The 72,089-nt window shown below is 40.0% G+C and overlaps 1 long non-coding RNA gene across 1 annotated transcript; it reads left to right on the forward strand.

The window, feature by feature from the left end:
* The first annotated feature begins 12,753 nt into the window (after positions 1-12,753).
* LOC138823010 (uncharacterized) lies at positions 12,754-55,351 on the forward strand. The gene is made up of 4 exons (XR_011370711.1): positions 12,754-13,007; positions 13,731-13,852; positions 50,507-50,545; positions 53,672-55,351. It is a non-coding gene; the product is annotated as an uncharacterized lncRNA (long non-coding RNA).
* The last annotated feature ends 16,738 nt before the right edge of the window (positions 55,352-72,089 follow it).

Consider the following 72,089-nt stretch of genomic DNA (forward strand, 5'->3'; position numbering starts at 1 on the left):
TTTTCTCTTTCTTTCTCTTTCTTTCAATTCTTTCTTTCTTTCAATTCTTTCTTTCTTTCTTTCTTTCTTTCTTTCTTTCTTTCTTTCTTTCTTTCTTTCTTTCCTTTCATTCATTCTTTCTTTCTTTCCTTCTCTCTTTCTCTCTTTGTCTCTTCTTTCTCTCTTTCTTCTTTGCTGATCCTGGAGCTTAAACTCAGGGTCTAGGCACTGTTCCTGAGCTTTCTTGCTAAAGTCTAGTGCTGTATGTATTTTTGGTGGTTAATTGGAGATAAGAGTCACAGCCCAGCCACCTGACTAGGCTGACTTCTTACCTTGATCCTCAGAGCTCAGTTACCTGAATAGTTAGGATTATCGGTGTGAGCTATTGGCACGGGCTGTTAGAGTAAGTTCCTTAACATGCCCAAAGCCCTGAATTTGATTTACAGCATCAAACAACAACAACAACGAACAAAAAAATCTCAAATTACTTATTGGTAGATAAATGGTATTGTATTGTGATAATTAAGCCATTAAAAACATCAATATAGTTGTTAATGGTAGGAAATGAGTCTCCCTTTATTATGTATTAAAATGTCTACTGAGTTAGTCTGTTGGTATACATCCTATCTCCAGTTTTTGTGGGGTTGGTGTGATATACATAGTGAAACTAACTGGGATGTTGAATTTGCTTGAGCTTGAATGTCTGCTGTAAAAGCTTATTATAACTGTCAGCATCATCAACCTACCCATTCTGGAGCTGCAAAGAAGGCAAGGGGGTTACATCTCTGCTATGGATTGCATATATGCCACCAAAGGTCTTATGCTGGAAATGTAATCCCCCAAGTCACATGTGAATGGTGTTTGGAGGAGAGGTGTTTAGGAAGTATTTAGGATTAGATGAGGTCATGAGGATGGGCTTCCAGGATGGCATTAATTAGTGACAGGAGGAAAAGGCATGTGAGCTAAGTTATTTGCTTTGTCTTGCCATCTGTCATGGCATGGGATTTGGCAAAGATTCTGGCACAGGTATGTGGACTTCCTAGCCTCCAAACCACAAGCCAAACATCCTACTTTTCTCTATAAGTCCTCCAGTCTCTGCTCCACAGTTGTAGCAGCACAAAACGGACCAAGACGATTTATTTACTCAGTTCTGAAATGGAAAGGAAAAAAAGAGAGACACACCATGATCACAGTTTCTCTAAGCAACGCCACAAGTGCTATTATCCTCTTGTGATTATTTTGACTTGATTTGAAATGTTTATTCAAATACTTACATGAATGACTAATCAAAAGGATTGTTAAAACTGCCTTACTTATGTGAACCACCTTCACAATAATAATAAGGTTTGTAGGGAACTTATGTTTTTAATTGCTTTTGCCAGTCAAAAATATCAAGTGAACCCACACTTGAAGCCTAATGCTTTATTTGAGCTGAGTGATGGCAATATAAAGAAGTGCAGAAAGCCCTTGATTAACTGGAATGCTTGGGGCATGCGTGTTTGATTAATTAGGTTTGCAGGTGAGCTACTGGACCTTTTATGAACTGTAATGATTTTTGTTTCAGCTCTTTTAAAAATCTCAGTCCAACTTTCTGGAAAGATGGTGACACAGGGTCTAACTCTATTTCTCTCTGATGCTAATTGAAGTGACCCAAACAATCTACAAGTAGGAGAACCCCTGTATGAGTGCAGGAAATGGGAGAGGTGTCACACAGAGGGGAAAAGCTTGAGATTTCTGTAGGTACAGCCCAGAGGTACTGGCGGTGAGGAAGAAAACTTCATACTGTGGAGGCCCATGATCCCATTCTGTGTCTATCTCTGCCCACCCCTAAGTTCTTGGTTCCCATTGAGTTAGTGGTGATGAAATGTTTGTATGCTTGAGCACAAAACCCCTGTATCCAGGGATTCCCAGAATCCTCTTTAGTTCCAGGGACCTAGGAGACCACATTGTTTGAGTTACACGCAATATAAAGAGATTAACAGTCTTTGTTCTACTGTAGACTTCTGGGTTCAAATCCCATATCCATCTATCCAGGCTATGTCATGATGAATCAGTCACTGCAATTTCCCACATCCTAACTGATTCATCACTCAGGGAGTGCATAGTTGCAAGGACTAACTTAGATGATTCAGAGCAAAAGGTCCAATAGAGGTTAAAACACTGAATAAAAACTAATGTGTAAGCCAGGCACTGGTAGCTCACCCCTGTGATCCTAGATACTCAGGAGGCTGAGATCTGAGACTCATGGTTCAAAGCCAGCCTGGGCAAGAGAAGCTATGAAACTCTTATTTCCAATTAACACCAGAAAACCAGAAGTCATGCTGTGGCTCAAGTGGTAGAATGCTGAAGAGCTAGGGACAGCATCCAGGCCCAGAGTTCAAGCCCTACAACTGTTCCCCCCCCCAAATCGAATGTACTTATTTTTTGGGGGGGGGTTAATCATACGTATTTAATTTTTACAACTTTAGCACATAATATAACCACTTAAGGGATGTAATATCATATTTTGTTACATGTAAACAATGTACAAAAACCAAGTCAGAGTGAATAAGTCATAGCTTATTCACCACCTCAGATCTTTTTCATCTCTTCATATGAGAACATTTGCCAGCTACTTAAAATACTCAGCTATTTAAAATATACATAGATAATATATAAAATACTATAATACATATTATATGCAATATGTGTAATATATATATATATGAAACCATCCTAGAACTTGTTCTTCCTATGTAATTGTGATTTTGTACACGTTAAAACTTCTTACTATCCTTCTCTTTGTGTGCATTTCCTAGACTGGTAAAACAACTCTGCCTCTTCAAGATGACAACTTTTTGTCTTCCACCGATGAGTGACAACATAATATTTGTAGTTCTGTGTCTGGCTAATGTTTTGTTTTGTTTGTGCCAATAATGGGACTTGAATTCAGAGTTTCAGTGTCGTCCTTTTTCACTCAAGGCTAGATTTCTATCACTTGTGCCAAAGCTCCACTTCTAGCTTTATTTATTTATTTTCTTGCCGATTAATTGGAGATAAGAATCTCATAGACTTTCCTGCTAGGAATGGCTTTGTCCAATTTTCCTCAGATCTCAGAGCCTGGATGGCTAGTTCATCACAATAATCCTCTAGCTCATCCATGTAGATGTAAATGACAGAATTTCATTTTTTATAGCTGAATGCTATTTCACTATACATACACATACAGATACCTCTTCAAACACCCACTTCCTTTTCTTGTTGTATATACTCAGTTTAGGCATTGATGAATCATATTAACATCCATTAGTACTATTATGATGATTATGCCTATGGTCATTATTGTTGTGATTATTATTACTGAGCTGATACTGGGACTTGACCTCAGGGAGTTTTGCTCTTAATTGGATATTTTTTTTTTTTTGGTTGGTCATGGGACTTGAACTCTGGGCTTGGGCGCTGTCCCTCAGCTCTTCAGCTCTTCAAGGCAAGTGCTCTACCGCTGGAGCCACAGCGCCACTTCTGGTTTTCTAGTGGTTTACTGGAGATAAGAGTCTCATGGACTTTCATGCTCAGGCAGGACACGATCCTCAGATCTCAGCCTCCTGAGTAGCTAGGATAACAGGCATGAGCCACTGGCACCTGGCTTAATTGGCTTTTAAACTCAACTCTAGTGCTCTATCACTTGAGTCACAACTCAACTTCTGGCATTTTGCTGATCAGTTGGGAAAAAGAATCTTTCAGATTTGTCTGAAAGACAGGCTGATTTCAAACTGGGATCTTCAGATCAGCCTCCTGAGCAGCTAGGATTACATACATGATCCCCAGCATCTGGCTTATCATCCTTATTTGTTAGATCAAAGGAACATACCAACAAATTTGCAATTATACTTACACAGACTATAATCACTATAGACTACTTTATCCGAGATAGAAAAAAAATACTTTATGCATGTGTATATATTTATACATACACATATAATGCATATATATGAATTGTTAATCAATACAATAAACATATACATTTAAATATTTTTATTTATATATATGAAATACGTCTATACATGTGTGGTAGAAAGATTATAGAGTGATTAAAGACAAAAATAGTTATGATGAACTTGGGGTGGTTTTCTATAGTATTTCAACTTTTTTAAAAATACATATTTTTGGATTGTTACTCAAGCCTGGCAGTCTATCACTTGAGCCACAGCTCTACTTCTGAATTTTTGGTAGTTTGGAGATAAAAGTCCCATGAGGCTGGGCACTGGTGGCGCATGCCTGTAATCCTAGCTACTCAGTAGGCTTTGATTTGAGGATCGCTGTTCAAAGCCAGCCTGGGCAGGAAAGTCCATGAGACTTTTATCTCTAATTAACTACCAGAAAACTAGTAGTGGCACTGTGGCACAAAGTGGTAGAAAACTAACCTTGAGCTGAAGAGCTCAGAGACAGTGCCCAGGCCTGAGGTTAAGCCCACGACCAACCAAAAATAAACAAACAAAAAATAAAAAACTAAAAACAAAAATGTGTCATGAATTTTCCTGCCTGGGTTGGCTTTGAACCCAAATCCTCAAATCTCACCTTTCTGAATAGCTAGGATTACTGGCACCCAGCTTCAATGTTAAAAAAGCCATGTTGTCTAGGTAGAAGTCCTTACAGCTTGCAGGAAAACATCAAAAGCTAGTTGTTTGCTATCTAGGCTAAAAGATGCATTTCGTCAGAGCAATCAAGACAGCCTTGTGAGAACCTGTAAAGAACCAAGCTTACCTCTCTCCTTGGGGCTTTGAAAACACTTAGGTGAGAGGTCTGTCTTTTCAGGCTGTGGAAAGCAGGGGTTAGTTTTCTACTCCAGTGACTCTACCATACTCTTTCATTTATCTACTGTTCTCTGGATGGAGTCCAAAATTCCCAAGACCTAATCTAATGGGTCAGTGGTTACCATTCAATCATAGGCACTCATTCTGGGTAGAATTTGTGAGCCAGACCACCTCTTAGGCTGTGGAGTTTTCTTGTTTTTCATTTGGCTGGAGTATTGCTTTGGGTTGAATTGGGTTCTCCCAAAAGAGACTGGTTGAAGTTCTAAGCCCCTGTACCTTAGCATTTTACCTTACATGGAAATAGGGTCTTTACAGAAATAATCGAGAGGAAATGAGATTTTTAGGATAGGCCCCAATCCTACCTACTAGTGTCCTTACAAAGACAGGAAATTTGAACAGAGACAGAGACACAGATGTGAGAGACAGACCACAGAGAGGAAATACAGAAGAATAGAGTCTGGGAAAATGCTATAGGACTAGAGAGAAAGGCAGAGATTGGAATTAAACTTCTACAAACTAAGTGTTAGGAAAATGGAAGAGAAAGGAAAAGGAAAGAGTCAGACTCCATTCTCAATGGTCTCAGACTGTTTATTGAGGCACAGCAGTGAGGAATCCAGCCTTCTGGCAGGCTTGGAGCTGAGCTAAGGTGGGGGTTTGAGTCAGCGGTTTTATAGAGTCTGAACGAGGAGACAGGGGTTACTTGAGTTTAGTATAAGAGGGGTGACTGCAGACATGGGCAGAGAATATGGTAAGTGTTCCCTAATCCAAGGTCTCAAGCTTTTTTCATTAGCTCTTTCCTAGCCTCACAGCTTTCTTCTGGCCTCTTCTTTGTTGAGGGGCTAGAGCTCTCTGCCTATCTCATCTCCATTAAGAGGTTTGTATCCTGTGGCCATGAAGAACTCCATCACCCTCTGGGATGTGAAAGTCCGGATGATATAAAAAGATTGGGCCAAGAGAAGAGAGGCAAGTCCTTCACAAAGGAACACTTAGGACTATTAGAAGCTAGAAGAGGCAAAAGAGTACTTTTACCATCTAGAAGGGCATGGCTCCAGCAGCAACTTGAATTTGTACTTCTGCTCCTGTATCTCTGAGGCAATACATTTCTGTTGTCAATAAGTCCTACAGTTGTGATATTTTGTTAAGAAACTCTAAGAAGCAGATACAGTGTTCTTCTTCGTGTTGTCACTGGTGGTCAGCAAGGCCTCCCATGGAAACCACCTGAATGGCAATGGCTGGTGTCAGTGTTCTTGAGGGGGCTATGTGTGCAGGAGTTTCACCTGTCAGACATGAACAAAGTAGGCCTGATTTGACTGTGATGAGACTTTAGCACATGTCTGGTGAAGTTTCATGCCTTAGTGTTTTGCAGCGTGATTCATTTACGTTTAGATGTCCAATTACTCAATTATATGACTATATAATGTTCAACCAACAGACTGATTTCCTGGAGGGCAGGCTCTGTGATTTCCCACCAGCAGGCAGCGCAGTGCACTGTGTGACTGAAGTCATGGCCTGGGTATGTCTCCTTGCCTTCCACTAGATATGTGACCTTGAGCAAGTAACTTATGCCTTCATCTTCTCAGCTGTTAAGTGAGACGATCATTGCAGTACTTACCTCTTGATCAAAGGGAGTTATTTTATGTAAGGCACTTAGAACAGTGCTGTAGACAAGGCCAACCCTTCATTCATGTTGGCTGAACTATTAATTTTCCATATTTCTCAAAATCTAGCATGTTCTAGGACATATATGATGAGCTCAATGGAAAGCTCTTGAACATCAAAGACATAGTGTCATTTTCAATGATATCATTATGCTTTATCCAAGGATGTGGGGAGAATAACTCAGAGGATAGAGATTTTTAACGGGTCTAATCTTGGCCTGAAGCATTTATAGCAGAGAAAACAAAATGTGCCTCCTCCTGGTCATGGGATTTTTGTGTTTTCTTTGTGCTGGTCCTGGGGCTTGAACTCAGGGCCTACATGCTGTCCCTAAGTTTTTGTGCTCAAGGCTAGTGTACTACCACTTGGGTCATAGCTCTATTTATAGCTTTTTGGCAGTTAATTGGAGATAAGAGTTTCTTAGACTTTCCTGCCTGGGCTGGCTTTGAACTGTGGTTCTCAGATCTCAGGGTCCTGAGTAGCCAGTACTACAGGCATGAGCCACTAGCACTTGGGTCTGTGTTTTCTTTACAGGAAGAACTGGGAGCAGAGGAGTGAGACTAAGACCTTCTGTGTTGTCTTGTGTCCCTGATTCCTTTCATCAGAGGCAAGGGATATGGGAGGGAGACTGTTTACAGGAAGCCTGTTACACACCTGCTGGGTTAATAAAAGTGCAATTTAGTCAGTAGTGCTGATGATTCATTGCCTCCAAATTGATTTGGGAAAGAAGTTTCACTCCTATCCAATATGAGACAGAGGGAAAACAATCTACATTCACACCACTGAGAAAATGGAAAATATAAAAGAACAATGACCTATAGCATTTCAACTGAATGGAGGGTGGGGAAACAAAAACAAAAACATCCACTGTAAACGTTTGACTTCTTCTCTCATTATTGTTTCCAAGTCATTACATTGAAGTTTAGTCATTGCTTCAAAGCTCAGACAATTTCTGTTTAAACTTCTGAAGCAATTATTTGGGCTGCAGCAACAAAAGATATATATGAACCATCAGCCAAAATGGTTCCATGGGAAGCTGGACTGGAAAGGTTAGAGGCTCTCTTCCATAAAATCCAGGAGAGTCACCCATCTGGTGGGTCTTCCATTTAACTCTGCACTCTGCAAACATAAAATCTTTACAGCAAATCTTGTCCTTTAGACTTGTAAGCACACACTTCTGATTGACAACTACTATCAAAAGGAAGAGGAGAGGCAATATGGTATTCTTTGGTGCAGCCAGTCTTGTAGCTATGATCCTTCGGAGTACTGACAGGCTGAGTGAGCTTGAGCCCAGGCTTATTAAGGATCCCTTGACCCAATAATGGGCCAGAAACATGGTACCTTTTGGTATGGCCAGGAATGCCCTTGTTGCTACCTCTTTTCTCTTTGGCTGAGGTAGCAAGCCTATTATATTGTCCTGTACTTACAATGACTGGCCACTGGCAGCTCATGGTGTGTCAGTATTTGGGGGTCTTAGCTGTAGATACCTTCCAGAGAGTACTTCTTGGGGACTTGCCAAGAGAGAGAGACTCCTATGCTGGCCAGCCTGCTAATGTGCCAGTCACTTAGCAAAAGTTCCTTCTTGGCTCCTTTTCATTCCCTCTGAGGAACTTGCCTCTAACACTTGGAAGAGATTATCACTTGCCTCTTTGTCCTCTTTAAAATTTTATTATTGCCTTCAACTCCACCTCAGTTTTCAGGACTTCATCCCGTTCTTTTCATTTTGAAGATAGCCTAGGGCCAAGATAGGAAAAGAAACAACCTGCAAACCAATTTTTAAGCAGTTTTTAACTTACCAAAAATGTCAAGTTATTGCACCTTTTAAATCTCAATAGGTCTATTTGTAGAAATTATACCCCAAATCAGCAATTTCCTTGTTCTCCTCTCCCCTCAATCACTCTCCAGTGAATCCTTGCAGAAACCCTGTGTGTCCAGGTGGCTGTGGGAGGCCCTGAAATGGGTGTAATCAGCTCCTAGGGGAGCTCCCTAGTAAGGCTGAGCTTTTTGGCTTTTTTTTTTTGACAGAAACTTTAGAGACGTAGAATGAATATAATGAAGTGCAGAATTTTTCAGACTTCTCTTAATATATCCATCCTGTCCGGCCCCATCATTGACATGTTCACTCTCTTGTTTCTGATTTAAGCTGTCAGACTTGGTAAAATTACCCCGACAACTTTAACATATGTGGCAGAACACTGACAAGATGTTACTTACACCTAATTAAGGCTGAGAGCATAATAAACAGTTCTTGCATCCTAGCAACCTCATTTCCTGTGGTTTTGAATTTTCAGGATCTTGACCTCAGCCCTTTGAAATTCCGGAGCATTTGATATGCGGATTCTCGGGGACACTGCAGATGCCACACTTTGACCTTGCTACGTAAATTTGAAAAGAGAGAAGAGGGGAAAATCATCTCTCTCAGAGAGATGGATGATCAGGACCTAGAGGTTTAGGATAGATTTCTGACCTGGTATGAAAGATGCTCAGACTGGATAATTTGAGGAGGTCTTGCCATCTTTAGTGGCTTCAGTGGATGGGCTAAATCTTGTCAGACACAGGGCAGATGAGCAAGGAAGAAAAATCACTGTTGAGAAAGGTAAAAAAGAAGAAAAAAATATTGTGTTTAGCACAACGACTGGATACAGAATGTGCTTAGCTGGATAAAAAGTAATTGCTCCAAACAGTTATGATTAAACAGGCTGTGGGACACAGTCCAGAGGGAAGAAAACAATCCCTCGTGTTTTAGTCATTTAAGAGAAGTTTCAGTTCTACTCTGCAGTGATGTGGGGTGGAATGGCTCCATTTGGGCTTGAGCTGGGAACTTGGGGCAGGTCTGTCCTAAGTATTTCCTCTCCATCTTTTCTCTTGCTGACAGAGGCCTCTTGGAAGGACCAGCCACCACCTCACATGGCAGAGTGGCCACTGAGTGTCCCAGGATGTAGTTTGGTTTGACCTTCTCCATTCTGCCCTCCTCTCCTTGGCTCCAGTAAGAATTCAAAAATCCAGTTAAGGGTGAAATTTCTCTACTTCCTCTGTGGAACACAGAGGTTTTATGTGATGACAAGTGAATGGATTTCTTCTCTGCCCAACTCTGCAATTGCCAAAGGCAAGGAAGAAAAAAAAATTGGGTACTTTGGCAGCAATAAACTGCCTTTTGCCTTCAAAAATGTTTTCTGTTTTTCCCTTCTTTTTTTTTTTAAAGCCTATGTGCATTGACTCTGTGTGTGTGTGTGTGTGTGTGTGTGTGTGTGTGTGTGTGTGTGTGTGTGTGTGTGTGTGTGTGTAGGAGAGTTTTCATTTTCTTTTATTTGATAGGAGATGAAGAGAAATTCGAGGTAAAACCACCATTTGTCTGGCTCCTTGTCCCATTCGTCAGCTGGCTTCTCTTCTCCTCCTTTGTCAGATCTGGGGTGTTATGAGTTGCTTGGCAGAGCATGGTCTTCTCTTGCAGTGGGTGAGTTGTAAAGAACATCCATTGTCCAGCAAATAAACATCCCAGCCAAGAGTCCTGAGCAGCTCTATTTTCTGGCCTGACTTTTTTGGACTCTGATCACTCCAGGTGTGAGGACGGCTCAGGAAATAAGAGGCAGAACATGTATGCATGTTTCTCAAAGAGCTCTTGCTGCTGGGCCATGCTAGTCTGCTGTACAGAGAGCCTTGGGAAAGGGAAAAGGGTAGTAATTATCGACCAAACAAAATGGAAACTTTAGAGATTTCTGTGACTTGAAAGACGAGGTTTTTTTTTTTGTGAGCCCCATAAAAGTCAGGTGACATGGCTCCTGTGGGAGAGGAGATCTGGAGGGTGTATTGATGGGTTATTTCAACACTGAGAAGTAGTAGAAGAAGAAGGGCAAGTAAGAGAACTGGATGTTTTGTTCACTTCATCCTAATGAGATTTTTTTTTTCTTTTCTCTCTATGTATGCAGACATTTAGGCTTGAACTGCAGGCCTGGGTACTGTCCTTCGGCTTTTTTTGCACAAGGCTGTCCCTCGACTTCTTGAGCCACAGCTCTACTTCTGGCTTTTTAGTGTTTCATTAACAATAAGAGTCTTGTGAACTTTTTACCCTGGCTGACTTCAAACCATGATCCCAGATCTCAGCCTTCTGAGTAGCCACATTACAAGTGTGAACGTTCACACTGGCACCTGGACATACTGCCAGTTTTATAGTATGTTAGTAAGTTCTCAGCAAGGTAGAAAGGGGGGAAGGGAGCAGGCAAGAGAGAAGAGGAGGAAAAGGAGGGAAAAGAGTGGACTCTGTTTTTGTTTTTATCAGTGAGGCCCGGGCACTGTCCCTGAGCTCTTTTGCTCAAGGCTAGCACTTTGAGCCACAGCTCGACTTCTGTTTTTTTTCAGCGGTTAATTGGAGATAAGAGTCTCAGGGAGATTTTTCTGCCTGGGCTGGATTTGAACCATCATCCTCAGATCTCAGCTTGCTGAGTAGATAGGATTACAGGCATGAGCCACCAGTGTCTGGCTTGAGAGAAAGTTTGGGTAACTTTAGAAATGTTGGGCTAGGTTAAGTTAAAAAAGTTTGTTTACTGTGATAGTTCTGTCCTGTAAGATTAAAAAAATATATCAGTGCTAGAGATAGAATCCAGGGCCTCACACATCCTTAGTACATGTCCTTCCTACTTCCTTTTGTAATTTAATAAACTTTTTTTGATATACCATCTGAAGAATTACTTTTAATCTAGGACCCATTTTGGCATTGTTTCCATATATTTAGCTTAACCATTTGTGACTTCATACATTTCAAGTTGCTTGCTTTCTGTCACAGTGTCCTATACCTTTTTAATTGTCAACTACTGACAATAAGTGTTCTTATTTTGGAATGAGTACTACTAGTCTATGGACTCAGGCCTGGGTGCCTCTGGGCATTTATGGTATCTGTTTGCACCTCCTGTATCAACCATTGATTATTTCAGACCTTTGTGGTATCATAATGACATTTTGCAGTCCATATGCCCCACGTCACTGGGAAACAAACATTGAATTCTAAACCAAAGTCCACACAACAGCTCCCCTTTGTTGTTTTATTCATTCCACTGTTAACTCTGATCTATGCCTTTAACCTCTTGTTATCATCTAGGATGCTGGTTTTGTGTGTGTGTGTGTGTGTGTGTGTGTGTGTGTGTGTGTGTGTGTGTGTGTGTGTATGTGTGAGAGAGAGAGAGAGAGAAAAAGAACTCAGAACCTGCACACAGCATTTTTTGCTCAAGATGTTGTTCTAGGACTTAAGATGCCCTCTACTTCCAACTTTGGGGTTGTTAATTGGAGATAACAGCATCTCAGATTTGACTGTCCAGGCTAACTTTGAACTGGAATCCTCAGCATTTTGAGTAGCTAGGATTATAGACATGAGCCACTGGTGCTGGGCTGGGCTACCATTCTTGAGGGTGACTAACATCTCAACCTGTTTCAGCAGAGTATGCAACTGTTTCCTGCATGGAAGACTGAAAGATGCTCATAGATAACAAAAAAAAATCAAATATATCTGACTATAGAAAATATCCATCCAAAGGTACAGGCTTTCCTAGCCCTAGGGTGAGTCTATAGAGCCCCCTCCCCCACCACTTGCTTGGTAAATTAGGGTAGTTTCTTTTCCAGTCTGCAGGCTTGATATTGATGTGTTTCATGAAGAAAGATCCTCTTGTTCATTCTGACTTTGTCTAGAAATGTGTGGGAAGTTGTGGATTGGAATTTTTCTGCTTCTGCATCCTCTTTGCCCACTCACTCTTTAAAAGGAAGATGAAGAAAGCTGGTTTCATTGCTTTCTGTCAGAGGCAGAAAAGTAGTGTTGCCGAGTTGACTTTGTCCTTGGCTCTTATGTTCATCCAGAGTTCTGGTGCCCTTCCTCCCTTCTCCGTTTCCAGTTGGCTATGTGGCACTTTGGGTATTCGGAGAAAGAGGTGCTGTCTTCTGACCCTTAGTCATTAATCAAGCTGCCTGAGCCTGGGCTACTTCACAGCCAAGGCTGCACTTCTTGGCTCTTGGGAACTGCCTAATAAAATGACAAGAGGCAGGAGCTCATTTCCTGTCCCTGAGACCCTGAGAGGAAAGAGATGGGGGGTGGATGAGGCTGGACCAGAGATGACCAGGAAGAGGGAGGATATGAGGTCTAGGCAGTCATTGAGTTGTGAATGTTTTGCTGTGCCCACAAGCCATTCTTATTGACCACTCAGACTAAAATCCATTGTCTTCCATAAAGAAATTATGTTCACTTGAAAGGTATTTAAGTTCTTTTGGTCTGATGTTACCTCGGGACTTAGAGTGCTGTCTCCCGCCCCCCCTTAACCATGGACTCTGCCTGCTGTTTTTTTTTTTTTTTTCTGAAGGGACCTTTGCACCTCAGGGTGGAGGATGTGGTCTGTGAACTGTTGCTACTAGCTACTGCCAAATTCCTCTCTTGCCTCCAGGAACAATGCGAATCCAGCACATCGTATAGAGAAAACCCGAGACCAACATGATTATTACTTAGTACCAGAGTTCCCGAGGTCACATAGAGAAGACAGATCCCGCCCTTCCTGGTGATCCGATCTTGGGGGAATGCTTTCCACCTCCACCAACCAGCCACCGGTAATAATTTTCTAAAATGAGAATTTTCTCTTTCAGCCAGGGTCCCGTCTTGCCTTCCTCTCACCAGCCCTGCCAAATGGGTCTTTATTCTACCCATTGCACCCTTGCTAATCAGAGTTTATCATGTGGGAGTTCTGGAGAGTTCTTGGGCCTGCTGTATAGAGGGAACAACAGATAGGATCCCAGTAGGTCTTTCTGGTTTTGTGACAGAATGACATCTAGAAGAGTGCAGGAAGGTGTGTGGATGCTGGACACTAACTAAGCACTGAAGATCTTGGCATTCACTCAGGGGCTTTAGGTGTTTGTATCCACATGACTTCCAGGATTTCTCTACCATGAAAATGGAAATGCTTGTGGGTTTGTCCAGCTTCCCGGGTGCCCTTCTGTTTTGAAGGAAGCTGTCTTTCTCTGAATTGTTGTTGCCTGGGAAACTGTGGCCCAGTTTGGCCTCCGAAGGCATCTTAGTGGGCATAAAAAACTCTCTAATTGCCATCCTTCTACTGGGGGCCATTTCTCAGAAGCCATTCCTGCTAAACTGTCCCTGAGGGGGAGGGAAACGTCAACAGGGAAAAGGGGGTGAAGCTGGAGGCTGTATTCATGGCTCTGAGAAAGAAAGGTACCACACATGGGTTTGAAAACTGCCATGAGTGTTTTACTGACATTTACTAAAGGGATGGAAAGATATCCCCCAATCACTCATTTAATAAATGCTCTTTGTTTTAGCGGCTGGTAGCAGACGATCAATATGAATGAGATCAGCAAAATCCCTCTTTAACCAACTTTCTCCTGAGGAACTTGAGACAACAACAACACACAGATAAAGAAACAGAACATTTTTTTTTATGGTAAGGATGACTATTTGGGTGCAGAACAGAGAGCACTGTTCATTCTCAAGAATGTTCTGAGATTTTTTTTTTGGTGTGCATTGTGCTTTGTATCTAGTAAACCTTTTCACTTGTCGAGTCCCTATCCACAATTTTATGGGAGCCACAACCAGCACTGCCATTGTCACTTTGCAGATGAAGCCGTGGAGGGAAGGGAAAGGACTAAGTCATACACCGAAGAAGGCACTGAGCAGGGACTTACTGCCAGATCTTCTTACCCTGAATGTGATGCAATTTCCCCCCATTTCCTCCCACCTCTCTGCATCTCCAAGACCATGGGGGTCTATGAGATCGAATGTGAAATGAGCCAGTAGTAAAGACTAAAGAGGAGGAGGAATGTGGGGGGAGCAGGGGAGGGCTGCAGTGCCCTTTAGCCAAGAATGAGTTTTTCACAAGAGCAGGAAAAGTTCCTTAAGTGGCCTTTGGCTTAGTAGAGGCTCTGCTTCATCTCTTCTTGACATGGTCCCTGGGAAGAGGGGAGCAGGGGGTGGAAGTGATGGGGAATGTGGGGAAGGCTGTCATTTCCACGTTGTCTGTTATCCATCCATGTAGCCCCTGGGGCCCTATTTTCAGACTTGTCTGCTTGCCCAGAAAGGGGCAGGCCTAAGTTTCACAGAAATTAGAAGCACATACACTTGGCCTCACCAACAGAAATGATGATGAAGAGACGCTGGTTCAAACCAGTGCCTTCAACACTCAGAAGCAAAGGAAAGCTGGGATTGGTTTTTTTCCTACTTGCTTAAAAAATGCAAGACCTCTAATTGGAATCAGAGTTTCAGAGAAGGTCCGAAGGACAGTGAATTTCAGACATGACAGTCCAACTACTTGACTTTACAGAGCACTGAGAGGTAGAGTGACTTGGCTAGCACTACACCGGGATTAGTGGGACAAGGACAGTTTTCTGACTCCTAACCCAGCATGGCCTACCTTCCCTTCAGGTCACTTTCAGAGTTGGTCACAAAACTCTTGGAGCCTGGTGTCAGTTCTGACAGAGGCATGGTTCTCTGGTGTTTCCTTGATCCCCACTCTCCTCTACAACACTTCGTTCAGGCTAGTGAATGCCTTCCTGGAGCTTCCAGAAGCCCACTCTCATGATTTCTGCAGAGAGGAGGTAGTAAATCAAGGCCAGAAGGGACAGCAGCACCAGCAGTGGCATGTGCATCTGAGCAAGGCGTCCCTCACTCTCCATTGCAACTATATCATACCTTTTACAAAAAGTCACTTTGAGGTCACTGTTTTTTCTGTCCAGTATTTCAATACATTAAATGCAATTACTTCATTGTTGATTTACCTGTCATTACAGGCATGTGTTTGAACATGATTTATTGAGTGAGTTTTGTGCCAGTTGACTTGCAATAGATTGCACAATATTCAAAGGGGCTCATTTGCTTGGCATTACATTAGAGGCATGATGATTGCAACACAAAGCAATGTAAATGAATTCTGAGAGGCTCCATCATTCATGTTGTCATGTACTGAATCCTATTATTATTTATTACCATAATTGTACTGTGTTTCCTGGGGCGATAAATTAGGACTGATGGGCCCCGCTGACAGTCAAGGGCTGGACTCGCTCTATATAATTTAATAGGGATACTGTAGGGCCTGTGTGTGCTGAGGAGATTTTGGTAATGGTAAAAAATAGAAATGAAAGGAAGAATTTTCTCTTTTTCTTTCCTTTTCTTCTTAAGTACTAAAACCTTCCAAGGATTTTTCTTCTTCTTGCTCATTTCTCCTTTAATACCTTGGCTACATTTAAGGTCTTGATCAAAGCTAAACTATATGGAAGAGAAGTTCTATCTTTCAGGCTCAAGATGGTTAAAACTCATTGCCTCGAGACACACAGTCTTTTCCACATCAAATGCTGACAGGTAGTGTTAATTCTTACGCCATCAGGGCATATAGGGTACTAGGCATTTAGAATCTGTGAGAATCCAATGGTCAACATGCTGGCTGCCATATTGATCTGCTCCCATCTTGAGTCAGATGGATTTGTACTTGTCTGATCTCATTTGATGAGCAACATTTCTGGATTAATTGAGGGGAGTGCTTTATAAGAACAACAGAAGTGCAGGAACAACAAAAAATATACATATAATATCACTTCACAAGATATAAGTATGCTATGCAAATATCAGCATAACATATTAAAATCATATGGTGCAAGCTCTGAAAATGATCTTAGAAGTATTCAACTCAAGTTCATTTCACATTATATATGTGGAAACTGAGGTATAAGGCTGACACAGCCAGCAGGAAAGAATGGTTGTTGCAAAAATCCTGCTAGCCCCTACATACCTGGAACTGCCTCTGGGTAGACTGACTGGGGTCTAGAAAATACTGAGGAACAATGAGGGATGAAGGGAAATCCCCAAACCATCTGAAGTCTCCCCCTGGATCTGTCTATGTCTGCCTAAAAAAAGGGTATGGTTGTAAATAAGGGAAGAGAGTAAGCTGATAGTCTTAGATAAGAATCTCTTTGAATCCCCTTTTAGTGTAAGTCCTGCTGGATCAATTTGATTTCAGATAATAATCAAGTCTGTCTTTGCACCCTGGGTCAGAGGTCAGGTATTTCATAATCCCCTGGAAAGAAACTTTTTGACAGTGGACACATCTGTTTTTTGTTTTCTGTCCTTACGTATTGCAATCACAATGGTCCTCCATGGGAGCTCAGCAGACATGAACTGGGATGTGTGATGGAGGAGCTGGGATATGTGATAGAATTCTGTTTAGGGAGCTAGCGACTCAGGATAGACCCGATGCAGGTACTAGGCTCATACATATAGAAACGGCATTGAAATGGTTTCATTTTTCCTTACTTCAGCTTTTAAAGGCAAAAAGATCCCATCCTACCTGTTGAAGTTCAGCAGTGTTTGTATGTGGGCACTAAACAGTTTTATTCAGATTGATTCCAGCAGATCCATGAAATCAATGTCTTGCCACCTAGTCGATCTGACTAGGCTGTTAAAACAATCAAACTCATCAGACCACTGTGGCAAATCAGATCAGATCATCTGCGTGCAATTTTCCTGTCCTTTGGGCAGCTGGCTTTATAATTAGCAATTTGGACTGGTCCAAAGGCTAGGCTAATATTTCATGTAGTTCTGGCCTGAGCTGGCCCTGTCTTCATCATAAGGCACCAACCAATGTCTCCACATTGACTGGGCCACCCACAGCTCGAGGAGCTGCCCGTGGGCTGGCAATGACTTTGGACACGTTTGCGTCTTACAACGGGTGGCAGAGTTTTCTGTTTGATGGGAGTAAGTCATAAGGGGAAGCAGTGGTAATCCAGGAAGAAGAGGCAGACAGAAAGCTACCTCACCTCCTGAAATGGAGTACTAGATCTGAGGGTGACCCCCATGTAGAGAAAGCTTTCCTGTTTCTTTCTGGCTGCACTCTGGCCTCTGTGATTTCTAGAATAACCACAGGCTAGGTCTAATGTCAACAAATGGCTTCCATCCAAGTCCTTGATAAAGGGGAGGCAGGTAAAACTATGTCCTTAGCAGAAGGTCCTAAATCTAGGTTTTACTTCTGATGTATGCTGTCCCAAAGACCCTGGCTTGTGGTCAAAGTGGATATTGTGTCTCACCATCAAATATTTGCTCTTGTTGGTGTCTTGTTTTGTTTTCCATTTATGTATTTTTTTTTCAGAACGGAGGAAATTAACCAAGTACTTTTATCTATTTATACCACGGTTGTGTACCTAGTAGTCCATTAAGATTAAATCACCACCAAGACATAGGCTGAATAACAGCATTGTTAGTATAAAGGGCCACAGTTTGTAAAATAGTAATATAAAGTATAATTCGGACATGAAACAGACAAGAATATCAGGCATGCATCATGAGGTTATGTAGGGAGAGTTGATTTTTATGTGTGAAACAGAGGAAGCCCTGGCCGGCCTTGGGCCAACACCCAGGGTGCTTAGGAGCCATCTGCTTTGTCTTTGGACTACTGGAGATTTATTGGCTTGAGACAATTTGGGCAACCTACCAGATTGGAAAGGGTTACAGTACAAGGAGGGTACTGACTTTGAGCAGCCATAAGTATGAAGATAAATATGACAGTAGAAGAAAGCCTAGCTGAATCCTCACTATTTGGTGAGTGGTCTGCATCTATCAGCATATGAATTACTCATGTTGTAGACAAAAATCAGTTTGATGCTGTTTAGGGGTATGGATTCATTTCCTTGGCCTACTAAAGAATCGAAGGCAAGGAAACAGTAAAGGTGAATAAGGTACATTTATTTGAAAGTGAAAAGAAAGCCATGGAGGAAAAGTAGGGAGACTTTCTTTGGAAAGGGCCCCCCAAGAGGAGTCCAGTGGCTTCCTCCTGGAGAGTAGATATTATGGGATGGAGCTCCCTCCCCAGGCATTGCATTGATTGCTTGATGGCTTGTGTATGTAGCACCTCAGCTCTTTTCTTGGTTAAGCCTCTAGGTTATTACAGGAAGAAGAAACATTTGATCAGGAACCAAGGCATTGTGGGAACAAGAGCATATAATGGGCCACATGTTATCTGACACATGTTATGTCTGCCATTTTTTCTCTATCTACTTAATAGTTCCCCTTTCTTTCCCTCAAGTTTGTTCTACATTTACCCTTTGAGTAACTTCTTACACACTTCTTCTTTTTTTTTTTTTTGGTGGGTCATGGGGCTTGAACGCTGGGCCTGGGCACTGTCCCTCAGCTCTTCAGCTCAAGGCTAACATACTACCACTTGAGCTACAGAGCCACTTCCAGTTTTTCTGGTGGTTTATTGGAGATAAGAGTTTCATGGCTTTTCCTGCCTGGGGGGCTTTGAATCGGATCTCAGTTTTAGGAGGCTGAGATTACAGGATTACAGGAGTGAGCCACCAGTGCATGGCTCTTACATACTTCTTAATGGCTTATGAGAGCATGACTGAAAATAATTTGGGTGCAAACATGTATTATACTTGGAAAGATTCTTAGCTACCATTTTTTCCTCCTCATTTTCCCTTCACACCATAGAGACATGCACACACACAATAACACATGCACACACAGATGCACATACATACAGAGAGACAGATACACAGAGAGAGAGTCAGAGGTGAGATGGGAAAGATCTGTTCATGCTTGTACTCATTTAAGTTTATATCAAGCCAAGAGGAGCCAAACATAGCCCAGGTATTCATCTCAGGTACTAAAAAGTTACAAAAAATGTAGTGTGCTTCAGGCCCAGCACAGCATAGAAATCCAGCACTGTGGCCTTCCTTCTAGAAGCTTGTTGTTGAAGGCTGTCTGAACTCTCCACCCAGCAAGCTGGTTTCCCTCTCTGCTTTTAGGTACTTCCTCTGGGGTTCAGGAAGGCCTTTGGCATGCATGTCTCACCATGCACTCAGAACACCTCTTCCCAAAGCCAAACTTCATTCCTCAGCCACTGAGGGCAAGCTTATTGTAATGAGTTCCTGTAACATTTCTGCTGTTGCTGACCTTGAAGGAAGCAGTGGCTGAAGGGTTAGAGTGGGTGGATTGGGAAGAGAGGAGGGCAGCTAATGATGAAACTCTGGTGTAGTCCAAGCATACTGTAAGGACTTTCCTTTAGCCCAAAGAAGCCTTAATGTGACCTGTTGTCCTAAAGGTGGACTGAAGAGAAAGTTTTGTATAAGCAAAGGTGACCTAAAATCTTGGACTGCAAATCATTTGCTGTGTGGTTTGAGGCAGGTCAGGAAACCTATGAACATCATCTAGAAGCTTCTGGGACTCTGGTTAGGTTCTGTGTCTGCCCTCTGCAATACAGTAAACACTGGTGCTCCATGGCTACTGAGCTCTGGGTGGGCCTTGCTGAGCTTGGCCACTGAATTTTTACCTTTTATGATTTAGTGTTAGCTTGTTTCACTTTAGAGCCATACCCAAAAGCCACGTGGCTAGAGGCCACTGTGTTGTATCTTAACACTCTGGAATATCTGAATCCTTTAGAAAACTTTAGAAGGTTTTGATGACTTGGTCTTGCGTCATGCGCATCTGAGTCTCTGCTGTGTTTGTGTAGCATCAGAAGCTCTAGAGTGTTAGTGTAGAATGTGTGAGCTCCAGGTTTCCTCTCCACTACCTCATGCAAAGCAGTTCTCTACTGTAAACATGAGAATGGAGAACTCTGATCCATGAGTCCTCAGGGGGGTTTGTGTGATAGGTAATTGGAATAACCAGGGCTGACCACATGCTGGACAGTAATTCCAGTGAAGACAGAGACTGTCCACTCAGGAACAAATCTTTTATTTTTTTTTTCTGTGGGGAGTTCTGCAAAGTCAGTTTCTGGAAGAATTCTGAATGACTCCAATTTGGACAGGCTAGTAGGACACATTATTGTGGTAGGATCTTTGTCCATGTTCCTCTTCCTTCCTACTAACCTCACAAGCCATATCCCTAACCACCCAAAGTACCTGCACTAGTCTACCAGAAAAACCCATATCTAAGACTAGGAAAGTTGGGAGCCACCTTACCTCTTTGAGTCTCCTCATGACTTTCCCAGAAGGACTTCCCTATCTGACTTGTAATAGAAGGGCTTTTAATTATACAGTGATGTAGTATACTTCTGCCTCTTTGTAGAGACAGTGTCATTGATAACTTGAAACCCAATTAGAACAAGCAGGAAATGCCTCATTGGGACTGGAGGGGCCAGTATAGGGTTTTAATGAAAAACACATTTTATTTCTAAAGTAGCTGGTCTTGTGTTTATTCCAGAGAAAGTCCTTGGGGGTAGAGAGGAAAGTAATATAATGAAATGATAACGAGGGGGCCCAGGGCAATACAAAGGCAACTTTGCTGTAAGTAGTTACTTCAAGGAAGAGTCTTGCTGTTTCCACAGCCTCTATTGGCCACAGGGCAGCCCACACGTGTGGAGACAGCTCTCTGGCCTGTGTTGAGAGAAATCTAGAGACTAGAAGTGGGATTTGCCCTTACCTCACTTCTCCTGCTGGGGATGTGACTAGTCCCCATGTTCTAGGGCTGTGTGTAAGCTACAAGCTGTCCTAAGTCACAAGGCCAGCTCTGGAGAAGGCTGGTGAGCCTCCTTTGCCTTGATCCCTGACCTAGGGGATCACACAGGTGACCCCAGTCACCAGCAGAGGCAGGGAGGGGAAGAACATGTCCCCGAGCAAAGAGATTTCATTCAAAGGCTTAGAAAGACTTGCATTTCCCAGCCTTGGATTTCTTGTCCTTTCTCTGTCTCCCTCTGGGCCTCGTGCTTCCTCTCCCACTCCCTCCTTCTTCTTCTCCCTCTCCCTTTCCCCCTTCCTCTCTCCCCCCATCTCCCTCTCCCTCTTGTTTTGTGCTGTTCTTGGAGCTTGAATTCAGGGCCCTGTCCTTGAGCCTTTATGTTCAAGGTTAGATCTCTCCCACTTGAGTCTCAATTCCACTTCCATGTTTTTGGAGGTTAATTGGAGATAAGAGTCTAACAGATTTTTCTGCCTGGGCTGGCTGCAAAATCAGGATCCTCATACCTCAGCCTCCTGATTTGTTAGGATTACAGGCGTGAGCCACTGTGCTCAGCCCTGTCCTTCCCTTCCCTTCCCTTTTCCTTTCCTTTTCTCTCCCTTCCTCTCAGCGCCTCCTTTCTTTTCATTTCTCTTTTTACCTACTTTTCTTTTTTTTTTTTTTTGCCTATTTTTGTGGTTAGAACTTAGACCTTTGAACTTACTAGGCAGGCACTTTAAATGGTGTGTGTGTGTGTGTGTGTGTGTGTGTGTGTGTGTGTGTGTGTGTGTGTGTGTGTGTGTGTACTGGTGCTTGTACTGGTACTGGTGCTTGAACTCAGGGCCTCTTGCTCTCACTTAGCTTTTTAGGTCAAGGCTGGAACTCTATCAGTTGAGCCTCATCACTTCCAGGTTTTTGCTGGTTAATTGGAGATAAAGAGTCTTGTAGACTTTTCTGCCTGGGCTGGCTTTGAACCAGGTACCTCAAATCTAAGCTTCCCTGAGTAGCTAGGTTTGCAAGCATGAGCCATCAGCACCTGGCTAAATGGCTTCCTTTAGAAAATTAAAACAGGAGGAAGTTTTTCTTCCATTTACCATGAGCCAGATGACAGCACTGGAGAGAAAGACTTCCCAAATAATGCTTGTTGAGATTAGTTTGGGGAAAGGGAGGGAATAAGGAGAGTGATGGAGGGGGTAGGTCTGATCTGAGTGCACTGTATGTGTAGGTGAATATGTCAAAATGTACCCCTGTTCTACAACTAATTGATGCAAATAAAAAATGTGGATGGGAAATGGACTTGAAAATAATCAGAAGAAACACACCATTCTGTACCTTTTAGTGTGTGGGTTGAGAGAGAGAGAGAGAGAGGGAGAGAGAGAGAGAAAGAGAGAGACACTCACACACACATAGAGAGAGAGACAGAGAAAGAGAGAGAACATTGTCTAACACTGAACTGCTTGTTTAGTCACAGGAATACCACATCCTTGGTCAGCTTGATATGGCTGCTCTCAGCAGTTTCTTTTCTCTTTTTTTTTCCTTCTGCAGGAAGGATTGAATCTAGCTAGGACCCTGTGATTCATCACAAGCCATCAGACATGCTAACAGTCCTTATGTTTTTATTTTGCTTTCAGGATAGTCTTGCTAAGCTTTTCCAGGCTGACATTGAACTCTTGATCGTGTCTGTACCTTCTGAGTAGCTAGGATTGCAGACATGCACCACTATATGCCGAGCACAGGGAATCATTACTGATTCTTAGGGCAATTCTTTCTCCTTACACTGAGTTAAACTACTTTACAAATTCGTGATCCATGTGGTATCTCATTTAATCCCTGCGACTATCATTATCTCCATTTTATCGTCTCAGTGGAATACAAAGACTAAGTGACTTATATAAACTTGCAAGTTTGTAGATTCATAATGTGAACAGGTCTGTTGCTCTGGAACCTGGGCTCCCAATCTCAGTTGTGCTAGGGTAGAAACAGGCTGGAGCTCCCCCTGCTGGTCATTAGGAGAAACCAACAATTCTCACATTCAGGCATGTCTGCCTGCCATTCCTCTTCAATACTTGTTCACAAGGGTCTCAACCAACCTCCTCTTCCCAAGCCCTAGTCATTAAATTTCCAGTCTTAACCCAAAATCTCCTCATGACTTTCTTTCACCTCAACTCTTTTTTTGAACTCAGGGTCTCTGCACTGTTTGTGAGCCTCTTTGTGTTCAAAGCTAGCACTCTACCACTTAAGCCACAGTGCCACTTCCGGTTTTTGAGTGGTTAATTGGAGATAAGAGTCTCATGGGGACTTCTCTGCTCAGGCTGGCTTCATATCGTGATCCTCAGATATCAGTATCCTGAGTAGCTAGGATCACAGAGGTGAGCCACGGGCACCCAGCGTCACCTTAACTCTTATTTCCATCACTTTCCAAAGAGCCTTACTCTTTCATCATATTTAACATGAACCTATGTAGCTTACTCCATGGGTCTATATATTAAAAAGGAAACAAACCAACTCTCCTGAGAGAAGTTATACAGTCTTTCCCTTCCTAGCATTAATGACCCTAGTCTAATTATTTTGAATACACCATACCTTTCCCCACTCTTCATACAAGATGGAGTTGGCATGTCAATTCTTCTTTTATTTGGTGACTATTACCCAATACCTTGCCTGTAATTCAGACTTGGACACTGGGTATTATAACTCTTTGTTGCTTTCTTTAGTGACTCCAGCAATGGCTCACAGCCTTTCTTTTCTTGCTAAAATAGAAGGGATGCCAACATCAAAATAGATCATCCTCCAAACTTCATTCTAATCACAGTTCAGATTCTATATCCTGAGGGAATTCTGACTTCTCTCCACCAAGCTGTTCACCAGGGTGTCAGTAAAGGTCATCTGACATCAGTTCTCTGGAGCTAATGGGATAAGGTTTAAATTCTAGACCTGTTGTTGCTTATAAACTCTGTGGCCTTGAGCCAGTGTCTGATCTGTCTTTCTCCTTGGTTTACTCACCTGTGAAATGGGCTCATAATAGCACCTTTAATGCAATGATCCACCATGAGTACCACTTAGTTTACCTCTTGGCACTTTATGATAGTAATCCACATTAGCTTTAATAATTATTATTACTAGAAGACTTTAAGATCTTGAGTTCTTAAATTTTATGAGGCTATAATCACCACCTTGCTTTTATCTTTCTTATCCCTTCATATCATTTCAGAAATTTTTAATTCTTCCCATCCTGCCCATCATTCTTTTCTCAGTGGCGTCATTGTGTCTTCTGAACAGTGCTTTTCACAGCCTCTCTCCCTGCGGGCTTTCCTCTCTCCTCAGACTTTCACATACCTGGGAAGATAAACTTTTCCTCTGGAGACTCTTCCTGGCCTTGCCTGTTTATAAGAGCTGTGCTTTTCCTTGTTGTTTACATCACTGTCTCTTTTTAAATTCATCTCACCAAGAGAAAGATGTTCTCTTTTTTTCTAATCCTAGCAAGCTATTCCCCTGCGCTCTCTTCCCCATCTTCTTTGAGACCAATTCCATATGTACTAAAATCCTAGCATTCAATTCAAGCTGTACTTAGCTGAGACTGTTTTCTCAAAAATTTTTTTACAAAGTTTCATTTTGGTCTATTTCCTTTGCTCTTCTTCTCTGTAAATGTAGGCTTCTCACCAGGCTCAGACTTTCCCTATCTGCTAGCAGTCTGATCCACCTCCTGTATCCACACATAGCTCTAGAATCACATATGAAGATTCAGAGACACATTTCTAGGCAACAGCAGATCATGGTTCAGTTATTGTTTGAGTTATGATAGCCTGTCTCACCAACCGTCATCTACTAGGGAATATTCTTTCTTCTAAATTCTTTAATGATATACTCTTTCCCAGATTCGAAACTTTACTAAAATCATTGCATCTTATGCTATAGAGTCTATTTCCAGGCTGTCTCTCATCTTTCTTTCTTTATATTCTACTGCTCATGCATTAGCTCAGAATCTTTTCTACTTGGGGTGTTAAAATGCTATCCCTTTCCCTTCCTCCCGCCCGCCCCCCACCTCTCTCTGCCAGACCTAGTCCTTAGGCTTTAACTCAGGGCCTTGGCACTGTCCCTGAGTGTTTTTGCTCAAGTCTAGCACTCAACCATAATTTCACCTCCAGGTTTTGGTTAATTGGAGAAAGGAGACTCATGGACTTCTCATGGACTTCCCTCCCCCAGCTGTCTTCCAATTGTGATCCTCAGGGCTCAGCCTCCTGTGTAGCTAGGATTACAAGCTTGAAGAATTGGCACCTGGTTATAATCTCTCCTTTTGAAACCATGCAATATCTATCTATCTATCTATCTATCTATGTATCTATGTATCTATCTATCTATCTATCTATCTATTTAAGGCATACAATTTGATGGTTTGATGTGAAATGATCACTACTTTCTGGCAAATTCATAATTCATGGTTACTCTACATGGTTACTACCAGTACCATATATACTCACATGCAGGTGTGTGTGTGTGTGTGTGTGTGTGTGTGTGTGTGTGTGTGTGTGTGTGTGTGTGTGTGCACTCAAAAGTGTAAATATTTAACAGCTATCCTCTTAGCATATAGCAATATACAGCACAGTGTTAGTAACTGTATGCTTATAAGATAAATAAGGTCCAGTGGGACTTGCTTATATTATAACTGACAGTCTGATTCTGTTGACATATCTCATTTTTCCTCAAGCACTGGAAGCTACTATCCCATTTATGAACTTGACTAGTTTAGATTACATATAATTGTAGCCATGCAAGAATTTGCCTTTATCTTGATCATTTTGCTTAGCATAATGTCTTCCAGCTTCACCCATGATGTAGCAAATGACAAATTTCTTTCCTATCAGTAATATTGTACTGGTATTTCAGCCTTCCACAGAAAGAGCTCCACATCTGTACCTGTTACCTGCTAAAACACATTGGTATCTGTCTTCATCTTGGTTATTGAGAATAATACTGCAGCAAACATGGTAATTCAGCCTTCTCCAGGTGATACTGATTTCAATTGCCTTAGATTTTATCTCCAAGGGTGGGACTGCTGGATCATAAGATAACTTTATTTTCAGGTTCTGATGAAACATCATACTGTTTTTCAAAGAGTTTATACAAACTTACATATTTACCATAAGTATTCAAGAGGTTTCATTTTTCAACAGGAAATTGAGAACTTAATGCCATTTGTATTAACAGTTAAAAGAATGAAAGGTTGTTGTTGTTGTTGTTGTAGGTGGTGATGGTGATGGTGGTGGTGGTGGTGGTGGTGGTGGTGGTGGTGTGTGTGTGTTTGTGTATGTTTGACCTAGTATCAGGACTTGGGCTCAGTGTCTAGTGCTCTTGCTTGGCTTGCTTACTCATGGTATGCCACTTGTACCACATCTTTATTCAAGCCTTTTGCTTGTTAACTGGAGATAGAATCTAATGGACTTTTCTTTCTACATTGGCTTTGAACCACCATCATCAAATCTCAGTCTCCTGAGATGCTAAGATTCCAGGCATGAGCTACCAGTACCCTGCTAAAAGAACAAAATGATTAAGGTTTAATTAAATGAGAGACAAACTATATTTCTGTAAGTTGAAAATGCAAGACATTTATAAAGAAAACTTAAAAGGCACAAATAAATGGGAAGACAATCTAGGTCCAGGGATTAGAAAAGTTAATATTCTTAATATTGATACTATAATCTATAATTGACTGCAGTTCTGATCAGAATCCCAATAACTTACACACACACACACACACACACACACACACACACACACACACACACACAAACTTAAAATTTTTAAGGAACCCCAAATGGGTCCCCAAATGGGCAAATATTTTAATAATTTTTTTTCTAAACAAAATATAAAAATGGCCATCCGACATATGAAGGTATCAAAACCACAATGAACCACCCCTCACACCTGTGAGACAGGCTACTCTCAAAAAGAAAGAAAAAAACTAGTGTTTTCTTAAGTTTTTCATCTTTGTTCCAGTGTGTTTCACCTTTATAGTAAGGAGAATTCTACTTTTGTAGTACTATTTGTATAGTTTTTATTTTTCTTTTATTTTTGTGGTACTAAGATATGAAGTCAGGGCTTCATGGTTGGCTGGAAGGCATTCTAGTGAAGTGCTTTGCCCTTTTGTGTTTGCTTATGTGTGTTTTGGTCATGTTGGAGATAAGGTTTTTGCCTGTTTATTTGGGCATGCTTGGCCAGCAATCATATTTAGTTGAGATGGCAGGTGTACACCATCTTGCCCAGCTTTTCCTATGGAAATAGTGTCTTGTGAACTGTTTTTCCCAGCCTGGCCTAGAATCATGATCCTTCTAATCACAGCCTCCAGTGTCATTGGGATTACTACATTCTACCATGGTGCCCAACTATTGACTGAGACCTTGTCTTGTCTTTATGCTTGGAATGGCCTGGAACTGTGATCTCTTGATTTCTGTCTCTTGAATACTTGGGTTATAGACTTGAGCCACCAGTGCCTTGCCCTGTAAATTGCTTTCTAAGGATACCTGTGTCCAAGATTCCATTCATTCATTCATTCATTCAATCAATCATTTATACAATAGTCCAATTATTCCTCGAGTTTCTGATTTGCTACTTTATATGTGCTCACTGACTGACAGGTAGGATAAATACGCAAATGCCACTCACAGCGTTATTAACCAAATGTCACATACCTGGTGCCAGAGCTTTATTGGTCCAGCAATAGCTCAGTGCAGAGGCTGTCCTCAGACATGACCTTTGGATGTGAGGTCCTTCCATCTGGTGCCTGTCCTCTTCCTGGCCTCTAGAGACCTCCCTAGGGTGTCTGCTTTCAGCTGTCAGGTTGGGGGGGCGTAAGAAGGAATGAACAGGGTTCAGAGGCCAGATCCGTACATAGTCTCCAGTACTCTACCCACACTTTATCAGAATGCACAATAGTGTGGAATGCATTCCAACAAATGAGCAAACTGACAAGAAGGAACAGGAGGACAGAGGCTCAGTGGCCTTGGTAATGAAGATACACAGGACTTGGAAAGACAAGGAGGTCACATAAACTAACCATGATAGTATAATGCACCCACTGTCTGTGATTTAAGAGTAAACATTGCATTTTCAAGAGATTCTGAAATGAAGCAGAGGAGATGTTGCCCTGGAAATTCCTTCTGTTAAGTTAAACTGAGTTGCCCGTTTCGAAAGCATGATTTGCGAGTATTTTCTCCATGACTGGACTTCGGTTTGGTGAATTTCCCTTTACCAGTACCTTTCACCTGGTAAAATGATACGATTTCTTTTAGATTCATCATGATTGTACTATTACTACTTATGGGCTGAAATTCCAAACTGAGATTTGAACTGATGATCTGGTATTTTCTCAGCTTGCTTGCCCAGCTGACACTTTGCTTCTAATTCTACTTTGTCATCTCCAATGCTACTTTTTGCTGGTTATTTTGCAAATGGAATCTAGTGAACATTTCTGCCAAGGGCTACCTTTGAGCTGCGATGCTCCAAGTCTCAGCCTCCAGAATGGCTAGGATTCCAAGTGTGAGCTACCAGCACCTGGCCAACTTGGCTGGATTTTGCTTTTGTTTTATATTGGTGGTACTTGGGCTTAAATTCAGAGCCTCACATTTTCTTTGCTTGCTTGCTCAGCTTGCTTGCTTGCTTGGTCAGTATTTTACCACTTGAGCCACAACTCTAGTCCAGCTTTTTGCTAGTTATTTTTGAGATGGACTTACACAGACTTCCTTTGCCCTGTCTATTTTCAAACTGTGATCCTCTGATCTCAGTTTTATGAGTAGATAGGATTACAGCTGTGAGCCACCAGTACTCAGCTCTGGTTTGGAATCAAAGCGCCTGGAAGAGAAGCCAGTTTTCCAAGCTAAATAAGTCAGCTAAGCTGGGCTCCAATGGCTCATACCTCTAATTCTTTTTTTTTTCTTTTTTTACTTTATTTTATTTATTTACTTATTTTTTTTGTGAATATACTGTACAGAGGGGTTACAATTACATGGGCAGGATAATGTGTAAATTTCTTATCAAGCATTGCAGCCTCCTCCTTTGTTTACCCTTCACATCCCTTCCCAGCCTCCCCCCCCCCACCAACATTGTAAAGCTCGTTTTCGACATGACAACTTGTACTTCTCATTGTTGCAACAGGTCCACCTGTATCCTTAAATGACTTGTTTTTCCCCATCTCCTCCACAAGTTATACTGACATCAAATATAGTGAAAGCAGGGGTTATACTGTGGGAGAGGGACATACAAAGCAACAAAGAGATAATCTTATAAATGCGTTAGAAACAAATGCATGGAAGAAAAAACATTAGAATACATATCTAAGGGTTCATTTTCCTAACATCACATTATCTGACCTTTTCTGCTTGACTCATACATATACTAGATATTGCAAATAAGGGAAACCATGGGACCTGTGTTTCTTTGGGCCTGGCTTACTTCACTTAATATAATTTTTCCAAGTTTTTCCATTTCCTAACAAATGGGGCAATGTCATTCTTTCTGATGGAGGCATAGAATTCCATTGTGTATATATACCACATTTTCTTGATCCATTCATCTACTGAGGGGCATCTGGGTTGGTTCCATATCTTAGCTATGGTAAATAATGCTGCAATAAACATAGTTGTGCTGGTAGCTTTAGTGTGGTCTTGTTTGTAAACATTTGGGTAAATGCCCAAAAGTGGGATTGCTGGGTCATAGGGGAGTTCTATGTGAAGTCTTTTGAGGAACCTCCATACTGCTTTCCAAAGTGGTTGAACAAGTTTACATTCCCACCAACAAGGAAGTAAGGTTTCCTTCTGTCCACATCCCCTCCAGCATCTGTTGTTGTTAGAGTTCTTGATTTTTGCTGTTCTAACTGGAGTGAGGTGGTATCTCAATGTTGTTTTGATTTGCATTTCTTTTATGGCTAGGGATGTTGAGCATTTCTTCATGTGTCTATTGGCCATCCTTCTTTCTTCCTCTGAGAAGTTTCTCTTTAAGTCTTTAGCCCACTTATTTATTGGGCAGTTGTTTCTTTGAGGATTTGTTGTTGGGGGATTTCATACCTCTAATTCTAACTACTAGGAGAATGAGATTTGAGTATCAAGGTTCAAAGCCAGCCCAAGTAGGAAAGTCCATGAGTTTCTTATCTCCAATTAACCAGAAAAAAGCCACAAGTGAAGCTGTGGCTCAAGTGGGAAAGCACTAGCCTTGAGCAAAAAGAACCCTCAGGGCCAATGCAAGGGCCCATGTTCAAGCCTCTAGATAGGCCAACCCACACACAAGAAGAAGTTAGCTAAAGAGAAAAGATATTTTTGGTTAGGTTGAATGGCTAGATTATAAGAGATAATGATAGAGAGAGAGAGAGACAGAGAGAATCAGAGAACATGAAAACAGGAGAGATCCAGGATGAGCTAGGGAGAGAAACTGAGCATAATAAGACTGTAGAACTGTGGTGGTTTCTATGTGGATGGGATGTGATGGGCAGGATGCAATGGGTAGGGTGAAGAAGCACCACATTTCTGGGAAAGCTGGGCCTCCATCGGAATGTGTTTGAACACCAGCATCAGTCACAGTTAGCTGATACGGCCAAATACACCGACGTCGGCAGTGCACCAGTCAACCCAACAGGATGAAGAATTATCTGTGTCAATGTTACTTCTCAAGGTCCCCCTCGACTCATTATTGGGTAAAAGATTGGTTTAGAAGTATATAAGGTTAAATTTATATTTTGTATAGATGTGAGAATATTTTTATACTCATTGAATTTTCCAGTAAAACATCACTTATATAAATTGACAGGAATTATGTCTTTATTTTATTGGAACTTCACCAAGAGCTGTGCATCATTTTCGACAACGTATCACTGATGGCGATGTCCTTGTGTTATTTAACTCACAATGGATGAGCATGTGTGAGGCCAGTGCATTCTTGGTGATTGTATGGAGTAGGGGTGGCCTACACTGTCTACGTAGCCTGTGCTGCATATCATGTTGACTACCACCATATCGAGACACTTTCTATCTTAATCCATTTGCTGTGGCTAAAGCAAAAATGGGCAACTGGGTGCTTCATAAAGAAAAGCGGTTTATTTAGTTTACCATTTTGGATGTTCAATGAGCATGTGCAGTAACATGCTAGTGACCTATATCTGTAATCCAAGCTACTCAGAAGGCTGAAATCTGGAGGATCATGGTTTGGGGAGAGCTCAGGTTAGAAAAATGTTCAGTAGACTCCCTCTTCAATATAACCAACCAAAAGCAGGGTTGTAGACATGGATCCAATGGAAGAGTGCCCGCTGAGTAAGCTTGAGTCTGTGAGTTCCAACCCCAGTACTCCTCAGTATTACCCTTGCCCCTGGCCCAAAGTCACATGGATAGATAGGAAACCAGAGAAATTCAAGGACAGGGGTCATGTTTGCTTTTTAAAAATGTATCTTGTTAAAAATGAGTATACATTAATTGTATAAAATAGTGGGTTTCACTGTGTTGTCTTTGTGCATTCATATAGCATTTTTGATTATAATTCACTTGCTTTTTATATAGCAAATTGTTCTCTCTGAAGTGAACTGAGGACCTATGAGGACCTACAGAGCTACATCAATCCCCCACTGATATAACCATTGTCCCCTTACAGCTTCAAACCACTGGAAACCAAATTTCCAGTATAGGATGCTTTGAGGAACACTTACAATCCATATCTAAATCTTAGCACTGCCCTTGGCATCTCCTTTACATTATATCATTTATAAATTTCACTTCTGGATAAAAGGAATGGATTAATTTACTTCATGTGAAATGGGCATTGGCTGTCACTGGCTGTGATCCCCGAATATTAGATAGCCTGGGGCCCTTGAGCTGCCTGTGCAGATGACAAGAATTTACCACATTTACATCTTCATAGGTAAAGTTAGTCTTGGACTATCATTTGTGGCTTGCACATGTTTAACTTACATCATTCATATTGTTTCTAATGTTTTCACATCCATTAAAACAAAACCCCAAACCCTACTTGTAATCAACATTTGTGCAATATTTTATGGCCCACTGACTATGTTCATTTAAAACTATTTCATTTGGTTCTCCAAACCATCCTATGAAGTAGGTTCTGGTTGCTGTTATTAACCTCAGTATTTGCTGAGGACTTAAAGATTAAAATGATTTGGTCACCTCTCTAGTCCGCAGTAACCTGGGACTTCTCACTCAATCACATTCCGTGGCTGTGTCACGGGAGCTAGAAGGATGATGTGTTCTGGGGACAGAACACACTCAGTGCCATTGGATCTGAGTTACTGTCTCACAGAAGTCCTATGAGAATGAAACAAGGTAATATATACAGACCAAAGAACACAGAGCTGGGCAGATGAAAGGCCCTGAGTTCTTACTCGTTCCTTTCCAAATGTCAGGGCTAAAAGAAGATCCCTGGTTATCCTCATAAATACAGTAAAGACTAGATACACTAAACAGTCGTGGAAGGCTGGCAGTTTATTGTGCACCACTGGAAAATGTAAGGCCTGAGCAAACAAATCTTTTTTTGCTTTGCCAGCAGTTAACTCATACCTATGGAGCAATAGGACAATTCTTCCCTTGGTAGATTCTAAAGAGTTTCCCCTTGCTCCAAAGTTGGGGATGTTACACAGCCCTCATCTCAGAGCTAATAGGTACCAGAGCACAATTGCGTAGGGTCATGTTTAGTCCGGGGGTTCACTTCCTACTCAGCAGCATGGGTAGAAAGCTTGACAAACAGGAAGATGTGTAACCAGCCCTGGGAGTCTCAGAGGAGGCATGGAGGCCATGCCACCTGGTGCTGGGTTTCCTCTCACCCTCATCTCCCCACCAAGGATCCAACCTGAATAAACAGTGGGAGGGGGCAGCAGGAAGGCAGTAAAACAGCCTGCTGGAAAGCAAACACACAGCAAAGCCCAGGCCTTCTCACTGACTGCAAGGTTCTATGGGAAGTGGGAAGTCAGCATCTGTGAGGTCAGACCTTCCCAACTCTCGTGATTTAGATCTGCCTCTAGCTGTGTCCAGCATACCCTGGCATGCACGCACACCCTGGCATGCACGCACACTCATGCTCACATAAGCTACTGCCCAAACCCTGACCTGCTTTCTGGAATAGGCAAACACTATGGAGGTTCTGCAAGACCTCAATACATTTGTCTAAGTTAAGATAGGGCTTATATTTGTCTGTGTTGTCAACTCCCTCTTCTTTAAGCTTTCCATTGACTCTATGAATGCCTAGCAAGTTGTGGTTCCAATCATGGCTCTAAATAAGCCTCACTGTCATACATGTCAAGTTTTTGACTGGAGGCCTGAATTCTGGTTCCAGTTCTTCCTCTGACACCTCTGGGTCAGGTCACACCTCTTAGATTCTGTTTCATGTAAAAGACAGTGCGAATCTACATGATATCAGTGGGGAAAAGTGACCCACCATGTGTCCGTAATGCCTTTCCAGTGTAGAGATGCTTCTTCAATGAAAGTGGACCTGATCTCCATGAGAACATTCCTTGTCCAAGAGACTGAAAGTCTCTTGATTAAGTGTCTCAGCTCTCCTAAAAGGCTCCCACATGAAACATGCAAAGTTAGCTTCTCAATTATTTCAAAAGTATAATTGTAAACTTTTTGATCAATAACTTAAAGAGACCACTGACAAAACCACTGACAAAAACACTAACAAACCTGTAACATACAATATTGTTTCTCCAGCTCTGTGTCATGCATTGACTAGTAATTTTTAGGGGAGGAAATTACCTCATCAATTCATCCCCACAAAAACTTCTTGCTCTAAACATGACACTTTGCACGAGACCCATTGTTTAATGTAATTTATCACCTCAAGAAACATCTAAAACCTTCATGTGACCCGTATCTTATCACAGAACAAGGCAACAATGCCATTTTTCCAAATGCCTCTAGTTAGTTGACCAGTAGCCACAATCAAGATACGTGATGTGTTCACAGTTGGTATATGACCACTCAGGTCTTGCTGTACCTTTGGACCATTGCACTTCTATTGCTCCACCCATGGCAATAAAGTTACCTTTCATCCTGGAGGCCCTGTCCTGTCTCCTCTGTTGAGTGGGAGTTCATTTTGGCCTGATGTTATGGTTTCGTGGTAGGGGTGGGGAAAGAGATGTTTGCAGAGCCTTCTGTCAATAGTCAGGCAGGTTCTGTGCAGACAATGAGGCCACTGTGCAGGATGAGAGTGCCTGCCTGGGCAGATCCCAGGTAGTTTGATTTAGGAGGTGTGAATTCTGCCAGGCACCACAGAACCATTGTGGTGCCAATGGAATCCAGGACTCACAGAGCAATTTAAGCCCCTAGATTTGTGGGTTTTCTCTGCAGAGGCCTGGCTGGATATCTAATTTTCCTTCTTGATTTTTAGCACACATATTCTTCAGAAGCTTGATGGTGTTTTCACTGTAATATTAACCGGCATATTAAAAAAAAGTGACATTGTAGCTCCTGATCATCACATTCAGTTCTTAACATACCATAGAGAGTCCTGGGCTCAGAATGATGTTGTCCCCTGTTCCCACATTCCAATGAGCTCTTGGCTCTGGTACCCTGAATAAGCAGGGACCTTTATTACTGTGAATGAGTCATGGTGCCATCAACATACCATTGGGATAGTCTTCTGGAGTATGATGTTGTATTTTAAAAGGAAGTGTATATGTACAAGCTACCGACACATGCATCCCAAAGGGGATGAGAATGTGAGTCACTATCTACTGTTGCTTTCAGAAACATGTCATCGTTATTGTGATCTAAGTGTCACAATGTTCTCCTCTCTGTTCCCTTTCCTGCCTGTCCTTTGACAGATTAAATTACTGAAACTGATAATTTAAATTTGTATTTTCTTTATATATTTGTGTTACCTAAGAGAATTTTTTAACTAGTGGATATTTTATTCTGTTTCTTTTCCTTCCTTCCTCCTCCTCCTCCTCCATCTTTCTTCTTCCTCCCCTTCTTCTGCCTTTCCCTTCCTTCTCCTTCTCCTTCTCCTTCCCCTACCCCTTCCTCCTCCTCCTCCTCCTCCTTCTCCTCCTCCTCCTTCTCCTCCTCCTCCTTCTCCTCCTCCTCCTCCTCTTCTTCCTCCTCCTCCTCCTCTTCTTCTTCTTCTTCTTCTTCTTCTTCTTCTTCTTCTTCTTCTTCTTCTTCTTCTTCTTCTTCTTCTTCTTCTTCTTCTTCTTCTTCTTCTTCTTCTTCCTTCCTTCCTCCCTCCTCCTCCTCCTTCTCCCCTTCCTCTTTCTTCCCCTTCCCCTACCCCTTCCCCTTCTCTTTCCTCTTCCCCTTCTTCTTCCCCTTCTCCTTCTTCCTCTCTTCCTCCTCCTCCTCTTCTTCTTTGCAAAATTAGTGTTCATATAGGATGTGGTACATGAAACTTCTTTAACAAATATTTATCAATGAATGAATGAGATTCATGTATTCTGATCTTAGTCATGACAGTAAAGAATTATGTAAACTTAATCAAATTGCTTCATATTTAATGGTTTCAAATTCTAGATTTCAAAAATAAAAGTTTTTCCTTAGACTATCTTAGAAGTACTTTTTCACTACCATATTTTAAGAAACCTCTTACTTAGAGATAATACTTGAGACTAGGTTTTAAAGTTGAGTACTACTATACAAAAGAAAACTTTTTTGATGATATTACACACCTGTCTCAATAAATACTGAGAATAAGGGAGGTCATTGTCATTTCTAAGGCCCATTAAATGTAGTAACATCTTACTCACTGGCAGGGGCATGGATATCACTGTTATTTCATGCATTAACAATTCCATGCCTGGGGCTTAAATTTCAGGGAAATACAAATACTAGTAGGGATTCTCTCCTGTCAGTTACAAATGGACAAAATGTGATTAAAGTATAAATACTATTGTTAAAACTATTGGATAAATGTTTTTACATTATTACATTTCATTTTTGTACTTGCCTCTTTAGGATCAAAAAGTGATTTTGGAGCTAATCACAAGGAAATACAGGGTGGCTAATTACATAGAGGTGTAAACAAGAAAGGTAGATTCTTGCACCTAGATAGTATCACTTGAAAATAATTCTTTTGAGTTAAATGTCCTCCCTCCCTCCCTCCCTTCCCTCCCTTCCTCCCTCCCTCCCTCCTTCCCTCCCCTCTCTCTCTCCCTCCCTCCCTCCCTCCCTTCCTTCCTTGCTTTTCTTCCTCTTTTCTTTCTGCCCAGCGTTTTTTTTCTAGTTATGTTGGAGATGGAGTCTTATGGCATTTTTTGCAAGATCTGGATTTTGAACCACCAGATCTCAGCTTCTTGAGAAGCTAGGATTATATGTCTGACCCACTCAAAATGACTTTCTTATATAACTTATATCTTGCAAGGCCATAGAAACCTACAAGTAGATTGCTAGCAGGAATTGCAGCATCTTCAAAGCTTATAAAGTATCCAGAACTTCTAGAATTAAAGAGAAGCATAGGCTTAATTTGTTTCATTATCTTTTCACCACATTTCCTCTCTAGAATCAGTCATTGTTCTGTCCTCTCCTTTCTCTTTTGCGTATAGCCTTTCTCCTCTAAACAGGTTGAGCCTAGATATTCAGAAAACCTGAAATCTGAAATGGTCCTGATATAAATTGGATCTTGATTGTCCTCTAAAGTCTCTTGTGTTTAAGGCTTCATCTACAGCCTGTTGTGCTTTTGGAGGTGGAAAAGGGGTAGAACTTTTAAGAGGTAGAAATGCAGGTAACTACGATATTATCCTTTTCCTGTTTTTCTCCTCTGATTCCTAGCTGCCAAAGGAGAGGTGATCTCCTCTGCCATGCAATCCAGCTATGATGTTCTGTGCAGCCACAGGCTTGAAGCAACAGATAAATGACATTGGACTGAAGAGTCTGAAAGCATGAACTAAAATAAATCCCTTTTTTTCTTTGTAAGTTGAATATCTCAGGTACAGTAATGGAAATTAATATAATGGAAAGGAATATCTCAGGTTGCCATAATGGAAATCTAATACAGTTTTAAAATCTGAAATTTTCTGAGCACTGACATAACACTATATGTGGAAAATTCTATGCTGTAAAACTTTGTTTCACAGTAGAATTATTAACCATTATTATTATTAGTAGTAGTATTAATTCTTTGGTGTTAGGAATTGCCCCTAATGTCTTGTGCATGCTAAACATGCACTCTATCATCAATCTGATATAAAAATATTTAAAACATTCTATAAAATTGCCTTCAATTTTCACATGCAGAAAGGTGCATGTGAAACAAACGAATTTCAAGTTTGGGTCTCATCTTTTAGACATCTCATTATTCATACAAATATTCTCAAATTCACAAACTTTCCAGTATTTGAAACACTTCTGGTTTCAAACATTTAGGATAAGAGTACTTAACCTGTAGTATGATTCCCACTTGTGGGCAAACACTTCTTTCTTCATCCACCAAGCAACAGTAATCCAATGTTGCTGTGTGCCACAGAGCGAGTAGTGCTTGGAGTGAATTGGAAGGTATCTCATTATAGCACAAAACAGCACAAGCTGAAGCCATGCTTGGCAGCTTTCTGGCCCTAAGGAAACTTTCATAAACATCTCTATCTTCCGTCATCTACAATTGCTAGTGGTTGAGGACACTTATTACTGTTGTGTTTGTTCACTTTTCAGGATCTCTACTCTTCTTCTGAGACCTCAAGAAAATCACTAATATTTTCTAGTTTTTATTTAGCTTAGTAAATTCAACACTTGCTACTTTTTTTTATGGCAGATCAATTAGAGAGCCTGAGAGGAGTTAAGTATCAGAACTATAAGAAGAAAGTCTTTTAACAATTTCTTTTACTGAGTTGCATTTTCTTCTTGCTTGGACCTTATGTTTGTATTGCATTTTTTTTATTATTTCCATTTCTATTCATTTATAGTGACTTGAGTCATAATTGAGCAGCAACTGGCCAGCACCTCCTGCCCAGGCAGGGCTGAGTATTTTCCACTCATGTCAGCATTCCTTCATCCTCTCCAGAAGGGATGGTGTACCAACAGTTCAGACTCACATTCTCTTGGGTATCATCTGAAGCCTAATAAGAGTTGACTAGTGGGAGGTTGGATGCAGGGCCTAAAACTCTGGAAGTTAAAACCTTCTGGCATGTTATGCAAAGGTAGCTGGTCTCAGTGCTGACTGCCAGGAGTTGCTGCCACAAGACACGATGTCTTTATATGGCCGGTCTGATTTGCTTTGTCTTTTTAATTTTCCCATTCTGCTGCTTATAGCTTGCCTCCTTCCCTTCCTTTTGCTTGTTTTTCTTTCCCTCTTCCTCCAACCAATATTAAATTCTCAGTGTCTGCCTGGCATTTGGCCTCTTGCCCTCATTACCCTTATTCATAGTGCTAGGGTCATCCCAGTTCAGCCTTCCATTGCCCATACCAGCTTCCAACTACCTTATGTTGAAGCAAACAATTGGACTTCGAAGGCATCTAAGAATTTCAGAAGTCCACAGCCATTAGAAAGAATACTATCATGTCATTTGAGGGAAATGGATGGGCCTATAACGAATCATGTTAAGTGTGGTAAGCCAAGTTCATAGAGACAAATGGCATATGTTTTCTCTTATCTGAAGAAGCTAAATCCAAAATATACTAAGACAGGATAAATTATACAGGACTCTAGGAATTCACACACAGACCAAAGAAGGATATTCTTAGGAACCCAGAGGCTCAATGCCTCTGTGCCTCTGATCATATAAAATAATATTTATTGAAATGAAAAAAAAAAGATTTTCAAGAAGTCATCATCTCCTCTTCTATATCTAAGTGTTCATGAGCACTTGGGGAGTCTTTCTAAGACTTCTGTGATTTGGAAATATTAAGATATTAATTCCATGTCTCATAGGATCATGTTCATTATCATGTACCACGGAGCTGCTTCCCGCCTCTATCTTCCTACAGAGTCCCTCACAATTGGGAATGTCCTAATGGTCCAAGGAGGCCAAATGCAATATGTACAGCAATTTTTAGATAAGAGGCAATAGAGAAGATCAATCTCCTAGCAAGGGCATGACACCTCTAGGGTCCTAAGGAGAAAGATATCCTCCTTAATTTCTCTTTCCCTTTCTTTAATGGTATAGTGCTGGTGGCTCATGTCTGTAATCCTAGCTACTCAGGCAGCTGAGATCTGAGGATCATGGTTCAAAGCTAGCATGAGCAGGAAAGTCCTTGTGACTCTTATCTTCAATCAACAAGCAAAAAGCTAGAAGTAGAGATGTGGCTCAAGTGGTTAAGCACCAGCCTTAAGCGACAAAGCTAAAGGACAGTTCCTAGGCCTTGGATTCAAGTCCTAGTACCAGCACAGAAAACACTGGTTTTTAATGCAATGAAAACATTATCACCACTTATACTTACTTTCTCAAGAAAATACATTTAGGAATTAGTCTAATCACCATGTCAAGACCTATCCTTATTCTAGTCATGCATGTATTTAGACTTTTTCTTCCTATATTAACATGGGGTAAAATGAAGACCATTATGACAGTGAACAGACATAATTTTAGACAAATACAACGCCTTATCAAATAAGCTGGCAATAAGTATTTGATGAACAGGGCTCTTCAATATAACTTCCAACACTAATTTAGTGAGAAGTATCAAATGAATTTTTTTATTCAGATATCGCCCATGAGACAAATGATACTTTGCAGGCCTATTTTTAACAAATGAATTATTGACTTAAACTGGCACAATTAATCACAATATAATGGGATCAAGGGATGTTAGGGACTCATTCATCATAGCTGATGATGAGGACTGACTCTTCCGAGAAATGAAACTCTTTAATCACTCCAGGATTAACAGTTACATGCTTTCAAATTTCAATCATAGGAAACTGGCAGCATGGAAAGAGAAGGAGATATTGCTGGAGGAAAGAATCTACCATGTCCTGAGGGGAGCAGGTGCCGTTTGTTGATTGCAGTTAGCAGTCCAACTCTTGCTTCTATTCTTCAGCGATGATGGAAACATGATTCATTAGACCTGCAGTGTGTGGTGATAGTCTGAGAGCAGAGAAGGCAATTAAAATTCTTAAGACCTCTTCCAATAAAAATTTGAGGGACTCTTACTGGTTGTTGGACTTCTTTGAGCTATATCTTCAAGATGAACATGGCCTAGTCTTCAAAATGAAGTTCTCATGAAGACAAAAGGTCCACATATTTTCAGACAATTAGAAAGCAGTGTTCCTTTTATGTAGCCTTAACATTTGTTTTCAACCTTGAGAAGCCATTCCTATTGTAGTAATTTAAAAAAGGTATGTAATAAAATGTGAAAGACAAGTTGGGCTCTGGAGGTTCATGCCTGTAATCCTAACTGCTCAGGAGGCTGAGATCTGAGGATCACTGTTTGAAGCCTGCCAGAGCAGGAAAATATGTGAGACTTTTATTTTTAATTAACCACCAAAGCTGAAAGTAGAGCTGTGGATCAAGTAGTAGAAAGCTAGCTGTAAGCAAAAGAAGCTCAAGGATAGTGCCCAGACCCTGAGTTAAAGGCCCAGTACTGCCATGCACACACACACACACACACACACACACACACACACACACACACACACACACACACACACACAAACAAGCAAGTCAGAGGGATGTGTTAAATCTGCTAATTGAATGAATGTGTCCTTTTCTGTCTTTAGAAACTACTCTAAGTACAATGTGACTCTAGCTCTCCAAGAGTTTAAAACATACTGAGCAGACAGACAAGACGGTGATACTGCATTGGGAAAAAAAGCAAAAAGACAAGGCACGAAGGATTATAATTTTCTTTTTATCCTAATCAAATGTCTATACATAGAAAATATGAAATGACACCAAAGAGCTAAGCAATCTTCCCTTCTCTGCACGGTTTGAATGCTCCAAAGCTCATGTGGCATTTGTTTGTCTTTGTAAAAGTATTGTTGGAGGTGATTTTTGAGAGAGGACCAAGTCATAGGACCTCCCCTGGAGGGTGGGATCAATGCTCAAGTCAAAGAGCAAGACTGCCCCTACCTTGTTTTCCTTTGCTATCTTGTCCTCTGCATTCTACTATGAGAGGATGAAGGGAAAACACAATCACCAGATCCAAACATTTGGATCTTGGATTTCTCAGACTTTAGAGCTGTGAGTTGATACATTTCTATTGGTGGTAAATGACCCATTCTGTGCTATGTTTTTACAGAAACACAAAATAGGCCAAGACAATGACCATACTTTTCATTCCAAAGTCAATTTAGGTTTATAAGTATTTTTCCTTGCATGTTTCCATGAGATTTATACTTATTTCCCCTCATGTTTTCATGTGTGTGTGCGTGTGTGTGTGTGTGTGTGTGTGTGTGTGTGTGTGTGTGTGTGTGCACGTGCGCGCGTGTTTATATCACTGGGAATTCAACTCTAAATTCATGGACTTATGCCTGCTAGGCAACTACTTTACCACTTGAGCCATGCACTAGCCCTTTTATTTTTTAATATTTTTCAGATACAGATTCAGGTCTTCTTTTTGCTAAGGCAGACTTGTACAGAGATCTTCCTGTGCTAATCTTCTGGGTAGTTGAGATTCCAGTAGTGTGCCAACACTCATAGCTCCTCTTCATAATTATTATTATTTTTTTTTACTTAGCATGTTTTCACAATAAAAAAATTAAAAAAATAAAATTAGCCTGACCTAAAAAAATAAAAAAATTATTTTATTGTAAAGATGCTATACAGAAGGGTTACAGTTAAATGTGTAAGGTAATGAGTACATTTTTTGTTGAGCATTGTTACCCCTCCTTTGTTGTCCTCCCACTATCCCTTCCTCTTCAAAATGCTGAAAGCATCTTTTTCCTTTCTCAAAAGTAACTTTGTAGCCGGGCACTAGTGGCTCATGCCTTTAATCCTAGCTACTCAGGAGGCTGAGATCTGAGGATTGCTGTTCAAAGCCAGCCCAGGCAGGAAAGTCCATGAGACTCTTATCTCCAATAAATCACTCAGGAAACAAGAAGTGGCGCTGTGGCTCAAGTGGTAGAGTGCTAACCTTGAGGGAAAGCACCCAGGCCCAGAGTTCAAGCCCCACGACTGACAAAAAAGAAAAGAAAAGTGACTGTTTGCATAATATAGTTTTGGTCAACTTAACTTTCTTCTTTTTTAACTACCAAATATATAAATAATTTACACCTCTAATTTACTTTCTTTAGTTTATCATTGTTATGTACTACTTACTGTGTCTTTCCAGTAACTGCCACAGTTCATATCTGCTCTATTGGTCTTCTCTTTCTTCTCAATGTAGCTAAGAATTACTTAGGTCAGGTGCCAATAGCTACACTCCTGCCTACTTGGGTGGTAGATATATTTTTACTTTACACATTTGCTTAAATATCAGCAAATATCAGTTCTGATTCAAAGTGGCATTTGGCTTAGGATCTGTTACAAACTCTTACTAATGTAATTCTTGCTAAGATACTGACCAACATATAAAAGAAGGCTAAAACTTCATATCACCATGTAAACTTGATGCTGATGGATAATGTAATGGCAAATAGCTTCATGTAAGCCACTGCTAAAGTATAGATGATTCTGGAATGAAGATTTATGTCCAGCTAAAGAACCATGACTAGAGGAAGGAAAGAAAAATAGAGTGAGTAGAAAAGTTTACACAGGTGAACAATACTGGCAGAATCAAGACAATCATTCCTCCCATATAGGATGTGAATGTGTGTGTGTGTGTGTGTGTGTGTGTGTGTGTGTATCTAAATTATATGTAAATATATTTCTATATGGTTATAGGTGCTTTTTTAAAAATACATTTTGACAGTACTGGAGCTTGAACTCAGGGCCTACATTTGCTAGGCAGGCATTTGACAACTTGAATCATGCCTCCAGCCCTTTTTAGTTTTCATTGCTGTTGTTGGTTAGTTGATTTGCTTTTTGATTTTTTTTTTTTCAGATCAGATTTATGGTTTTCCGAGGGCTAGTTCAGACTATGAAGAGCTTACCTACCCTCCCACCAGCTAAGATCACATACAAGGAACATTGTACCCAGCTTGCTGGTGGAAATGGAGTGTCACTAACTTTGCTCAGGCTGACCTTGAGCCATTCATCCTCTTAACTAAATGTGAGCCATTGTGCTCAGTTATTTGTACGTATTTATATGTATGCCTGTATATCATTTATACTATATATATAACATCTATATCTATGTAGACATTAAGTATAGTTTAATTTGTTTTTCTATCTTCAGTTTTACTGCCTAACACAAATGTACTAATCACTGTTAACCTTTTGCCTCCTTATTTCTCCTTGACCTTGTATTATACCAGCATCAGTTACGTGAACAAAATGATGTGGGACTGTGACGATTTGGCTGTTCTCTTCCTGGAAAGAGGGACTTCCTGAGTTTTTTATATTAGATACTAATTTCATATAAAATGTGACTTTTCTGTCATCTTTATTTAGAAGTTAGCATAGTTCAAAGGTGGGTGTATATGGGTAGATGCCATTTTGTCCTGTCAAACAGCACTGGATTATTTTGTCATCAATTTAGCTAACACTTCCTAGAACTCCCTTCTAAGTATATGGTGGTTGAAAAGTGGTTCATGCATGAGATTTGGCAGTTAGAAAGCTCTGCGACAACTTCAGGAAAGCCAAAGAGTTCCAGCTTGCCTTTGGATTCTGCAATTCTGTATCTAGCTTCTCTTCCCAACTGACTCCCTGCTAGACTCTTGCCCATGGACCTAAAAGATTGTTTCATGGATTGCTTCACTTGATGACTTCCCTTTGATGACTGGTCATACTAAGCTTCTCACAGTGACTCATCATATCTTTGAAATGTTGTTTTCAGGTCTGTATTTTCCAGCATCCCTCACAATTGTGCAATGTCTGACAGTTACAAGAAATCCTTTAGTCACAACCCATAGAGAAGAAACAAATAGAATTACAGTGGCACTGGAAGACTAACACACACACTTCTACATCTTTCAATAGAAAAAGTAAACAGGTTATGAAAGCCCTAAATAATGTAATTAATAAGGCTATATATATAAATGTGTATGTATTGATTTTGGTATTCTACAGAGAATATCTTTTATTTTCATCATCAATAAAACACTTATGAAATATTGATCTACATTATGTCCCAAAGATAAACTTAAAAAATAATTATAGAAACCAAAAACTGGATCAATGGATAAGCCTTGAGTATTTGTAATAGATGTCACAGCTTACAACGTGAGCTAGAGAAGATACCGAAGATAGAAACGAGTTTGACAATAGGAATTGTGTAATGAATGGCCTGACCTAGGCACTGTGCTGAGTGCTGAGCCTTGTGGAGATCTGTGCTTACTGTCTAATACTTGGGCATGGTGAAGGCATTCTATCAGGTTATAGCAAGCAGTAGCCTGGAACCCAAATTGAGCATTGTATAACCCAGGGAGTGTGCTGGGAGGGGAGAATGATCTTCATTAGAGAATGACTGAAGGAAGACAGTTTACATGTGAAGAAACTTTTTTTTTTCATGTGAAGAAACTTTATCCTAAGAAACCAAAAAACATTTGAATTGAATCCAGTTGAAAGTGGGAACTACTGAGGGGTTTAAAGATGTTTTAAGAAGACTATTTCTGGGGCTGGTAGGATAGGTTGGGGTGGAGGGATACGATGGAATGTGATGTTCCACCTGAGAGAAATAGAAAGTCTAAATTAAGCCACAATGAAGGTAGAAAAAGATTTATCTGTAGGCACTATTTCCAAGCTCAAGGGACACACTCAAGATAGGGAGGGAAAAGAAAGAGTCAGAAGTCTACCAATTTAAAACCTGGATGGCAGGTAGAAGGGTGTTAGTATTGACAGAAATAGGTTATATAGTGTTTTACAATTTCTAAAACACTATTTCAAACTTTGAAGGAAGGAGGGAAGATAGCGCCTACATACCATGAGTCCGACAATATTTTTCTGGAGGTAATAATTGGGTTAATTCTGCCTTCGGAACTAAATTAAAGAGCGGTACTGACAAGCCTTAGAAATTGGAGACAAATAGAAAACTTGTAGTAGGGCTTCTATCATATCTGGGCAGCCAGGTATGTATTTTCCTGCATAAGAAGAAATAATTTGGCTAAGAATTCAGCTACAGTGATCACATCAAACTTTCCAATCCTATCACCCACCAAAGAGTCTGACCCGTGGAAGACTGTGGGCTGGCCCTGGAAGACATCTCATCTCCTAAGATTTTCCTTTGTCTCAGTCAGGTTTCTAAGGCTGCATTGAGAAGTTGACTGGGGACAATTCTTAATCATGCCATAAAGTATCAGGAATAGTCCCCAGAAAATTTTTTGACTACCTCCCTATGCTTAAGAGAAAATCTCCATTAGAAAGACAAATCAGGCTCACACTTGTAACCCTAGCTACTCAGGAGGCTGAGATCTGACTATTGCAGTTCAAAAGCCAGCCCAGGAAAGAAAAGTGTCATGAGGTGAGACACTACCAGAAAACTGGAAATGGCACTGTGGCTCAAAGTGTTAGAGTGCTAGCCTTGAGCATGAAGAGCTCAGTCACAGTGCCCAGGTTCTGAGTTCAAACCCTATGACTGACAAATGAAAATAATAAAAGACAAGTTAGCAATACCTATGGGCCTTTGATCATATAAAGTAATATTTATTGAAATGAGCTACAGGAAATGGAAAAAGATTTTTCTTTATTGCTGTTTTATTTTCTTTTTGTCTTCTTTATTATTATTATTTGGAACATAAAGGGTAGCACAGACATAAAGGGACACAGGGTGAACAAATGTAGCAGTGGTACTCACTAAACTTTGTTGAAAATTAACTATACAACTTGTGGATTGGAGGGGAGAAAAACTGGAAAAGAATGAGGAAAGGGTGATATTGTCCAAAAAGAAATATACTCATTACCCATAAGTGTAACCCCTCTGTACATCACCTTTATACTAACACTAAAGATAAAATTTTAAAAACAATAACAAAGAAAAACCTCTTTGTCCATACCTTGGGGTTCATTTTACTTAGCATCATGTTATATGGTCATATACACAGAGCTTTTGAGCTTTTCTGCTCATCTGATAAAGTTATCCTAGATGTATACTAATTATTGCAGATTAAGGGAAACCATGGGACCTATATTTCTTTGGGTCTGACTTACTTGACTTAATATTATTTTTTCCAAGTCTTTCCATTGACTAACAAATGGGGTGGTGTTATTCTTTCTGATGGAAGCATAGAATTTCATTGTGAATATATACCACATTTTCTTGATCCATTCATCTACTGAGGGGCATCAGGGTTGGTTCCATATCTTAACTATGGTGAATAATTCTGCAATAAACATAATTGTACTGGAAGCTTTAGTATGGCCTTGTTTGTGATCATTTGGGTAAATGCCTAGAAGTGGGATTGCTGGGTCATAGGAGAGCTCTATATGGAGTCTTTTGAGGAACCTCTCTAATGTTTCTAGAGTGGTCGAACAAGTTTTAGTGTACTATGTGATTTTTTTGTTTTTGTATCTTCTTCCCCCTATGGTATATCCCCTGTTGTCATTGTACTTGATTTTGGTAGCCTGCATCTTGTATATACATTTATCTAATTTGGGGATGGGAAGGGGAATAACAAAATGCTGAAATAAGGACACAGGATGACCTGTTGGAACAATGATATTCACAAGACACTATGTTGGAAATGAACTTTCCAACTTCTGGGGTGTGCGGGTTGTGAGAAAGATGAGGGAGGGAAAGGATAGTAGGAGAACAACAAAGGAAGGGGTAAAAATGCTCAACCAGAAATGTACTTATTACCATACTCATGTAACTGTAACCCCTCTGTACAGAATCTTTACAATAAATAGTTTTTTAAAAAAAGAATAAAAATTTACAAAAAGTCAAGTCACTGGAACATTTTCTCTAGCTTAGCACTTCCAAAATCCCCCAAAGCTGGAGAATCCTATGCTGGTAAATTCAAACAAGTGAAAATTTCTCTTTTCTTTCTGAGGATTGTGTGTGTGTGTGTGTGTGTGCGCGCGCGCGCGCACACGCCGATACAATATACAAACCCTGTGCTAGAAACCATGACAACTCAGAACAAAATCATAAACAACCTATTTGAAAATTCACAAGTGGTGAAAAAAAAACAGCACAGAACATTCTGTAGTTTAACAAAAAACCATTACATAGAATCAGAGCATGAGTCAATAAAACTCAAAACACTGACATATAGAAGGAAATTTTGTAATGTTTCTAATGGCCCTGTTCCAGAGTAGTTAAATAGACATGGTACTTGCAAACTTTTAGCATCATCAGAGAGAGATAATATTATGAAATCACAGAAGTTAAAAATGCACATATAAAAATCTAAAATTTCAGTGGAGCAGTGAGCAAATGGATACTGCTGACATACTTAACCAATGAAATTGAGGGGAGACCCTAGAAAATCTCCCAGAAATTAAGGGAGAAACAATACATGGAGGCAATGGGAAAACTCTAAAATTATCTGACACAGGAAATCCAAAATATTCATAGCCCAGAGGTATAAGGCAAATAGCAAAATGCTAGAACTTTTTTGAGAGATTCACAGAGTACTAAGAGCAATGATTACAAATAAGTCTAGTATTCAAGAGCAAGTCTAATACCTACTTACTTCAAGAGACACATCTTACCCACAGAAACAAACATATTTTGAAAGTGAAAGGCTGGAATTAAATCTATCAAGTAAATGGCTCCCATAAGCAGGTCTGTGTTGCAATCCTAGTATCAGGTAAAATAGACTTCAATTTAAAATTACTGAGAAGAAACAAAAAAGGGACATTATATACTAATAAAGGGATCTCTCCTACAGGAGGATATAACAATTCTAAATATCTATACACCAAATACCAGGGTACCCAACTTCATCAAACAAACATTATTCCTAAGAATACATGTAGATCCAAACATATTGATTGTTGGTGACTAAAGTCACCACTGTCACTTCTGGGTAGATCAACCTGGCAAAAACTCAACAGAGAACCCTCAGAACCAAACAATTGAATAGACCAACTAGAGTTAACAGACACTTACCAAATATTTCACCCAGCAGTATCAGAATATACATTCTTCTTGACAGCACATGGAACATTCTCCAAAATAGATCATATTTTAGGTCACAAAGCAAGTCTCTGCAAATTCAGAAATATTGAACTTTCAGACCACAACAGAATGAAAGTAGAGCTCAACACCAAAAGCCACCATAGAAAATGAAAATTCTGTAACTTATAGAGACTAAATGACACATTGTTGAATTACCAGTGGATCATTGAAGAGACTGGAATGGAAATTCAAATGCTTATAGTATTTAACAAAAATGATCACATAGAATACCAGCTCCTCTGGGACACAGCAAAGGCAGGACTCAGAGGAAATTTTATAGCTCTGAGTGCCTATATCAACAAATCAGAGAAATCTCAAACCAACAATTTAATGATGTACTATTTACTAGAGTCAAGGTGTCCTGGAGTCCACCTTGAAAATACTAACACATAAAAAGTATACAGGGGTCCCAATTACTTAGAATGTATATATGTATTGACATTACTGGACTTGAACTCAAGTCCTCATTCTTTGGCTTTTTTTTTTAAATGAAAGCTCACACTCTATCACTTCAGTCACAACTTTATTTCTGATTTTTTGCTCATTAGTTGGAGACAAGAGTCTCATGGACTTTCCTGCCCAAGCTAACTGCATATTTGAAGAACTGTGATCCCTGAACTCAGCCTCCTGAGTAGCTAGAATTACAAGCGTGAGCCATCAATGCCTGACCCAGTTACTTAGGTTTGAAGTCAGTTAGCCGGTTCAAAGCAATTCCAGGAAAAATTCTAAAAATATTTTCTTTAACTTGATGAAGTATACAAAAAGTTCACCTCACAGACTTTTGAAATAAATACTCATATTATAGAGATGTGTATTTCTAAATTTTAAAAGATTTCATAAGGATGCTATAATTAGACAGAGATGCTAATAGAATGGAAGGTCTCTGGAACAAACCATAGTGTATAGACACTTAAAAGTGTAAGGAGAGATTCTTTTGGGATAAATAGCACTGCAACAGTGGAGTAGCTATTGGAGAAAATAGCTTGGTATCTGCCCATATGATTTATCAACTATAAGAATGGAGTGCTAAATGCAGGGCACTTGCCTAATATGTGCAAGGCCTTGGGCTTCATCTCCATTATTGCAAAAATAATAAATAAAATAATAAGACTAAAACCACTAATGACTCAGAGGAAAATGCAGGCAGGTATCCATCTGATGTTATATAATAAAGCAAAATAAGAAATTAAAAGAATATATTACAGGATTTTAAAATACAAAATCTCATCATGTTCATAAAAAAACCCTATAAACAAATTTAAAGGTTTATTGTAAATTGGGGGAATATTTCTACCAGCCAGATAACAAAGCTATGATTGTATAAATACAAACATACATGTATAAAATTATAACTGGATTTGAGAAATCTAGAAGACAAATACACTTGTTATATGAAAATGTATAAGAAAAAAATAAACAGCCATTCTAACATAGGAAGAAATGTTATGGTCAATAAATACATGAAAATAGGTTAGAGCTTTATGTTAGTGGATGCTCTAATAAATGATCACATTATTTAAAATAACAGACATCTATTCTCTCATATTTGTGGAATTTATGTTTGAAATTAGTTTCATTGGGCCAACCTAATGCAGGGTTTATACTAGAATCCCTTTCATCTCCTTCTTCTTCTTGTAGTTGTCAACATCCCTTAGTTAGTGGCCATATCTCTATAGTCAGTGCCTCAGTTACCATATTAACTTCTCTTCTTTGTGTCTAACCTACCTCTGCCTCATGCTCATGGCCCCTGTGTTTGCATTTTAGACTTAACCAGATAACCCAAGATAATCCCTTTATCTCCAAATTGGAAACAATTCCATCTGTAAAACCTATTTTCCAAATAAGTTGGCATTTATGTGTTTCAGGGATTAGAATGTGATACTTTGAGGGGTCATTTGTAGGCTAACACATGTAAGTAGTAATCAAATATATTTTAAACAATTAGTGTTATTTGCATTTACTGAGAGGTTAGAGACAATTATGCTCATAAGTGATCGGTTGTAGTAAAACAGGGCAATTTGGCAACATACATCAAACTATTTAAAGTTGTTCATGCTTTTCCACTGCTTAGATGTTTTTCAGATGGAAATAAAGGAAGCTGTAAGCACGTCTGATCACTAGAACATTGTTACAACACTATTTATAATAATTAAGTACTATAAGTGCAAGAACTTTTGTAAAGGTACATTGTGACAAGCTGGGGTTGGGGGCGTGGTTCAGTTGATAGAGTACCAGTACCAGCCAATGACCAAAAGCATCAGGTACAGAAATTGAGTCTCAGTTGCAGACCAAAAAAGAAAAAGAAAGAAAATCGTGCCTTGAACAGAATTGAATGATACTACTAAGTGATGAAAACAAAACACTAAGCTAGCAAGGCAGGAAAAGGAACTGATTTTGACCTCATTCAATAGATTTGAAAACAAACACATGCAGACATTCAGACACGAGAAGACAATGTTCTTCATAATATTAGAGTAAATACCTCTAGGTTGTGAGATTGGAAGTGATGTTTATTACCCTCTAAAAGTTTTTTGAGTTTTCTCCTGTTTTTGTAATGAAACTTGTTTTGCTTTCTTTTCATTCACTGATCCCTGTTTTGTTTTTAGAAACATAACTACCAAGTCTCTTGAACAAAGGAGAACAAGGTGAGTGTGAATTATTTATTTCTTTTTTTAAATTATTATTTTAAGTAGGTGTACAAAGGAGTTGCCATTCAACAAAGTTGTTTATGAACACATATATTTTTGAGCCATGTTACCCCTTTCGACGTTCACACGCATCCCTCCCCTTACCCAAACTGTCTCTCACTCTTCTTAATTTCGTAGAAAATACATTGGATTCTTGTCTGCTTAAAAGTGGACAGAACATACTGGTGGCTAGTGTTTATGCTAAGATGATAATTTGACACATGAATGTAGCTTTGGGGGTATTAGTGATAGGGTAGGGCAAGGTTAGCCACCACTATATCTGGCATAGTGTTTGGTGAACTCTTGAGAAACCTTTGTAGCTTTCTGCATCATGGGCCATGAACCTACCATTTGTTCTTATGCTCCCTAATTTTCAGAAGCCAGATATTCCTCTACTTTCCTTTACCTGCGTGTGTTTTTATACACTGGCTCTCTGACTTGCAATAATTCATTCCTAAGATTAATTATTAAACTATAAAGAGCTATATTTCATATTGAATGAAGCATTTAAAATGATTATTATGATTATATTTTCATTTTTTAGCATGTCCAATGATTAAAACCTTTCTGAGGTGTCTGCATATAACTAATGGGCACTAAAACGCACCCAGATCATCAGGCAGATATCTGTTCTCTCAGCCTAAAGAGATATATGCTCATGCATACAAACCAGCTTCAAACCCTGTGCTTCAAAAAAGAGCATAACATGAGCTATGATTCCCAAGGAGAGTTCATCATAGGAACTTGAACTGCTAGCTCTGAGGGAGAGCTAGCTTGGCCTCCAGAAGTGTAATTTTTCTTTCTGTCTCGAGTGGAATGAGCACTAATGACATAGTGGCATTTTCATTAATTGTAGAGCTGAATGCTGGGGTCTGGGGAAGGGGGTTAAGGAGAATATAGAAGGTAATATAGAGTTAGAGTTGTAGTTGAATGCCTGGGCTCTTCCTCTTGGACAGTGGCCTGAGGAGGTGATATAGGTAATTTCTACAGTATTCTTAGTACTCTAATGGGACTGGAAACAACGGATGAAATCGTAACTATCATAGCTAAAAAGAGAATGGGGCTGGAGCTAACGGGGCTATATGGACAGGGACAGATGCCTGGAAAATAACCATGACTCATGCAAGTTATTGGATGGTCATCTACCTATAGAACACAAAGGTTCGGATGTCTGCTCCTCATGCCTTAGCATTGCTCAATCACCTAGAACTTGGGTGCTGCCCAGTGCAGTGGGATATATGGGAGGGCTAAAGGGAGGCTCAAACTCTTTAAGCTAATTCTGTGTACTGGATCAATTCTTGTTTTACTAGGTGTCTATCTATTGGGTTAATTTCCCGCTGGAGAAGGTGGTGGGGATTGGGCCTGGGAAGAGTGGAAAAGGCAGTGGTTTGTTCACAGCATTGTTTCCTGTGTGTCATTGTTAGGACATTGAGAAGAGGGACAGGAACCACAGGTGTGGCCACTGATACTGTGGAACAGGGTCCGAACTATGAATCTGGAATTGAGTCTGGCCACTGATACTGTGGAACAGGGTCCGAACTATGAATCTGGAATTGAGTCTGGTATTGAGTAGCTCAAGAGGGATCTAGTAGCCAGCTCCTATTTATTGACATGTCAGAAAGTTAGAATGGAGCGTAGAGGCCTTGGTTTGCTGAGGAGAGGAAGGCCAAGGACTCAAATATCAAGTTGGTCATGTTTCCATTAACTGATTCCACAGAATAGGTTCATGAAACATACGCAGCTTACATTATGGTATCTGGCACATGTAGGCCTTGGCTAGAATTATTCTCCTGTGTTCAGAATTTAAGCCCGTGCAAATCGACATGGAAGGGAAGAGTGGGAATGCCAGAATAACAAGAGGGAAAAGTCTTTATTGCATTTCTTCTGGGTCAGATGAGCTCTGTACTCACCAGCAGAAGACCAAAAGGCTCTCCTGGTCCCCAGAGGGAAGCTGAGCAGGAAATAAATAGGTTGGGATTCTGCTCTGGAATTGGAGAAAAGTAGCTCTTCAACTTTATGTTATTTTTCTGGTAGCTCCCTAGAGCAAGATGCTTAAGAAGGGGAGGGAGGCCACGGAGGCCTTTCTGGTTCTAAGAAAATGAGGTCATTTGAGCAAGAAATAGAGCAGACCAGTCATTTAATAGCAGGACCCAGAAACTTATAAATGATTTCTCATTAGGGCAAAACAACAATTTATGGCCAAACTCAAAACTGGGTCCTTTGAAGTTAAAAGGAGTTAAATTTGATTAATGGCTATGAGCATGTTAGTCAGTTTTACTGATGAGCAGTGTAAAAAAAATACTGTGTAATTACATTTAGACAGGGCAAGAATACCCACTAAGTGAGGAAACTTGATCTGGCAACATAAAACATTGACTGGATACCATGATTTAATATTTACATAATTATTTGGATACCATATACAATTAAATAATCATTCAGTTACTTGATGTTTCCTTTCCATCTATCTATTTTTTTTACATGATCAATGAATGTTTGTGCTGAATAGTTAATACATACCATCAAACATGCTAACTAGGTCCCTTCTGAATTTTCACTGTCAAGGGAAAGAGGCAATAGAGAAGATCTAACGTTTAATTAATTATCTGTCATTGATCAGATGAAGTTTGCACTTAATAATTTCCATTGTACAAATGAAGGCATGAAAGCACAGTGAGGGGAAGTAATTTTCACAGAGAGACAGCTGTAATAGCTTGGTATGCGGTCCTTGGTCTGCAGGAGATGAGCTAATGTGGTGGGCATGTTGAAAGAGAGCTCTCCAAGGTCTAGTGGAAGTACTGGAATTCAGAGGGCTCAAGACTCAGAAGACAGGGTAGTTAGGTAGCTAGGATTAAGTAGATGGGAGATCAGGGAGGGGTATGGGATTCAGAGGCCTGGAGACAGTGGTCTAGGTCATACAGGATATGGTAGGCCATTGTACAGAGTTGGATAAACTTATCTTCTGAATGAAGCAGAGAGTTTTGAACAAAAGATCATCATGTTATAACTTTGAAGTGTAATTATTGTGTAATTAATTTATTAATTTTATTTATTATTTATGTATCATTTTTAATTTTAACACAGGTGTACTGATGGTAGGCTATGAACAACCAAGATGGAAGCTGAGAGACCACTCAGGAGAGGTTATTCCTGAACACATAAGAGGAGGAGATGGTGGTAGCCTGCTGAGGAGGAGAGCATTGGGGACGTGAAAGGTGGTCAGGTGAAGGACAGATCAGAGACATGGGGTTTTCTAAAAGAGTCCTAGTAACTAGCCAGAGCACACTTGGAAGATATTGTGTCTATATAAAACTTTTGTACTCTTTTGCAAAGAGAGGAAAGTCCTTTATGACAAGGCCCTCTAATACGTCCAGCCTCTCAGCTTTGCCATCCCAGTTCACCATGCTCTATTGAAGTGGCCGCAGAGCAGGACCCAGTGTCTGCTCTCAGCCTCATGCCGTTGCGTTTGCTCTTCCCTCCTCTTAACACTATATCACTTAGCAGATTCCAGCTTAAAATGTCCTCTTCCTTTCTTACCTTCTCTTCATCCTCAAATCTGTCTGGAAGCTTCTGGCTGGCCTTCAGTTTAACCCCGTTTCCATCACCCCATTAGGCTATACTATTTGGTGTGCTGTAGTTGATATTCTTCCTCTAAGTCATTTTGTTTCCTGAAGGCTTGAGAGTGAGAGGTCTTCAAAGCGTCCATACAGCTTTACTAGAAAGTCCATTGGATCTATGCGTGTTCCTACATTTGTTCACAGGGAGTGCAATTTTGTAAAGTGACTCCAATTGGACAATCACATATATGCTTTTATGAGATACTTGCACACAACATACCACCCACCAGCAAGTTCTTTGAACCCTGGAACAGGAGCTAGGAGAAGCATGCCCCCTTGCATAAAGATGGGGCACCTGCTGCTTGGGACTCCAGAGCCGTATGGGAAGCTTTCGTTGAAATTAAATGAAATATTATCTGTTGATATTTTTTGCTGTAAAACCTTTCCATCTGCGACATATGAAAGGTGTGGGGGGGCACTGACTGGTCTCTGCATTCCAGAAATGGTTTTGGATTAATGAATACTTGATGAGATTCATAGTGTGACACAAGGTGCACCTGTACCATGACGCCGGGAGGTTTCATTAGGAAGTAACACCTCTGCTTCTGATCTAAGTATTGGCTTGACACCGAGCTTCTGGTGTTATTTGTATGATATCATGACTTTTCAAAATTAAAACAAAAGCAACACTTGGATCAATGATATCCATTAGACAATAAGGCTCATGAAATATATTGGTAGCCATACTGCCATTGGCCAGCTGTCATTTCTGAACAGATGCTTTGTTGCAATTAAGAGTAATTAATTATGAGGGAAATTTTAATATTTTCTGACTTAACATGTAGGAATAATGGAATGAAAGATATTTGATGCAGGATCCACTTATTCCCAAGAATGAGAAATAAAAATTGTTATGTGCCCATTCTATCTAGGCTACCACTGAGACTCTTCACAATTTTATCTAATTTAATTCTGTCAACAGCTTTCCAAGGTATTTTATAAGAACAAAATACCAAATGAGAAGTTTTCAGCTGAAATCATTTAGCTATTTAGGAAAATGAACACTTTTAAAACAAAGTAGTATGCTGTACAGGGGGGGGTTACAGTTACATGAGTAAGGTAATGAGTACATTTATTGTAAAACATTGTTACCCCCTCATTTTTTCTCCTACTATTCCTTCCCTCCTTCACTTTACCTACTCTTGCCCCCTGCAAAACAATAAAATAAAATTTAAAAAATAAAGTATTGTCAAATTACAGAATTCTTTTTACTACATATTGTTGCCCTCCTGTTTCAGTCATTTCTTGTAATGATTACTTTTATTTCATAAATACATACACTATGAGTAAGCTTCTTTGTGATCATTATAGATATGTTTTGAATAAAGTCACATCACCTCTCCTGTGACCTAGACATTCATGAGTCACATACATTGCCTTGGAGAAATTATGAAGCTCTGTATTGTACTTTCTGAGTCCTCCAGTCTAGAAGGTAACTAGTATGCCACCTCCTCTTTGAACTTTTAGCTTATACTGCTTATTTGGTGCCTTCTTAGTCAATCCCTTCCCCAAGTCCTAGAAGGTTTTTTTGGGGGGGTTGGTGTGGGGCTTGAACTCTGGGCCTAGGCACTGTCCCTTAGCACTTCAGCTCAAGGCTATCACTCTACCACTTCAGCCACAGTGCCAGTTCTGGTTTATTGGTGGTTTATTGGAGATAAGAGTCTCAGGGACTTCGCTGCCCAGACTGGCTTTGAACTGCGATCCTCAGATCTCAGCCTCCCGAGTAGCTAGGATTACAGGTATGAGCTACTAGTACCCAGCTTAGGAGTAAATTTTTCTGCTTAAATTCTGAGCTTCTAGAGCTATGTTGATATTCTGAAATAAAAGAGAAAAATCTAATAGTCATTATGCCACAAAGTCAGCAAGACAATACAAGCTGGTTTTGGTTCACTGAACAGATTGGCTAAAGATTTTTCCAGTTGTTCATGTGGAGAACCAGATTTAAATTGTGTTGTGTTAGAAACATCAATGTGTTCAAACATGTCTGTGTATGACATAGATACATATATATACACAGACATCTTTTATTGAGAGAGGGTGTGTGTGTATGTGCATGTGTATGTGTGCTTGTGCGTGTGTATATGTACAGTGGTCTGCACAGAAACACATACACTGACAAATCATGGTAGAGAGAATTTTTCTGTAATGCTAACAGTTGGCAGGCAGAGCTTCTGTGAATTTCAAATAATGAAGAAGTTGATTCCCTAAGACTTTTGTAAGAATAACTTATTCTACATTTCTTGAGTTTGGACACCTTCCTTGGATGATGGAGCTTGTTCCTGTGTAGGGCTCTTGAAATGTAATACTAAAATGTGCTAGTGAGCATAATCATGAGGACAGACATATGCGGATAACATTTCAAAATAGGGGCTAAGTAATACCCCCAAACCATTCCATCCTTCCCAGCTCCTGGCTTGCCTTTCAAGTATAGACATCATTTGTCAGTGGGAGGTTATTCATGTGGCTCAATTACATTCTGTATTGCTCTTGCTCCTTGCATTCCTCAGTGGGATGGAGGTTCTGTACCTGTAGGAGGAGGGAAGAGGCCAAGTGCATAAACTAAATACTGACGACAAGAGAACCTCACCCCTTCTGTTATTTATTTTGAGATTTTTACTGGGGCAATAATTTTACATTTGACATTTATATAGGTTACGGAGAGCTAATAGCCTTCCACCATCTGGGGACTGTTTTATAATGAATACTATGAATGACTATGGAAAAATTCTTGGGCATATCTGATTTGCACAGAAGCTGAGATGTGTTTGATCTTTACAATATGCTGTTTTGGATCACCTTAGATGCACATCCTAGGTGCTCACTCAGATTTATCCTCACAGGCATGGTGACTTGGGAGCCTAGGCTGGGCTGAGCTCAAGCTAAATTCTTCATGATTCTTTGATACCTATTTTGGTACTGAAGTTCTAACCTGTAAGCTCAGGGATTCTGAGAGTTTCAGAATGGAACTAAATGGTACCTGGAAAGAATAATAGGCTTTCAATTGATTCTGAGCAATCTGTGTTATAGTTTGGATTTCAAATGAACCCCAAAGGCCCATGTTGTGTTGAAGGCTCAGATCCTAGTCTGAGGTTTTATTGGGCAGTGATAAAGTCTTCAGGAAGGAAAGCCTACTTAAGGAGATATGGAGACTCCAGCTCTTTCTTACCTCTTTCTGCTTCCGGGTCACCAAGAGGTAAGCAGCTTTCCTCTGTCATGTACTATATGCCAGGTTTGCTGCCTCACCAGGATCCCCAAAGCAATGAGCCACCTGACCATGGATTGAAACCTGAGATCACAAACCCAAATAACCTTTCTGTCTTTATTTTCTGGTTTTGTCCCAGGAACAATGAGCTGAGTAACAAGCTTATATTGTGTTTTCAAAAGAACGATAACTCTAGGGGCCAACATTGAGCCTGCTACTGTACATAGCCTGGTCTTGATCCTAAAAAGCAATGCCTATCTAATTAGGAGACCTGAGCCCAACTAAACCCAGACTCTACAGGAATCTTTATGGTCTCCATTTCTTCATCAACAAAATGAAAATAACACAGTTGTTGTGAAAATTACCTGGAATGGTAAATACAAAAAAATCTAACACTTAAATTCCTTCTAAAGGACTCATTTCCATTTTAGTCTTCTTTATTGACAATTCAAGGAGCCAGGGGAGGTGAGTGGAAGTACAGAGGATGGAGAAGCTTCCTTGAAATCAAGCTGCTTTTCTCAGTTTTACACCAACCCTGAGTGGTAAGTATGACAATTCAGAGACTCAAGATTCTGCTCCATGTCAGAATGGCTGTTTTGTGGGGGTTGGAAAGTTCAACTAAATCCTTTCCAGAAAAGTGTGTCCAGCAGCCTATGAAGCAACATGAACACGCTGCCCATGACCCCATTACACCATAACCCTGTTACCCCACAACTCATGAGAAAATTTGGCATAAATAAGATGAAGGTGAAGGGATATCAGGCAATACCCACAGGAAGAGTGACTTACAGTGAAGAGAGGACCCTGTGGAAGGAGATCTTTGTCTCTGTCATTCATTTTCTGCAGCACAGCAGGAGATAGAAATATTGCCAGAATTGATTCTTAGAATTTTTAGGTAACTTCAGTTCTCATCAATGTGCAATAAATTGTTTCTCAATAGCATTTGAACCCCACATTGGAAAAGGAAATAAAGATCATAGACTAGCTCAGACTAGATGTTTTGCATTCCTGTATGAGAACTGGTTTGTGGGACCAGAAAATTTTACTATACTTCATCTTTCAGTTCACCAGTTTTTCTTTGTTGTTGGGACAAATGATTTCATTCTAAGCAAAGTGACCTAATGGGTAGTATTTGGATGCCTTGTTACAATTTATGCTGCTCAGATGAGATGTCTCACTGGACCATTTGCTTCCCTTGGAATTAACTAGATTCTTTTGTTTTGGTATGTTTTCCAATGATATAACTAGAATGATTTTTAAATTTTCCTCCTCTATATTCATCTAGAACCTTGAGCCTGGCCATGCGCAGCCTCTGCCATGTCCCAGACCTGTCCCCTGTGTTCCACCTTCATGGTCTTTGTCACCTCTATGTTTATATATTTCCTCTGGAAGCCTACAATTTCTTCTTAGGACTAGAATATTTTATTTGTATAGCCTTAGAACCTAGCAAATGGGAAAAGAATAAAAGTTCATTGAAGGAAGAAAGGAATGGCACAGGGTAGAGAAAAGACTTATCCATTTAAAAATCTTTCAAAATAAAGAATATGTAACAAAACTGTTGGAAGTTTCATTTGCGCTTTTTGCTATTCTCTCCCCCTTCTTTGTAGAAAGGTTCTCACTATGAGGTGCCAAATGGTCTGGATCTTTCAAGCCTTGTCTCAGTGACATAAGTGATGGGATTAGGGATAAATGCTGCTATGTCTGGCTTTTAGCAAGTTCACAATAAAGCAATACCAACACATATAAAGAAAAAAACTTTCAAAATAAACTTAAAGTCTAAATGGTCTTTTTGTTAATTGATTTTGAACTTGGATTTGCTATTTCTTAATGAAGAATTTAGATTGTGGAGTATAACAGTAATGGTAAGATCATTAGTATGATATGATGATGGGCTTATTCTCTGATTTTGCATTTAAGCTCTAAACTCATTGAGAGTAAAAACCATACATTTTGTGTCCTACCTTATGGAGCAGTTCAGATTTTCTTCTATTTTCTTCTATTTCTATTTCTCAGATTTCCTTATGTCTACATAAAGATATCATCACGCTGGCTATCTACTCAAAACCGTGGTTTGGAAAATATAATCATCACATCTATATTTGTGTCATGATGGCATGTAGCTAATAGTTACATAATAATATTCAATTAACATCATGGAGTTTGTATATAGGGCCTTGCTTACCTGGCAAGTGATATATCAATTGAGCCATGCGCTCAGCACTTTTTGCTTTAGTTATTTAGATGAGTTCTCATACATTTTGTCCAATGTGTTTTCTTTTAGTCATTGCTTCTTTTAGTCTTAGAATAAGCAGCTACCCTGCAGAGCAGCCCTCTTTCCTCAGCCTTTCTAAAGAAGCCTCTCCTTTCTTTTTCATAGCCCTCTTCTTTATCTACACTGCGCTTAGTACATCTGTAGCATGTATATGCAGTCGTTCACTTATTGTTCTCTCCCATGTTGGTCTAGAATAACCTCCAGGATGACAAGGATACCTCCCTAGTTAATTACTGCATAGTCATAGCTAGGCATGGTGCCTGGGAGGCAGAGAATGCTAACTACGAATCAATTAGTGGGTAAGTGGCTACCTGATTTAAAAAAGCTGACCTAAGAGTCTTTGTCAGTAGCCACAAGCAAATCTGTGGCCTAATTTCCTACTCTCAGCGAGGATGGTAAGAAGGGAGCCCCTCCACCCCAAGCCTGGGCTGCTTTCCTCCACAGCAGAGGGAGCTGGCCAATAGGAAGCCTGGTTCCAGCTGGGCTGTGCCATCAATCAGCGGAAGCACCTTAGAGAAGCCACTTTCAGGTCATCTTCTCCCTGGGTCAGCTGAAGGTTTGGAGCAGCTTATAGCAAAGAGTCTTTGAGTTGTGCAGAAAAGTTTGGAGTATTAAACTAAGGCTGAATCTTTCCTTAAGGCCATCCATTCCTTTGCATTTCAGTGTTTCTTGTGTTACTGGGGACTATACTCAAGTCCTTTAACCTGTTAGGAAGTACATTGCCACGTAAGCCCTCTCCTCAGCACTTTGGCTTTTCAGATGGTGTCTTGTGTTTTAGCCGAGGCACGCTAAAGAACTTTATTCTGTTTTCCTCCCATGTAGTTGGGATTATAGGCATGTACCATCATACTTACCTTGTTTTCGATAAAGTCTTTTTAACTTTGCCTGGGCTGGCCTCAAGCCACAATTTTCCATTTCTCATCAATAGTATGTTAACCCATTTGTTATTTGTATATATTAATTTCACAAAGAGAAAACATTGTGATGTTTCCACTACTTGTGCATATACACACATACAATGTATTTGGATCAAACTGATTTACTTTATCATACACACTCATCCTCTTCATTATGTTTAGGACAAATTTAACATGTATGAAAAGTTCACTTTTCATGCATATGAACTGAATGCTTTTTATCATATTCACCATCCACATAGATGTTATATCATGGCATTCTTTGTGTGTGTGTGTGTGTGTGTGTTTGTGTGTATGTATGCTAGTTTTGGGGTTAGAACTCAGGGTCTGGGTGCTGTCCCTGAGCTTCTTTTACTCAAGGACTGCACTCTACTAGTTGAGCTACAGCTCTATGTCTGGATTTTTTGGTAGCTAATTGGAGATAAGAGTATCATGACATTTTCTGCTCACGCTGGCTTCAAATTGTGATAATCAGTTTTCAGCCTCCTGGGTAGCTAGATTTGTAGGCGTAAACCATCACACCCAGCAATTTTTGGGGCAGTCTTAATTCCTCATAGTAGTATTTAGATTTCAAGACATGAAGCCTCATATTTAAATTATACCAAGAAAGGAAATTCAAATGCCCAAATTGTAAGAGTGAATAAGAGCAGAACATTGAATATTACTGGCTATTAATAATAATCTGTGCTGAGATTGCTGGCTCATGCCTGTAATCCTCGCTACTCAGGAGGCTGAGACCTGAGGAACCTCCTATTTCAAGGCGGAAAACTCTATGAGACTCTTTTACACAATTAACCACCCCCAAACTGGAAGTGGAGCTATGGCTCAAAGTGGTAGAGCACTCACCTGAAACACAAAAGCTTAGCGACAGTGCCCAGGCCCTGAGCTGAAGTCCCATAACCAATAAAAATAATAGAAATCGATACATACCTAATATTATCTGTTCCCTGATGAAACTGTATAATGTCAACACTTTTTCTTAACCAAGATTCAAACCTCAGTCTGATTAGCAATTTAGGCCCAGTGCTAATTTACAAACTCCCAGTAGGAACACAATGGACTGCAACCTACATTTGCAGCTGACACAAGCAACTGCACAGATCTAATTGTGCAGCTTCTTCCACAGGTGAACTGCATATGAGAGAAAGGCATGGAGAGCAATGTAGATTCCAGTAACAGATATAGTGAAATCCTTTGTTCAATGGCAAGATTAAACCTTATTGTTACAGCTTGATCATAGCACAGCAACCATCCAGGATACATTCAGTATCAATTTCACATGGCAGCTCCTTCTGGAAGGAGAGAGCTTGTGACTAGGATCAAGTGCATGGAGTTGCTTCTGGTGTGGACAGAAAGTTTCTATTTCTTGATTTGTATATAAGATGTTATCTTATAATTCTCTAAACTTTATATTTGTTTTGGATGTGGTTTTACTTTAAAATAAGGGAAAAGGGTATAACAAAAGAGTTGTGTTGCTCAGTCCTGTAATCCTTGCTACTCAGGAGGCTGAGATCTGAGGATTGTGGTTAGAAGCCAGTTGGGAGCAGGAAAATCCATGAGATTTTTTTCCTCCAATAAAATAGTCATAAAATAGCTGGGAGTGATGCTATGGCTCAAATGGTAGAGAGCTAGCCTTGAGCAAAAGAAGCTCAGGGAACAGCACCCAGCCCTTGAGTTCAAGCCCCAAGACTGGCACCAAAATAAAAAAAATTAAAAAGTAACAAAAGAAAAAAAGGAAAAAAATGCACACACACAACTAAAATCTAGACATGTAAGCTTTAAGATTAAATGAATGGAACAACCTTTGTTTTGGCATGAAGACCTCAATATCATTAAGCAACTTGTTCTTATAATGAAGTATCAGTGTGCTGTTTTCTGGAGTTAGGGAAGTTCCTGATAAGAGCTTAGAAAAATATACCTGCAAGAATCATAAGAAAAACAGGACAATCTGTGCAGTGGCCAGACTTCCAGAAATCAAATGCTAATAAAAATCTCTATAGTTAATATATTTTGAATGTGGACAGAAATAAAGAAAAATGGAATGAAAATGAAACAATAAATCCATGTGCATCTGGAAACTGAATATAACAACTGTACTAGGTTTAGTGGCAGAGATGTCTTCTGAGAAATATTTCATTGGGTGATTTTCCTGTGGTATATATATATATATATATATATATATATGCTTGAACTCTGGGCCTGGGTGCTGTCCCTCAGCTCTTCAGCTCAAGGCGAGTGCTCTACCACTTGAGCTACAGCGCCACTTCCGGTTTTCTGGTGGTTTTTTGGAGATAGGAGTCTCATGGTCTCTCCTGCCCGGGCTGGCTTTGAACCGCGATCCTCAGATCTCAGCCTCCTGAGTAGCTAGGATTACAGGCGTGAGCCACCAGCGCCGGGCTGTGGTTTATATATTGCAGAACACTTATATACACTGAGATGGCTAGGGTGTAACTACACAGTGTAATCCTGTAAGACTTCTGTTGTTTATGCAGCACACCTTTGACTGAGACATTATTATGTAGCATCTGACTGTCTATGATTAAGGTGCATATCAACTTGCTGGTGCTAACATGAACTTTTAATAATTGGTGATGATCAATCCATTTCTCATGTAATACATGAAATAAACTGCAAGTGGATTAGAGAAATAAATAAAAATAATTTTATAGGTAGGTCTTCGGTTCTTTCTTTCTTTCTTTCTTTCTTTCTTTCTTTCTTTCTTTCTTTCTTTCTTTCTTGCTTTCTCTTTCTTTTTTCTTTCTTATTGATTTTATAGGGTTTAAACTCAGGGCCTCATAACTTTTCTTTTTTAAATTTAATTTTATTGTCAAGGTGATGTACTGAGGGGTTATAGTTACATATGTAAGATGGCGAGTGTATTTCTTTTCTATTCTTTTTTTTTTTTTGGTCGTTCGTGGGGCTTCAACTCTGGGCTTGGGTGCCTTCCCTGTGCTCTTCAGCTCAAGGTGAGCGATCTACCACTTGAGCCACAGCGCCACTTCCATGAGTGCATTTCTTGTTGAACTTGTTACCTCCTCCATCATTTTTCTCCCACTTTCCCTCTCCCTAATCCCTCCAAAGTTGTACAGTTCATTTCCAACATATTGTCTTGTATCGCTGTGCATTTTCTAAGCAAGTATTATACCCTTTGAACCAAACCCCTATTGCTTTTTTATTTGATTTTTCAGATATAGCCTCATAGTATTTTTTAAAATATACATTTTATTGATATTTGTAGAAATTCACCATGATAAAGACTCAAGGTATCATAGGAGAAGTATAGTTATCACCAATCCTCTACAATAAAAATATAGCATCTTTACAATAAAATAAAATTTAAAAATAAAGCTTAAAATATATTTAAGTAGTTATACAAAGGAGTTGCCATTCAAAAATCAGTTTATGACTACAACGCATCTTGATCAAGGTCACACTTTTAATTTTGATTTTTCAGGCTATAGCCTCATAGTTTTGACCAGGGTGGACCTCTTACCACGATCTTCTCACCTATATCTTTGTGTAACTGTGATTACATTTATGTAACACCTCGTAAAGATTGTTGGTTGAAGTCACCACAATGAATGTTTAAAAAATACACTGAGACATGATAAATTATACAGGTCTCTAGACATTCGTGCAGTAAGACTAAATAAAGATGTGTATAAGAACAGACTGTAAAGGCTCAATAGCTATGTGATCATATAAAATAATATTTTATGAAATGAACCCAAGAAAAAGAAACATGAGATATTTTTTATTGCTGTTGTTGCTGTTTGTGTTGTCTTTTCCTTTTGTCTTGTTTGTTAATTTGTCTTTGGGGATGAAGGGGAGGGCACAGACAAGGTGGAGCAAAGGATGAACAAATACAACAGTAGTATTTACTAGACAATGTGTGGAAAATGAACTACACATCTTGTGGGTGGGAAAGGGAAGGAAGAAGTGGGGGGAGACTGGGGAAAGGGGAAACATGGTTCAAAAAGAATTGTATCTGGGGCTGGGAAGGTGGCTCAGTGGTAGAGCGCTTGCCTTGCATGCATGAGGCCCTGAGTTCGATTCCTCAGCACCACATAAACAAAAAGAAAAAAGCTGGAAGTGGCGCTGTGGCTCAAGTGGTAGAGCGCTAGCCTTGAGCTGAGAGACAGCTCCCAGGCCCAGAGTTCAGGCCCCATGGCTGGAACACCCCCCCCCCAAAAAAAGAATTGTATCTGTATACCACCTCTACAATAACAATAAAATATATTTATTAAAAGATTGATTGTTGAGATAAGTATCTTGCTAATGTTTTGCCTAGGCTGAGCTCCAACCATGTTGTTCTGATCTTCTGATTTTTGAGTAGCTAGATTAGAGGCACCCTTGTAGCTGAGTATGGCCTCAAACTTGGAATCCTCCTGCCTAAGTCTCCTGAGTACAGAAATTACTACTATTCCTGGCTGCAATGGTAGTATATTATTTTTTCTACAAACTTAAAAATTAAAAGCCAAAGATGATTGGGGAAACATTTCAGAGTAAACAGAAATAAATACTACTTTATTTCAATGGAAATCTATAACCTCACCAAAAGGAAGAATAAAACTAAAAGCAAGTAACTAAAAGGAAGTAAACAGAAATAAATACTACTTTATTTCAATGGAAATCTATAACCTTACCAAGAAGAAGAATAAAACTAAAAGGAAGTAACTTTCTACAGTGTGGTGGTTATATGTACCCTATTCTAAAGAAAAAACCCCACACAACTGCAAACATATTGTGAGCTTTACTTTTTACCAGGTTTTTTGGTGTAATAAAAAAAAGATTCAATCATTTTTAAACCATTACATTTTTGTGTATTGCAGAATTGATTGAGTAGATGAATAAAAGCACTGCTTTATTTTTTGGGGTGTGTGTGGAGTGAGCTAGGATTTCCACTGTGCAGTAGGGAGATTCAAATATGTGATTTAAAAAAAAAGCCAGAAAGATCACTGGAAGATTGTTTTGGAATGCAGTTGTGCATGAATGTAGGTAGGTAGTTTAGAGAATGTGTATTTGTCATTTCTGTTTGCCAAGAGGCCCTTTAGTGGCATTTTCATAGAAAAAGAAGCTACCTAGACTTTATCTTGGATTCTCAATATAATTCCTCACTTAAGGGAATTAGGAGTCCTTGGACAAAGGGTGATTTCAGGGAGAAGGAAAGACAGAGGAGAGCTGGAATAGGGAAAAAGAACAGAAAAGAGAACACTGCATGCCAAAAGGCAAAGAAAAGATTGAATGAATTCCTTTGGTCAAATCTAGGATCACATGACACCAAAACAAGTAAGGGCAACAATAAATTATGGCCCAGTGAGTAGAGGTAACATTTTACCAGTTGCCAAATGAATGTAGAAGTCGATGGAGACGAGGCTATTCACAGTTTCAAAGATATTCCTGAAAATTACTTGCCAATTACAAAGGAGAAAATTGGAACCATACAACAGAGAAGCCACAGGTAACTGCATCAGATCTGAGCAGACACCTACTGTGCCTCCTGACATAGCACCTGAGAAGAGGAAGAACACGACAGCTCTCAAGTCCTGGCACAGCCAAAAGAAACAAATTCTGTGGAAACACTAAACAGATCCAAAGTCAGACTATTGTTTCTATTTTGGTTTTATTTTCTTTTGCTGGTCCTGGGGCTTGAACTCAGGGTCTAGGTTCTGTCCTTTAGCTTTTTTTTGCCCAAAGCTGGTCTCTGCTACTTGAACCACAGTGCCACATCTATCATTTTGGTGATTAATTGGAGTTAAGAGTCTCATGGACTTTCCTCTGTGGCTGGCTTTGAACTGATCCTCAGATCTCAGCCTCCTGAGTAGCTGGGATGGTCGTACACAAGCCACTGGTGTTAGCAATGAGGTTATTCTAGAAAAGACACACTCCTCCAGTGGCAATTTCACAAAAGACAGAGGTAGACTAAGAGTGTGTAGATTGACGGAGACAGAAGGGGCATAAAAATTAAGTGCAAAAGGTGATCATGAATTGGGTCTCGTGTGAGAAACATACCTTAGAGGACATTACTACAATAGATGAAACCTGAAAATGAACTGTGGGTTAGAAAGAAGTATTGTCTGCATTGGGTAACTATAAGAGAATGCCTCTCTCTCTATATATATACATTCAAGTATTAAGTGGAAACAAACATGATAGAACACACTCACATGGTTCTTAAAAAATAGCATGGGTATGTGTACATAGGTACCAGAAATGTGGCCAATATTAAAAATTAATGGATCTACAAACAGGATTCATTTCAGGGATGCAAAGCTGGTTCAATATACGCAAATCAATTAATATTATTCATCACATCAACAGGAGCAAGAACAAGAACCACATGGTTATCTCAATAGATGCAGAAAAAGCATTCGACAAGATCCAACACCCCTTTATGATGAAGGTTTTGGAAAAATTAGGAATCCATGGAACATTCCTCAATACAATAAAGGCTGTATATGACAAACCTACAGCCAGCATTATACTCAATGGTGAAAAACTAAAGCCATTTCCTCTTAACTCAGGAACAAGACAAGGATGCCCACTCTCTCCACTTCTCTTCAATCTAGTATTAGAATGCCTAGCTACAGCAATAAGACAAGATGCAGACATAAAGGGGATCCAAATAGGGAAAGAAGAAATAAAACTCTCCCTCTTTGCAGATGACATGATCTTGTATTTAAAGAATCCCATAGACTCCACTCCCAAATTACTCAAGCTGATTCAAAACTTTGGCAAAGTAGCAGGTTATAAAATTAACCCCCAAAAATCAATGGCTTTTCTGTATGCCAACAATGAGAAAAGTGTGGCTGAAATTAGGAAAGCAACTCCATTTGTAATAGCCCCACAAAAAATAAAATACCTAGGAATTAACTTAACTAAAGAAGTGAAGGACCTCTATGATGAAAACTTTAAAATCTTGAAAAAGGAAATCAACACAGAACTTAAAAAATGGCAAAACCTCCCATGCTCCTGGATTGGCAAGATTAACATCGTGAAAATGGCAATACTTCCCAAGGCTATCTACAAATTCAACGCAATACCAATCAAAATTCCACCCTCATTCTTCAAGGAAATAGAAGAAGCAATCCAAAAATTCATATGGAACAATAAAAGACCCCGAATAGCAAAAACACTTCTCAACGGAAAGAACACTGTTGGAGGAATAACAATACCAAATTTCAAACTCTACTATAAAGCCATAGTAATCAAAACAGCTTGGTATTGGCATAAGAACAGACCTCAGGACCAATGGAATAGAATTGAAAACCCAGAAATGAACCTACAGACCTATAGCCATCTAATCTTTGATAAGGATGCTAAAACAATAGAATGGAAGAAAGACAGCCTCTTCAGTAAATGGTGCTGGCAAAATTGGTTAACTACATGTAGAAAACTAAAGCTAGATCCTTATATATCACCCTGCACCAGAATCAACTCCAAATGGATCAAAGACCTTGAACTCAAAGCAGACACTCTGAAAACATTACAGGATGGAATAGGAGAAACCCTAGGTCTCCTTGGCTCAGGCCGAAATTTTCTGAATAGAGACCCGGAAACACAACAAATCAAAGAAAGGTTGGACAAATGGGATTGCATAAGGTTGCAGAGCTTCTGCAGGGCAAATGACATAGCTAGCAAGATCAATAGAAAGCCCACCGATTGGGAGAAGATCTTTACTAGCCATACAACGGACAAGGGTCTCATATCTAAAATATACTTGGAACTCAAAAAATTAAACCCCCCAACAACAAATCCTCAAAGAAACAACTGCCCAATAAATAAGTGGGCGAAAGACTTAAAGAGAAGCTTCTCTGAAGAAGAAAGAAGGATGGCCATTAGACACATGAAGAAATGTTCAACATCCCTAGCCATAAAAGAAATGCAAATCAAAACAACATTGAGATATCACCTCACTCCAGTTAGAACAGCAAAAATCAAGAACTCTAACAACAACAGATGCTGGAGGGGATGTGGACAGAAAGGAACCTTACTTCATTGTTGGTGGGAATGTAAACTTGTTCAACCACTTTGGAAAGCAGTATGGAGGTTCCTCAAAAGACTTCACATAGATCTCCCCTATGATCCAGCAATCGCACTTTTGGGCATTTACCCAAATGTTTACAAACAAGACCACACTAAAGCTACCAGCACAACTATGTTTATTGCAGCATTATTTACCATAGCTAAGATATGGAACCAACCCAGAAGCCCCTCAGTAGATGAATGGATCAAGAAAATGTGGTATATATACACAATGGAATTCTATGCCTCCATCAGAAAGAATGACATCTCCCCATTTGTTAGGAAATGGAAAGGCTTGGAAAAAATTATATTAAGTGAAGTAAGCCAGGCCCAAAGAAACATAGGTCCCATGGTTTCCCTTATTTGCAATATCTAGTATAGGTATGAGTCAAGCGGAAAAGATCAGATAATGTGATGTTAGGAAAACGAACCCTTAAATATGTATTTTAATGTTTTCGTTTCTTTCATGCATGTGTTTCTAACGCATTTATAAGATTATTTCTTTGTTGCTTTGTATGTCCCTCCTCCACAGTGTAACCCCCGCTTTCACTTTATTTGATGTCAGTATAACATGTGGAGGAGAGGGGGACAAACAAGTCGTTTAAGGATTCAGGTGGACCTGTTGTAACAAGGAGAATTACAAAATGTCATGTCAAAGCAAGCTTTACAATGTCGGAGTGGGGGGGGAGGGGGGTATGATTGGGTGGGGGGGAGGGGGGAGGCTGGGAAGGGAGGTGAAGGGTAAACAAAGGAGGAGGCTGCAATGCTTGGTAAGAAATGTATGCATTATCCTGCCAATGTAATTGTAACCCCTCTGTACAGTATGTTCTCAAATAAAATTAAAAAAAAATTAATGGATCTAGTATGGAATGCTGTTTAGTTGTAGAGCACTTGCCTAATATATGTAAGAGGCTGGATCCCATTCAAGATAGAAAGGAGGAGGGAGAGGAAGGAGAGTTGCAGGGAGAGAGGAAGCAGGGAAGAGGGGAGAAGGAAGGGGAGGAAGAGGAAGGCAGAGACAACTCAGAGAAGAGGCAGAGACAGAAATGGAGAGAGAAAGGAAAGGAAAAGGGTAGGAATGGAAAGGAAAATTAGGAAAGATAAGAAAGAGAAGAGGAGAAGAGAAGGGAAGGGAAGGGAAGGGAAGGGAAGGGAAGGGAAGGGAAAGGAAGGGAAAGGAAGGGAAGGGAAAGAAAGGGAAAGAAAGGGAAAGGGACAGAAAGGAACGGAAGAGAGAAGAGAGGGGAGGGAAGGGGAGTAGAAAACAAGACAGATTAAGGCAGGGGAGAGAAGGAGAAGGAAGGGGACGCAAGAAGAGGGAAGTGGGGAGGGAAAGGAAGGAAGTGAAAGGAGAGAAGAGGAAAGGCAAGAAAAAGAAGATGAACATAAGTAAAGGGCACATGGAGACTCTTTATACTATTTTTTACAACGTCTATAAGTCTGAAATTATTTTAGAAGATCATAAAAGTAAATCCAGAATTTGTGGGGAGGTGTGCAAATGCTGGGTGATATTATTCCCAGTGAGAACTATTATCTCACACAATTTCATCAAGTATTTATTGGCTACCTTGTGCCGGGAGCTGTGGTAGGTTTTAGGCCTTGACCCTCCCTATTCTTTCTTGCTTTCTTATATCCAGCCAGGTCAAGATAGCATGGAACAATTTTTTTTCTCTCCTTTTAGGCACCAAGGTGTCTGTGAGGCCTTTTGTGCATTTGTATAAAGCATACAATGAACTAAATGCTCTCCAGGTTTAACATGAAAGTTCCTCTCATTGTTGCTTCCTTCTTTCTAGAGTTTTCTCTCTAATTTCTGAGTCTTTTTCTTTTCTCGATTTTTCTCTAGACTATACTAAATAGCCATATTCCAAGTGTTTCCATGGCTGATGAAAAAGGAAGATGGCTCAAATAGCCTTTCATGTTGAAGAGGAACAGCTGAAATCCACTCAAAGCGGTACAAGCTGTCACAACATTGTTCTTGTCTGGTGCCACTGTATCTATGCAGGTAAGAGTACCAGCAGGCCAGGCTCCCAGGCCAGGCTCTACATTTCTATTCATTCGTATTTGCACATGATTTCAGGAAACTTTAACTCAAACATTATGTTGGGCTTTGTACTGCTTACCTTCCACAGCACAATGGGGGTATGGGGCACCAGAGCTCCTCCACAATCCCAGGGCTTGTAAAGAAAATAATAAAATGCAACCAAAGCTCAAACCAGCACAAAGCAATTGGGATAGTTAAGTTTATTTCCTTTAGTTTGAGTTTAGTGGTTAGTCACTGTTTCTGATTAAGGAACTTCTAAGTGGGAACAAGAGCCTCTAAAGAGAAACATGTTGTGTTTTGGCAGGAAACCTTAATAACTAGGAACATAAAGCTTTGTCAAAGGAGCAGAAGGCCCTGATGTTCAAGAGAGGCCCAGTTCAGGGCAACAGTGACTCATGTTGGAACTCTTCATCCTGTTCTTCCCACTTTGTCCAAGGAGCAGGAGGCCTAGAATCTTCTTCCAACATCAGTTAGCTGGCTGCAGTGTGTCTGCGGGAGGTCTATTTATTTTCCTAGACTGAAGTCAACCCTGGCCTTGAGAGCCCTGTGTGGAGGTATAGGGAAATAGAAGCAGTAGTATCCCTTACTGAGGTGAATCTCATTTGGGGGTCTCGAAAATGATAGCAGATGAAGGATATCTTACTAGCTAGTGAGGATTATGATTCTAGCTGCCCTGAAAGGTAGAAGGGGTGACTTCCTAAGACAGAAGAGAAAATGTAAGGGCCTTAGGAAGGTGGGAATTTGAGTGATAACCCAAATACTATCACTCTCCCTTCAAGTGGGATATGTTCCAAAGTGCTCCAGTGAACACGAACACCAACAAATGGCCCTGAGCCTTATGCATAATGTTTTTCTCTATGCATTCATACCTATAGTCAAGTTTAATTTATATTAGATAAAATTAACAATGAATTGAGTAGTCATGACAATATACTATATTAAAATTATATGTCTGTGGTATCTTTATCTCTCTTAAAATATCTTATTCTACTTTCACTATTTTTTACTTAAAGGAAGCAGTGCATGGCCTCTGTTTGGCATATCTGAATCACAGACATCACTATTCTTATACCTTGGGACCATTTATTAAGTAAAATAAGAACTACGATACCATGATAGTTGCAGGGTTAACCAACCAGGTCAGAAGAAGAGTGACTTAAGGGAAAGTAGTTTAGACAGTATGGATACTTGGGTCAAAGAGATAACTTGTATCCTAGTTGAAGGGAAGCAAACAGCATAACATGGCTATTAAGAACAATTTTAAGTGTTTACTTCTGGAACGTGATGTATAATATTTTCAGACTACAGTTGACTCTGGGTCAGTGTTGGTATGTGTGTATGGAAAGGACTATTTTGTATGTCTGTGTGGCTATTGACTCCAGCTCTTTCCCTCACTGGGAATTTATTTTTAGTAGGGACATTTCAGAG

Source organism: Dipodomys merriami, unplaced genomic scaffold, assembly GCF_024711535.1.
Source record: "Dipodomys merriami isolate MVZ:Mamm:240054 unplaced genomic scaffold, mDipMer1.0.p SCAF_12, whole genome shotgun sequence".
NCBI lineage: Eukaryota > Metazoa > Chordata > Mammalia > Rodentia > Heteromyidae > Dipodomys > Dipodomys merriami.